Source organism: Coptis chinensis, chromosome 6 (genome assembly GCF_015680905.1).
Source record: "Coptis chinensis isolate HL-2020 chromosome 6, ASM1568090v1, whole genome shotgun sequence".
Taxonomy (NCBI): Eukaryota; Viridiplantae; Streptophyta; class Magnoliopsida; order Ranunculales; family Ranunculaceae; genus Coptis; species Coptis chinensis.
The window spans coordinates 580,579-636,260 of record NC_141461.1 but is presented as its reverse complement, the minus strand read 5'-3'; the positions used below and the strand labels follow the sequence as shown (position 1 = coordinate 636,260).

Here is a 55,682-nt window from a genome sequence, read left to right as displayed (position 1 = left end):
TAAAAAGAATGTAATAAGACAACTTACTTCTAGATAGGTTAGTTCCATAGATGGATATAGGGGGTGCGTGTGGGGGCAGTCGCACTCCTTGAGATTAGAAAAGCTCCACTACCACATAACTAATTGCTTAGAAAAATTTTCAAACTATAAAGACTCGCACCCCCAAATTATTTTAGCAAACTTCCACTACCGCATTCCCAAAATTTCACAACTATATTGAGAATATAATAAAAAAAAAATAGTATTAAACAAAAACTAATAAAAAATATTCCAATAAACCAATGTTTTTTTTTACTTTTCTTTTTGCCCTTACAAAATTATCATTTATCATTTATTTTGAGTCCAAAACAATTAAAGAGGGACAAATGTGCCTTTGAATATTTGATGGGTTAATGAGACTAAAACAAATAGCCAAATGCCCAAATCCCAACTAGTCAGTTTGTATAATTATAATCACTCGTAACAAACCCGTAAGCTCTCCCTCTTTTCCTTCACTCTCAATTCTTAAACAAGCATCAGACCTCAACCGAAACAAAAAACAAAAAACAAATTTAGAAAGGACTTGTGGTGCAGCTTGTTGCACACTTGTCCTAATTATTTGTAAAATTCGTTATCATTATCAATAAGATTTCTATTTAAAAAAAATAATACAAAACAAAACAAAACAAGATAATTTTTTACTTTCAATGTTAATCTTTTATAGTTTTCTCTACATGATAGTAGGGTTATAATGTTATATAGACTTATAACAACAAAACAAAATAATTTTTTTACTTTCAATATTAATCTTTTATAGTTTTCTCCACATGATAGTAGGATTATATAGACTTATAACATTATAGAAAATTAACAATTTGTTAAATTGTTGTTGTAGATTTGCATGTGAACTAGATTATGTAGATATATATAGACATAGTAGTATCAATTAATTGCTTAAGTACTTAAGTAGTTAATTTTATCAGTCCATATTAAATTCTTAGTAGTCAACGCACTTTAGTTTTGTGAATTGAAATAAATACATAATTTTGTTAAACTTTATTGTTTAGACCTTCTGACAAATAAATAAATAAATAAATTGCATACTTTTGTGGGGTGGGGTGTGCACATAATCTCGCACCCTTAGCTTAGAATCCTAACTCCGTTCCTAGTTAGTTCAAGCAGAGATGGTTGGAAGAAATTAAGCTAGAGTAGATAGCTAATAATTCTGTGACGACAACCAGTGGAATCTAGTTAAGTTTGATTACGGTGATTTTTTGTGAAGGTTCTAATTTCTCACTTTCTTGCACAAGTAGTGATAGTTGAAAGAAAGAGGAAGAAGCTAGTTCATTTGAAGTGGTGCAGTATACATGCATCAATGCATGTGAGAAAAAAGTTCAGTTGAAAACCAGTTTTCTGTTATGGAATTTTCTTTACATCGAATTCCTGTTCTACCCTCCTCCACCAGATATATATTAATTAGTCTCTTTCTTGGCCGGTCATTCAATGCAAACGATGGCTCAAACTGTAATGTAAGTAAATTGTCTAAGCTAGTTAACGGGTTCGGAAAGATAAGCCATAATGGCTCATGCATGTTTTGCTCCATGTGCTGTGGGTGAGTCTGGAAATCATATTGAGCTATTTATTATTTATCATTTGAGGTTCTCATTTTGTGATGGATGGTAACTCTTCAATCTACCGTGGATCACACATCACTTGATCACTACTCCTTCCCGATATCACCTCCTCAAAAACTAATACTCTGTGGACTCCCCTTCCATGAAGGTGCGCCTTTTCCACCTCCTTAGTTCGTTGCTACTTGCTATCAAGCATAAAAAAAATATATATCCACTATTTTCTTCTCCGACCGGGGCGGTGAATGCGCTTTCTTGGCGCAGGGGCAGACCTAACCTAGCCATCAATATGGGGATTTATCACGATTAATCAGTGCACCGATTAATCGCATATCTCTTATAAAGCAATTAGTTTTTTTACCGATTTTTCAAATTTTCTCATTGACTCGATTTAATTACCAAATTGACCGATTAAATGGATTAATCAACTGAGATGATCAATTTCTCATCAAATCAAGAAAAAAAAAATCACTAAAAATATTAGTTCTACACTAAAAAAAACACACGTAAAATTAACAAATTGGACTCTTAAACCGAATTAATAATAAAATAGCGTAATCAACAAATTGGACTCTTACCGGATTAGTAATAAAAGAACATAATCAACATACAAAGCCAAAAGTTTACTTATAATGGTCAAGATGTATTGACTTGGATAGGGCATGAGCTGTGAGGGGGGGGGGTATCGCTAATTGGAACTTACTATTATAAAGGAGAGAATGAATCTAAAATTTGTAGGTGCCAACTAGCAAAGTAGGTAAAATGTTCGGGTGATGATATCAGAGGGTTGGAACTCGAACCCCACCAACATAAAAAAGTTACAGATCTCATTTAAAACAGGTTTGCCAATAAATAAATAAATAAAAATCTAAAATGTGGATTTTAACTCTCGTCATCTTTCTTTCATTATCATCTTAAATCAAGTACTTCAGTTTAGTATAATAGTTCGTTTGATTCATTAGCTTAAAAGTGGAGTAGAAATATTCCAATACTAGAAAGTAGACCTGTGCATATGCACCGACTTTTTTAAAAACTTGTTTAACAATCATAACTATATATATATATATATATATAATTTTTTTAACAAATCGTGATTCATGTTTTCGTCGCTAACCCATTTTAATTTTCTAACAAATTGTTTTAATTAAGTCTTATAAACCTGTTTTAATTTCTCAACAAATTATTTTAATTAAGTTTTAAAAACCTGTTTTTTAATTGGGGGAGGAATCTCGTTTTAATATAGAAATGTGATTCCCGTTTTTAATAGGAGAAAGATTTCTGTTTTAATTAAAAGTGTTAGATTTTTTTTTTAATTGGAGAGGAATTCCCATTATAATAGGAGTAGAACTCCCGTTTTAATTATAAGTGTTAGAATTTCTCTTTTCAATAGGAGAGAAATTCCCGTTTTAATATGAGTTGATGACGTGAAATTTTAAGAGAGCTATAAAAATATCCCTTGTGGGAGTTTTAATTTAATTTAGAAGTGTGATTTCCGTTTTAATTTATAAGGATTCTCATTTTAATTAGAAATGCTAGATTTTTCTTTTTCAATAGGGAAGGAATTCTCATTATAATAGGAGAAAATTCTCGTTTTAATTAGAAGTGTTAGAATTTCTCTTTTCAATAGGAGATGAATTCTCGGTTTTAATAAAAGTTGATGACGTGAAATTTTAAGAGAGCTAGAAAAATACCCCTTGTGGGAGCTTTTATATTAATATATAGATATCAATATCAAAGAAATCATCTCTCTTCCCTAATCGATTCTCTTCCCAGTTTGTTTTCTTTTCCAATTGTCTTAATCCCTTGAGGTGGGTTTGACACATATATTCAACACTGTTTTTGAGAGCATGTATTGGTTTGGCTAGGATTAGTTATGTGTTTTAACTACATTAATTCAATTAAATTATAGTCTTATCCATGATGATCATGTTGTTCGGCCACAGCCTACCTCAGATTCCAGATAGATCATGTATGAAATAGATTGAAATAAAAGAATTTGTTTACGAATTGAACCAAAGAAATATGAAAAAATAGCCACAGTAGGTAACAATGTATTTTATCTGAAAATTCAATTAGGGTAACGTCCTTTTATTTTTCTCATCAATTTGGGTAACATACTTATTAAATTCGTCAATCGGGGTAATCTATTAATCTGCCATTCAAATCACCGTTAGGTATAATTTTTTATTTTCCTATAAATATTTTAATTTAATCGTTATTCGACGCATCAGTAACATTTCGCCACCTCATGTTTCTATTTAAATGTGGACGCCTCAGATGGCCTTTGAAGAATGAGGAGAGCATGTTAGTTCGTCGTCGTCTTCAACCTTATGAAATTAAACCATATAAGTTCATATATAAAACGAGTAACCTTCCCCACCTAAAAAAAGAGAGAGCGAACTTGTAGAACTTCAAAATTAAATCTCTTTGATTGACAAATATTGGAAAGGTCGGGCCAGACCTGTTCGGTGTACTGTGGTCCCCCATGTGAACCCCACCGCCTTGGATAATGGGCGCCCGACCCCCGACCCCTAGTCTTAAACATATGAGTTTGAACGATCTGCTCACATCGTTTGAAATTGATATTGCTAGTCAAGTTTATACGAGGGGTGCACGTCCCTCTAATATGCCTAGCCCAAGGGGCGCACGCCCCCATGCCGTACACAATTAGTATAGGAGTCCGGTTTTCAACAGACAAACCGAGTTGATTTGGATTTTCGTTTCACAATGAAATTTCGGAATCCAATATATATGAATTTAGAGTTGTTTACCCAAAAGTCATATAAGATATACAAAAGAGAAACCCAATTTTGAGAGCAACCAAAATTAAGAGAAAACCCTTGCAAAGAGACAAAACTTGTAAAGAGATATTAGTGAAGAGAGATCTAGTAAGTTTGGAGAGACCTGATTGTAATCTTCCTTCCCATACTTATAAAAGGATTTGCTCTTGTGGAAGTAGGCATCATTGGCCGAACAACGTTATATCGTGTGTCTCATTGTGGTAAGTTTTACTTTACATTGTTATTGTTTGTTTGTGATAGTTAATTCTATAGTTTAGATTCGTGGTTGTTGGTTGTAGTGAAAACTTAGATTTTTCGATTTGAGTATAGAGTGTTCATATTCAAGCTATCTTAGTGGGGATTGATTGGTATCGTTTTCCCCAACAAGTGGTATCAAGAGCCATGGTCAGATCAATTACAAAGGTGGTTATCCAAATCTTGCTTGAAAGGTGTTTGAGTAAATTCTTAAGAAGAGGTTTGAGTTGAAATAGTTTGTTGAGATGGATCATTTTATAAACACTCGCATGACTAGTCTAAATAACGATTATGCATATGCGTTCATGCATCATGATGGTAATTTTGCGGTGTATAATTCTGATTCTGAAAGCATATGGCAAAGTTTTGATTACCTGACCGATACAATTCTTGTGAATCAGAAACTTAAATCTGGATACAACCTCATCTCAAGCGACCCTAGAACTTCCTATTGTACAGGACGCTACGAATTGGCCATGCAACAAGATGGCGACCTTAAGATCTATGACACGTTCAATAAGAAATTTAACCTTTATTTGGGAGGAACTTCAATGGACAACTATGTTTCGTTGAATCTGGATTCCAATGGCGATCTAAATCTCGTTGATTCTAATAATTTTGTCATCGAAAACTTGAACCAGCAGCAAAGGGAGGATGTGAATAGTATCGATAACCTGGTGTATAGAGCGACATTGGACTTGTTAGAAAAATGGATTTGTACAAATCCATTGAGATATGAATTAATAATTTGTCTCCCAAGTTACCCCACTTAAGATGAAATAAGTTTCTCTTGAAACAGTACATAAAGTAAAAAAAACCTTTTTGAAAGAGTCGAACCAGTGCATTATGCCGAAAAGGTGTGACCTTTTGAAATATGCACTGGTTCGAAACAATGCATCATGTCGAAAAGGTGTGACCTTTCGAAATAAGCACTGGTTCAAAACAGTGCTTTATGCCGAAATGGTGTGTCCTTTCGAAACATGTGACTTTTCAAAGAGTTGCTTACTTTTTTCCAAGAGTCACTGTGTTGTTTCGAAAAGGCACTACTTACCTATAAATAGTGGATAAATTTAGAGAGAAAGACACACAAGATCACACAGAGTTCTAATCTTTCTCTTCTCTCTTTGTTCTTAGTCAGATAATATGTTGTGTTCGCTGATTCTATATAATTGAAGTGCTAGCTTTCTATAGAAGGAAATCCGTTCTATCTTGGGAGACAGTTTTCCATCAACCTTCAAGCACCGTGAGGGAGAAAATCTATCTTAAGGACATAGTGTATCTACACTAGTCTCGAATTTAACTAAGAAGTACAAGACACTTACAAGACAAAAGGTTTGTATAGTTTGGTAATTGATAAAGAGTAAGTATAATTAAATTGTATATTCCTAACAGAACTTGGATGGGAAATTTTGTTTGTATGCGGAGATGAATTGTTTTTATTCCGAAAAACCAAAAGTAATGTGGTACAGTCTTGTTCTAAAGGCCAACAATACTTCGGTCGATCTGGGGAGTGGAACGGCCATAAACTTCATTGTTTGGCCCCTTTTCATTTTCCTGTGCCTGAAATTCGATGTATTTTACATAAGAAAAATACATGATAGGACTTAGGACTGCCATCTATTTTTAATTTATTTGATATGAGACGAACCCCAAGTTTAAGGGTAATGTGGCAAAAAGTTAAGTTTTCGTGATTTATAATCTTATCGGTGGACTTTCTCCTTCTCTTTCGTATTTGATATAAGGGTTAAATGCATAGATAGGTAACAAACTATTCACGAAATCAAACATTGGTGTATAAAATTTTTTTTGAATAAATTTGGGTAACGAAATATACCACGTTTTGCAACGTTGAGTTCTGTTTCACTTCATACATGTCAGATTGCGACTAGATCGTCACATAGAAAAATAAGTGATACATAATTAGAGAAAAAGAAAAAAAAACCTTGACACGTGTGAAAAAAATGGACGGAAGTGAAACAGAACCCAACGTTGCAAAACGTGGTACACTTCGTTATCCAAATTTGCTAAAAAAAAAGTTTATACACCAATGTTTGATTTCGTGTATAGTTCGTTACCCATTTATGCATTTTTTCTTAATATAATATATTGAACTTCTATTCCAAATTGCAAATACATTTTGGGTGTGAAGTTTGTATATGTTGGTAGGCAAGCTAATATGGCTGTAGATGCCTTGTCTAAGAGATCTCTCATATTTTGTGTAAATGAGGAAATCCACCAACCTTTTATTTATTTATTTATTGGTAAGCCTGTTTTAAATGAGATCAGTAACTTTTTGATGCTGGCGGGGTTCGAGCCCCAGACCTCTGGTATCATCACCCAAAGATTTTACCGACTTTGCTAGTCAAGACTGCAAATCTACCAAATTTTGATCTTTCGAAGTTAAATCGATTCTCGACCGCTAACATAATGGGGAGGGCCTTTCCCATATCTATAAAGCCCACTAGTGTTTTTCTTAATAGAAATTATTGTTTATAAAAAAAATAAAATAAAAATAAAAATAATGCAATTTGGTTAATATTTCTCTTTTTGTTTTCATTTAGACAACAAGTGAACTATATATAAAAAAAAATTTATCACCAATTGTTTAAGTAGTTTTGATGGTATGGTTTCGCACCATTTCAATAAATTAAGAGGTAAATAAATTAATTATTGTTAACTTGATTTACCTTCGGAATTGCATGATCTACTTAAATTAAGATGTGATGTGTTGCAAGGAGTCGATGATTATCTCAGGCATTGTAATTGTCTACAATTATCCTAAATAGATTGTTTATACATTACACCAGTAATATAAGACTTAGCTCTTAAGTTAGGATGAAGAAGGGGATGGTTGTTAATGGTGGAAATAGCTGATCTTCGTAAGGTAGAAAATGCCTACGTATTCAGTTTAGGGATTTGTTCTCTGGAGACTGGAATCAAGCCAACGTAGTTCTAGGGGATGGCTTTTATAGTCAGTTGGTGTACGTATCTGAGGAGACTCGTGTGTCTAATGAATACAAATGTGTGGTTGGGATGAGAAGTAAGTTCATGCAGAGCACATGTATAGTAGTTGTGGACGTTTAGGTTGTCTGATATGGCATAGGATGTAATGATGGTGAGAACACCATAATGATGATAGGTGGCTGTAATGGTCTAAGTATCACGGTGTGAGTGGGATTAAGGATAACGATAATGATTATGAGGATAAGATCGAGCTAATGTCACGAGTTAGAGTTGAGTGACAAGTCGTTGATGATAAGTCGCTTGCGTAAGAGTCGATGTTTGTGTAAGAGTGTAAGAGTCGTTACTCGTGTGTGCTTCTTGTGTGTGGTAGGATGTCCCTTATAGGCATTATGAATCTCATCTCGTCGTATAACTCCTATATAACCTAATTTTGAGCCGTCAAGTTTCTAATGTTATTTTTTTTTCTTATTATTATTATTATTATTATTTTTAAATTTTACTCTTTTATCCCTACAAAAACTCTAAAGCCCAACTTTGAGTTTGTGATAGCTTCCAAGTCTATTACGTAGAGAAACAAAAGTAAATGGAACAACAAGCAAAAGTAAAACCTTCAAAGACTATTATTTTGGGTGTGGGAATCTCGGCTAGTGAGACTGGGGAAAAGGTGGGAACTTTTGCTCTTGCATACGCTGCACACAAGGTTGCATCTCCAATTAGGTTCCCTTCTACAGTAGCTCTCACTCCAATTGCTGCAGGCTGGATCCGAAAGAAAAACCAAAGAGCTTGGATCGGAAAGAAAAACCAAAGAGCAGTAATTTGTATAGAATAAACATTTATCATATAACCCAAAATAAGTGAAGTACTATACAAAATTCCATTTCCATCTCCATTTTTTAGTGTCCTGTGCAACAGCATGCAAGAGCAACAACTAACTTATACCTGATTGAAGTTGTGGACATGCAATTCAATTTACATTAAAAATAATGTAACTGCAACCACTCTTCGCAAATTACACAAAATATCTTGGGACTAAAACACCTTTTCTCTCCACGTTTTGCAATGTGCCAGTACACCAAAATAATGAATCCTCAAAAATTTTGTTCGTTATTTACAAAAAATTCATATCTTTAATCTTCACATGAACTTCAAAATGGTAGTCCAATCTTTTCAATATTTATAGCTTCATTTGCACAAGAACGCTCAACTCGTCGTTGTATAGTCTGTGTAATTCAACTTCTTGCGTGGTAATAATGCTGCCTTTCCCGTATTAAATATCTCCTAGATGTTGATTCAATAAAAAGAGTTAAGTGAACGATAATGTCGAACGGAATAGTAGCATATTAATTTACACTATAAATTGTCAACTTGTTACCTTGTTAAACTCAAACCCAACAGTACCAGGAAATGATTGCATATTGCTACGAATCAATGGATGTGGCATACTGTTAAGAATTGATGGTTGCACACTTGCGGTGTCCCCATCCTTAGTTGAACAAATAAACTTTAAAACCAGTAGGTAGACGAGACTCGAAGCCATGAAATCTAGGATCCTATATAAAACCAAATAGTATTAACTGAAAAATGATAGGATTAAACCAAATACGGACACTTGAGATTGTAAATATCAAAATAATTAATTACCGGTTGTAGCAATTGTGTAAAGGTTGGATATGAGGCGTCAGCAATTTCTAAAGCAGGAGCACTAGAACACTGTAAAAAAATCAGTAGTATAAGACGCTCAAAATAACTCAAGTATCGACAATTCAAATTAGAAAAAGTCTAGCATTGGCCATTAAGTCACCTGCTGTAGCAATTGAGTAAAAGTTGGGCAGGAAGTATCCCCAGTATTTATTGGATAGACTTAAAATCCCATGGATTGGCTAGCTATGTGGAATGTGAGGCATATTGGGGTCTAAACTAGGAACATGGCGAGCATCTGAGCCATGTGGAAAGCCAGTCACATTGTGGTGCAAACCATGAATATAGTTAGCTTCGAAGCCATGTGGAATGTAAGACATATTATCGTTCTCGACACATTCAAGATTTCTTGAGAAAACTTCTGGTGCATTGCCTACATCCTTGACTGGTAACTTTTCTGCATCCCCTGAAATCAAATAGTAACTCTATTTAACTTGCATGAGAATATAAATCCATCAATGGACAAGAATAATTAATTAAACAACATTTTCTCGTACTAGTTTGCTTCTTTTTGGGTGGTACTTCAAGACAATTCTTTAGTCTATTCTTTGGTCGACCTTTCTCACATCCTTCTGCAACAATCAAATGCTCTTCAGCCAACCGGGTTGAATCCTTTGATCTCATAGTATTTGTGGAGGCATCTTGACTAGCTTTTATAGCATATTCAATTTTTTTCAAAGCATCCTCCAATGCAAGCTTAGCCACCAAGTGTGCATCTTCACTAATTGAGCCCTTGACAACACAATTAGTAGCCATATGACAAAGTTCATTGTACCTCAAAGCATAGCTAGTAATTCGCCGAATTATTCGCGAATTATTTGCGAATTATAAGGTTTGGCGAATAAAACGAATAAGTCGGCGAATTTTTGAATGATGCGGTTTAATTCACGAATTGGTTGGGCCGGGCTTATAATTGCTGAATTATAATGTCCGAATCTTTGAAATTAAAAAAAACAAGCCGGACCTTAGTTGGAACCAAAAATAAATGTGTTAGTAATAGTAAGTAGAACAAAAAATTTGACATTTGTATTATTTTTTCATGAATAAAATTGTAAAAATAAAAATAAAAACGTTATGTACTTATATATCAAAGTTTTAAATGTAAAATATATAGCCGAATTTTAAAGGAATGCATTCGTATTATACCCGTTTAAAATACGTATATCGTATTTTTACCGTTAGAGTTTTATTGGACCGAATATTTAAAAGTATTATTGTTGAAAATTTTGAATCTCAAGCGAATAATTACCGTATCGAACTTTTGCCGTCCACAAATTTACTAGCTATGCCTCAAAGATGTGCCTGCATTGCAATCAACATGAATTGGGTTTCCACTTCTGTCTATGACAATGCCCACTTTTAGCATCTTTTGTCCACCTCTTCAAAATATATTGGATTGGGATCTCATGAATATTCCAATAATAAAACACCTTGATAATATGACAATAAATGATTCCAGCAAATTCAAACTTCTTGCAACTACATACAACATGACAATTTAAGCGATCAAATTGAACAATACGGTTTCTCCTCTCCTCTTGGATAACTTTGTACTTATATACCCCATCATTTACATCACGACCTACAAGCTTGCACAAAAGATGCGCTTTATATTCCTCCTCAAACATTTTATATATGGCATATGTATAAGAATCAGCTGCTTGCTTTAACATTGTTGCAGGAGCTAACAACTTCGGCATTGACTTAACCGCTTTGAAATCACTAACTAATTCTGTATGGCGTCGCTTTGCAAGTGCTTTCTTGTATCGATTAACAAACTCCGTCAAACTATATTTTCTCTTCACAAATTTCTTTAAAAAATTATTGATGCTTTCACTACATTGTGTAGTAGTCATATATGCACAAAAAGTATCTCGACCATACACCAATATATGCCCATTTTTTGTGTACCTTATATAGGCTAACCAACCAATCATTTTTTACCAAATCAAAGTCTTCCAACATCTTATTCCATCTACTTTCGAATTCGATCTTCTAATGTTTCAGAATTATATATACACCTCTTCAAAGTATGTCTTGGTGAAGCCGTGTACCTTAATTATATATATGGGAGAGATGTTTAGCACCATTGAGAAATATGTGCCATAAACAAAGTCTATGGTTTGTTTTTGGAACTGGAAAAACTTGTGCGATGGCTTTTGCCATTGATCTCCAGATATGTTTGTTGGTAGTTGTATAAAAATGAGATCTAATTTGTGATTGATTGGAATGCATTCTTAAAAGTTGAAACTTTTAACTTTTGGTTGTTGGTTATGTTTGTTCAGCCCTTCTAAATAACTTCAACTGCTTGTTATCCAAATAAGTTTATCTAGTATGTGGGCATGTTTATTTGTTTGTATTTGTATTAAAGAGGGATGTATTTTAGGTTTGGTTAAATTGGCTATTTGGTACAAGTAGGGATTTTGCTTGTTGGCTGTGCTTGTTTGCATGTATACTTTGGAAGTTTTTCCAGAAAGCTAGATTGAGTTGTAATGAGGCCAGGGAGTTAGTTAGGAGGAAGGTTCTCCATACCAATCTGCACTTCATCTAGCTGTTGGTTTAATTTACTCCCCCTCTGGGTGTTGGCATGAAAAAACCACCATGGAGGTAATATTATTCCCTTGTATTCTAGCGTCAGACACATCACACATCAATGTGGTCTAGTGTCTTGGTATTCAGAAGGATGTCTGCTCGAAAAGTTGTATGTCGGGTAGTATGATTATATTCCTCAATCGACCTTTTTGGGCTTCACTCACCTTTGTCGTAAGTGAGTACTAGATTGGTTAAACTGGCAGTGCATGTTTTGGCGGGAGGATCAGACTCTACTCGAGTATCACCAACTGTTCTACTGACACTTTCTGTGCTGCTTACTGAATCTCTTTGTGGTGCAACTGAATCAACCAAAACCGGTTCGAGATATGATGAAGTGACGTACTTCACCTGTTTTAGCTTGAGGAGATGGCCCTGCATGAGTGTCTGCAAACCCATCTTTGCTACAAACTGCATCCCTTTGTGCTGCCACCGAATTAATCAAAGCTTCTGTACAACGCTTTACTTTACTTTTAATTTGCTTCTACTCTGCTAGCCCTGTTTGTGCTCCCAACTTAATCTACTCTAGCCGCTATGTTTACCAATGTTTCTCTTGGATTGATTGAAGTGGGAACAACCGCTTCTGTTTGCAGCTTTAAAGTGGCCAAATCACTTGTAGTTAACTTTGGTGGTGGCTTATTGGTTCTTGTTTGTTGCATCGTTCTAAGCTCTACTACATAGTACATAAATAATTGTCTAGAAAAATCTTCAAACTAGAAGGACTCGCACCCCCTCTAATTTTTGTTAGCAAACTTCCACTACCGCACCCCCAAAATTTTCACAACTATAATGAGAATATAATCAACAACAAAAAAAAACTATGAAAAAAAAAAACTAATAAAAAACATTCAAATAAACAATGTTTTTGTTACTTTTATTTTTGCCCTTAAAAGGGACAACGTGTCTTTGAATGTTTGATGGGTTAATGAGACTAAAACAAATAGCCAAAGGCCTAAAGCCCAACCGATCAATTTGTATAATTCTAATCACCCATAACAAAAACCCGTAAGCTTTCTCTCCTTTCTTTCACTCTCAATTCTTAAACAAGCTTCAGAACTCAACAAAAAAAAAACAAAAAACAAAAAACCAAAAACAAATTCAGAAAGGACTTTCTCTCATTTCTTTCACTCTGAAGTCTTAAACAAGCGTCAGAACTCAACCCAAAAAAACAACAAAAAACAAATTCAGAAATGACTTGCGATGCAAATTGTTGCGCGCTTGTCCTAATTATATGTAAAACACGTTATCATTATCAATAAAATTTTCACTTAAAAAAAATAAAAACAAAAACAAAAACAAAAACAAAAACAAAACAAAACAAGATAATTTTTTACTTTCAATGTTAATATTTTATAGTTTTCTCCACGTGATAGTAGAGTTATATAGACTTATATATAACATTATATAAAGTTAACAATTTGTTAAATTGTTGTAGACTTGTGGACTAGATTATATATATGCAATTTTTTTTTTTTTTTTTTTTGGTCAGAAGATCTAAACAATAAAGATCAATAAAATTATGCATTTATTTCAATTAACAAAACTAGGTTGGGCAAGGGGCAGCCCTAAGGACAGTCCACACAGCGGGCGGATGGGGTCTTCAAAGTTTAGCTCAAAAAAAGGCCCCAAACTTTAAGTCCATTTGACACACCATTACCATGTTTAACAGCTCAAACTTGCTTAATAATAGCATTACTAACTATAGTAATCCACCTTCAAATCCAAAATTTCTTAAATTTTAATTTTTTCGATTTAAAATTAGCCCCTACTTTAGGAACTAGACTAGGGCTCCCTTGTTCCGCCCCTTGTTGGGCCCCCAAGCGCCAAGGTCTTCGAATCGATCTATGATTATAACATCTGAAGCTCGCCCATTTAGCAATGCTTGCAGCCAAGGAGGAGAGGAGTGTAGCCGTGTAGGAAATGGGTCCTATTACATGGGCCTAATTTCCTTTAAAAGTCCTAAACGGATTAGGACTTCCAATACTATATATCAGTGTTTTAGAACACTAGGTGGTAGTCGGGTGGTGGGAGAGCACCTAGCGCCTGGGCCTAGGCAGTGCCTAGACGGGCTAGGTGCTAGGTGGTTTTTTTCCCTAATATATATATAGTAATACACACCTATACTACAAGAAATGAATAAAATCATTTACAATAACTCAAAAAATAAACACAAATAAATATACTTATTACAAAAATGCGTAATAGTTGAAGAATATCAACTTCATATAAAAACATACTCTTTGTTATAGTGGCATATAATTTATATTAGACTTTAGTCTTTTAAACTTATTCAAATCTTAAGTCTATACGAGCCTTTAATTTTCGACATTTAATCATTCTAAAAAAAAAAAAAAACTTGACTGGACCGCCTAGAGAATCGGTCTGTCTAGACCTGCCTAGTCGGCCAACTGATTTTTTAAACGAGTTGGACCTAGGCGAGTCGGTTGGGCACCGCCTAGCGCCTAGAGACCGCCTAGACGGCCGCGTAGACCGATTTTTAGAACAATGCTATATATACTTGCGTTATAAGAATGTTCAACCAAAGAAACCTCGTACTTTTCCAGCAAAATATATATATATGGTACTTCTGTTCAGAAGAATGCGTAACGAAAGTCTCTTCTGCTATTCTTCTTATTGCTCTACTTCTAGTTGATGCTGAATCCTCAAACCCCTTCAACATAACCCCAGGTTCTACTATCTCAACGTTGTCACCAAACAAAACCAGCTACTGGCTCTCTCCATCTACTAATTTTGCATTCGGCTTCTACAAATCATCTAGGGACATTCAACAATATGTAGTAGGCATATATATGGCTCATTAGAGGATGCCACAAGACCCTTGTATGAACCCTTAACCGTGCCCGGCCTCCCTTATATGCTTCCTGCTTATCTATAGTCTTTGATCAAGATGGTTTCTTCAGACTTCGGGTTGATGGCGACAAAAATAGCATGAAATACACAAGATCATTGCTTGGCAACATGGTTACATCGCCCGCTTCATACGCTTCCATGCATGATAATGGTAACTTTGTTATATACATGCAATTCAGATTCACAAATCATATGACAAAGTTTTGATTATCCAACTGATACAATTCTTGGGGGTCAAACACTTAAATATGGATACGGTCTCATCTCTAGTCCTATTAAACACAAATATTCGACTACAAAGTACTTACTGATAATGCAGCAAGATGAAAACATTGTGGTCAGAGTTTTGTTTGGGGAAGTAGACAAAACAAGAAAGCTGGCCATGCCTCATTGAAGCTCGACTCTTATGGTACCCTTGATCTTGTCGATTGGAACAATTTGGTAATCAAGAACTTGTACAAGGGGCAGGAACAATATGATAGCACCCTAGTATACCGGGCGTCCTTAGGCACGGATGGAATTTTTCGTTTATATAGGAAGAGAATTGGTGGTGATGATGAAAAATCAGTTGTACTTTGGGAATCTAGTCGACCTCGAGTGCCCTTTTCTGGTCTGAATCGTTCTCTAATCATCCTAGTGGTGATTGGTGGTTTGGCAATAAACGCGGTGGCGATTGTTATTGTTGAAAAAGAAGAAAAATAAAAAGGAAAAACAACCACCAAAGAGGAAAAGCCAATTCTACCATGTTAGTTGGATTCCAGAGCGATTATCTTTTTCCTAATAGTAGATTTCATGTTTTTATTTTTATTTTTGCTACTCATAAACATTTACTTTTACACTGTTGTGTGCAGTCATTTATTTTATCTAATGGAAATTTCTCTTCCTTTTGGTTTCCAATGAATTAAACATGAAACACCTATACATTTAAATGGACAATTGTTATTGGCAATGTAACAAATTAAACCAACCAACTTAGTAGTGTATTTACCCATAAGAAACAAATCTATCAAAATTATATTCCGAAATATGTTTAAAAAAACTATAGGAAAAACCGAAAAAGGAGAAACAGCCAAAAATTTCGTAGCCTTTTCATTTTGACGATATTACCCATCTTAAACAAACCAATACAAAAATTAACCGTAGTCATTTTCGTACATTTGATAATAGTAGTCTATTCTCTCGAAACTTATTGCCGAAATATTATTCAACCCCTACAATTATTGATGATCTATTGCTTCAAAGGCATCTTCAAAACTTGTAGTTCATTCTGTATTACATTTGTTTGAAAATACCCATATATCTTATTTTAATTATTAATACTTGTTGAATTTATGGGTAGTAGCATTTAGCAATGAGTTAATGATATGAATGTATAATGATGTTGATCTCATGAGACCATTTTATGAACCCATATGATCAAGTGATAGACAAGTTCAATGTTAGTTTTGTGTTCTTCAGAATAAGCATTGTTTCACCAATTTCTTTCCATCGTAGTTATTAGCCATGGCTAGATCGTTTTGGGGTAAGAGTGACACAATCATTTTTAAAAAACTTAGTATAGCGCTGGTTCTCCTGGGTGTTGGCGTATGCACTGTTACCAATGTCAGTGTCAATGGAAAAGGATTCCTTTCAGCGTTTATTGCAGTTTGGAGAACTTCATTTCTACAGTATGTAAGTTACCCTTTCTGATTTATACCTCAAGTGTTTCTTAGTTCCAAAACTTACTTAAGAGGTGAAGGATAACATAAGAATCATGGTCGCACAGCTTAAGAATGGATTTGTCACAAAACCACAAACTTCAGTGTTGGGAATCGGGAGCACACACATTTAGAAATTTAAGTCGGCCCTCAGCGAAATAGTTAACCTATGTAAACAAACAGAAGCCATGTGAAAGATTAGATTCTTAACTCTGTAAAGAAGACTTGTAGCTGGAAACTTTGGAACTGATCCGATAGTCCAACAAATTAGATGGCGTAAAATAATTTCTTGAAATAACCCAGTAATTCAACAATCATAACAACTTGATAAGAAACGACTTCGTTCATGGACAATGTACACCAAAAAAGGTGTATTAACACCTGATTCTGTAATTCTTAGTCTATAGCAAGGGGCAGCGAATATGGAAAACAGATATTAATATGTTTTATAAAAGCAAAACGATAGTTGTCAATGCAACAAAAGTAGATTGTCTGGTCCGTTTTTCTGAATGACCAAAATTGCTTGAATAGTTATACTCTAGCTGAGACATCTATTTAGATTGATCTGTCGTAGTGATTCTGTTAATGTTGTCTCTGTAGTATGTTCATTACCTTCAGAGGAAGTATTCACTTGGGTCATTCACCCTACTGGGCCACACTGCCCCTTCCCAGGCTGCATCACTACTCCTGCTGGGGCCTTTCTTGGATTTCTGGTTGACAAAACAAACGAGTTGACAACTACAACTATACGGTTACATCTGATGTAAGCAGGGCCGGCTCTGAGATTGTGGGGGCCCAAGGCAAATTCTTAAAAAGGGACTAAATAACCTATTGTTTATGCTACAAAAATATTTTAAATGCCTAATAAGCATCCAAAATTATTTAGTGTAGTTGGTTGCTATTCTAATTTATCTATATGTGAGTATTTTTGTATCCAGATCATTAGATATATAGTAGATAAACCCCAGACCCAAGAACTGAATGGGGGCCTTATTATTGGGCTTTGACTCGGGGGCCCTAGGCGGCCGCCTAGTTGGCCCTGCCCCAGAGCCGGCCCTGGATGTAAGTGCTGCGTTGGTTTAGTAATTGAAATTTCTGTAAATTAGTACTACTTAACATGTTTAAATATTTTAGAGTCACATTTGGCACATCAAGTCAGACACATGCATCTTCGTCTTCTGGAATATTTTCTAATTCTTTTATTTTTGTGTATGGGGAATTATGGACTTGTGTCCATTATTTATGCCCATATTGAAGTATAAATGTTTGTTGTCCAACAAGACCAGAATATGTGAAATAATGACTACTGGCCATATTTTGTCTGATCCTATATATATATATAATAAAATTCTCTAAAAAGTAGCTACTTAAGTTAACTTAAAATAAGTACGTAAGTAAAACTTCACCTAGAAAATGAATTCAATTCTAATTTTTTGTGGATATGATATACTTAACATTAAGATCATCTCCACAAAATTTCAGCTCATTTGGAAACCTCTAACATTAGCAAAAAATGATTGCAAAAACTCGACATTTTTTTACCATTAGATTTCTTTTTAAAGATAACTTGCTAAGAGAATCACAAACATTTGTAGATACTAACTTTTCCCCCTGAAAATATTGAAACCTAGCTCTTTTATCTGTGCCAGTCTCTTCCTCCTCATGCAAAACTTCAGATTTCCTTTTTATCCTTTTCTCCAGTAGTAAAGTCTTTTGAGAGTTCCAGACCACCTTTTGAACTGGCTTCCTTATACTTTTTCTTAATCTTTTTCTTATCATTCCCAGATTCTCCTTCCCCAGATGTAGAGACATGATCCATAGAAGGTGAATGGACCTTCTTGAGGCATTTCCCCGAAGAGGATTCAGAGCTATCCACCATTTTTTATCTCTTAGAGCTTCTCTGATCAGAGGAGAATATCTCGGTAGAAACAAAAACTCTGTTAAGAGAGAAGTGATGAGACTCTTGGGAAATATCAGAGCATGCTTGGGAAATCTCCAAGTTTCTCTTTTTAGATACATATTCTTGAGAGAAGAGAAAGCTCTCAACTCCCAAAATAGTATTATGAATCACATGCTTCCTAGAGCAGCCAAAACTGAGAATATCCTCATGATTTCCTAACAACTTTTCTACTAAAGGGGTCGGAGTATGGGATCATAAACCAAGGGAGCAAGTTTAGGAAGATTTGAGTTCTTACTGATACGGTGTTTGGGCTTTGAAATCGGACACTTTCTGGTTTTTGGACTTAGAATGGACTGAGAGGGAATAACATATTTTGGGCCTTGAGAAGAAATGGGTCTGCCCAAACTAGAGAAAACAAAATCCATTGGAACAGGCTTTGGGTCAAAAGGTGGTGAAGATACCAGGATATCCAAAGGAGATATTAAGGAACCCATATCCATATCTGTAGCAAGGGGGAGCCCCATATCCAAATCTGCCAAAGACTTAAAACTTGAGACTTCTAAAAGCCCATTGTCTATTATGTCCACAGGAGGCCCAAGGTTCATATCAACAGAGGTTTGGACCATAAAATCTGAACTATTTGCAGAGGGTCCAAAGCATATCTCCTCCAAGTGTGGTCCAGAAGAAGCTACAGGACTGCCACTTGTCACCCCAACAGAGGAAATGTTCTCATACTGAGGAACTAGATCAGAAACTGTTGCATCTCCGTTGCTGTTAGAAGTAACAGAAGGAGGATCTTCCATTAAACTATCCATCTTCGTCACCAAAACTTCAAAAATATTCACAGGAGCCTGCTCATCTGATTCCCAACTAGAGATACCTTCCATAGGAATGACTTTATCAAACTTCGGATTCCATACCAAAGTTTTCCTGGATTGAATACCGATACCAAACTTGTAAGATAGTGCTCTAAGAAACTTATTGAACGGTAGGTGATAATCTTAAAATAAAACGTTTACCTAATCTTAACTAATTATACTAGGAATAAGTAAACTATATTATTATAGGTTTAGATCAAAGTTCTACTCTCGATTATCATGTAATAACTTAAGTAAAGATTCGTTCCACTCCTAATTGCTTAGAACGTAATAATTTCACTAACTTAAACAATTCAATAATATTAATAAGAGCAATGTTTAATAAGACTAATATGTGGGAATAACTAATTAAGATATTCTAAATTATACTATGACAATTAAATACGAATATGTGAATGAGAGAAGAAGGGATTAGGGAGATTTGATATCCACCTTGATTAATTCCTAATATGCTAATATAAATTTTTATTGCAACCCTAATCTTTATGTTTTCACACAAGGTTCAACATAAATGTTAGGTCTTTTTTATTTCTAATTATTCATGGAATCTTTAACCAACTAATAATTAACATGAGAGGAAGTTTAAATCCATTCTCATAGTGAATGAACTACCCTCTAGAATTGAAACTCTTAAAACAATAATTCTATACTAACACATCAAGTCTTCATCAAGCTTTAATCAAACCCCTCTAATGGAGGTTTAGCTATGAATCATGGGACTATCATAAATAAAAGAATAAGAATAAGAAGACATGATAGAAGAATATAATGAACTTGGATTTTATTAATGGTGGCTAGGCTAAATAACATAAACTAGGTTTACTAAAAGAATAACTAAGAGACAATAGACTAATTAACTAATGGGTGAGATTGAGAGAGAGAACCCTAATTTACAAATAAACTAAATAGGGGAGTAGCCAAACTTTGTTTAGCCTTAACTCTCTTTATATATATAGGAGAGGGTTAAGTTTACAATTTCGTGCATGAGTTTTAGAGCTATGTTTTGGGCCATTAAATCAAGTCAAAAACCTAATTACTTAAGTCCAAAAAGGGTTTCTTTGCTGAAAATTACTGCAACAGTTTTTTCGTCTACTTTTACTCCTCTGATTGGATCAAGGTCTAGACCATTAGAAAGCTCTTTCCTAGACAGTCGTTTTGACATATAGTAGGCCCAATTCCGAGGTTTGAGTTCAAAGATACGGTTTGTGAAAGTTCTATTGACTTTTATACTCTATTTCTGTCCGCGTTGACTTTGACTTTTCAGCTTTGATTGGGCTTTAAAAAGGCATTTTCTCTTTGAAACTTGGGCTTTAACCATAGAACTTCTTTCTCTTGATATTTCTTCACATAATTGATTCTAAGACTTGAAATATACAAAAATACGTAAACAGTACTAACTCTTATTTATTATAAACATAATTGGTCTATATGTAATGTTATTAAGGGGTTAAAACTACAGTTTTGGACTCTTATCAGTAGGATAGTTGTGTAACCCTTGGTTTCTTAACACCTTGCGAGAAGAACATAGGATGATGAATGAAATCATTGCATTCTCTATAATGATGACCAATCAGGCCACAGCAGTAGCAGAAAACTGGAAGTCTCTCATACTTAAAATAAATCTTAATGGACTTGTGTTCCCTAATTTTGATAACAGATTCACTAATCATCCTCCTCTTAATAGGATACAGAACTTGAACTGTAGCAAAAAATTGACCATCATCAGATCCACCAACCGAATCAATAGCCACCACCAAACCAAAAGCAAAACCAATCTTATGAATATTATCATATCCCAGTTTGATCTTTCAAGAGATAACCCAAAAATCTAGATGCAAATCCTAAACTCTTGGAAACGATAATTATAAGTGGGAGTATCTGGTAACCATTGTTTTAAAGACATAATGAAACCATGTACAGAACATGGACCATTCTCAACCACAAAGATCAGATCGTCTTTATCAGCAAATTGACATTTAAACAACCCTTTAGAAAGAAAAGTGGTGTTTACCTTAGATTTGATATCCCAAGATCTTGATAAGTTCCTGCTGAATGTCTTCTTCCACAAACTTCCTAGGTGTATATAGCTTACCAATTAAAGAGCAATCCCAATCTCGTCTATTAGAAACGGTGATTGGATCTAGACAAATCTCTTTTGGAAATTTATTTATTTTCTACATAGATTCCATCTCTTTATATAGACGATTTGCTTCTTCTTCTTCTTCTTCTTCTTCTGATTCATCTATGATAAAACCACTAGAAGAGCTAGCCATCCAAAAAACTAGAAGAGAGAAAACGATCTAAGAAGAGGGAGAAAGGATATAAAGCCAGAAAGAAAGAAAAATTAAAAGAGGTGGAGAAACCAGAAGGAAAGGGGGAGATGAGAAGAAGGGAGAAGAAGAGAGGAGTTTAAGCGCATATTTTTTATTTCTCTATGCGCAAAGAGTTATTGGGTGTAAAAACAAAACATCTTCTGGGCTGCTCCTAGTTCACACTATGGAGGAGGAGGTGCGGTGAAGATTTAGGAGTGTGAGCAGTAAGAGTTGAAAGGCTCCAATACTGTTTGGAGGGCAGAGTTGTCTGTTAATATATAATTCCTCAACAGCTGAAAAACTATGTATAATTTGTCTTTTCTTTGGCGTGCTTCAAGAATAAAGAATGATAGCCCACTCCAGCAGCTATGATGAAGCTTGAAGATAGGAAGTCATCGGTACACATATCGGTGGTTTGGGGAATAACTACAAACTATTTGGTGAATCGAAGGCTATAATCGGAAGAAGGAGTAAGAAAAGGCAATTGAACTTGGATGGCTAAAGTCAGATTCAACGGTAGCAGTCAAGTCTTTTCTGAGCAATTTAGTTCATTGTAAGTTAAAGTTGATTGGGACAGGGTTAAAGACAAAGCCAATATCTTCTTCACAAGCACATGGAGAGAAGCCAATTTCGGTGCAGACTTGTGTGTGAAGAAAGGAGCAACACTACAAAATGGACAGATGCAATGGTGGAACATCAAACTAGATTTTTCACATATAGTAGAGAACTCACACAGTCACACTCTACCTTTTGGAGAAACCCACTCGAGGCTCTCACATGATGTATATGTAATTTTCTTTTTGCTATCAATACAATTACCTTTTAGCAAAAAACGAAAAACGCTTGAAAATAGGACTATATACAATTACCTTTTAGCAAAAAAAGAAAAACGCTTGAAAATAGGACTATGAGCTTGCCATCTTTTGATAATATAGTTGTACGTGTGAATTGGCTTTATTGCTGGAATATAAAGAAAACACTTCTTCACACTCCTAGCTACTTAGTGATTCTGTGATTCTATCTACAAAGAAGTTGTTCTTGGTGAAATTAGATTCCTCTAAGATAGGTTAGGTTCCATATATATTAGATAAGCATAGAGTGAGAATAACTAGCTTTTAAGACCCTAAGTTCAAGATGGTTACTATTATGCTATCAAGGTCGTAATCTTATTCCCTACCAATCTTATTAGTGGATTGACCACATGAACTCGGTCGATAATGCCCCAGAATCCCTATGCATCAGCTGTCAGTCACATACATACATTCACGTAGTCTTATTGTGGGTAGAAAGCATGGAAACATACATCCACGTAGAAATTTAGTTATAAGACAATCAGAACTAATAAAATAACAACCAGAAGGAAGAATTGTACTTCCATTATTTCAAAGTAAAACATGTGAATTCATAACTGAGGCAAAAGCTAGATTATTGAATAACACAAGACAATCTACTTTGGCACTGCAAAAGAAAACTCTCAAGGTCGACTTAAAGTCTCTGGCTGCCAAAGAACATGGTCCCGAATTCGCAAATTATATACAGAGTAAGGTACAATTTTGATGTGTTTGTACAAGTGAATGCTCACACACAGCCAGTTGTAATATATACGTATTAGGAAATAAACAATAATGCAAGGAGTTGTGGGCAAGATCGGCATTTTGATAACCACATCGAAACAAAGACCCAAACGGAGATTGTAAAATTTCATTTCTTATGCCTTCAAAACAATTTCCTTTGACAACTATTATCTTTCACTAATTGTTCATGGATGCCCAACAACACCCCAATTTCATCTCTCTCCCTAAACATTTATTCAAAATATTTAATCATTAAAATTAAAGAAAATACAAATTATGATGTTAAAGAAATTAAATTTAACGATCAAATGCTTACCATATTTACACGATGAGAGATGTGAGTTTCCGGGTTTCTAGCCAATGTAGCATGTGTTAGTGGATCGACTGGGTCCGAAAATTCAATTACTGGAGAGTTTTGCAAATTATAGACTTCATCGACGTTTTCATCCTCATCGACGTTTAGCTCTGATGATAACTTTTGTGTCAATCTACTAACTGATTTTCAACCGAAAAATCGTTTACCCTTGTTACTCATTTTGCGTGGCACTTGCAATTCAATCAACAATATCCTCTTTATAACTTTAATTTAAACAAAACACACAATTTCAAACTAACATTCTAAAACATCAATTCCAATATTCTAATTCAACAAACATTAAACTAATCCCTTTAACCTTACAATTCCAACATTCTAATTCAACATTAAACTAATCAAAATAACCTCATAATCAAAATAACTTACAATCAATCAAAATAAACTTAATAAAATCGAATTTCAAAGTTGTAATAATTCATACTTGGTGAATGTATGTCAAAATGATCTAACAGAAATTGAGGTGAGAGAGAGGATGCCGCGAGATTGAGAAGGAAGAAAAATGGAGAAGAGAAAAAAATTCACGTTTTTAGTAACTGCCCTATACAGACGGCATAGTTTCTGTTGTCTGTTGCAATTTAACAGACAGACGGCAGAGTTTTAATGGCCGTTTGTAGCCCGAACTGCTAAAAAATGTGATTGGAATGATTTTTTTTATTTTGGGTTGCTAAATATGACTGGGCATGCTAAAAGGCTTATGTGACACCTTTTAGCAGCCCTCCATTGGACTTGCTCTAAGCAAATGAATTACGTGTGTTAAATTAGCGTTTCTTGTTAATTCGTTAAAAAGTATGATGTACAGTAGTTGGGATGGTCGAGCACATGGATCAATTCTTTATGAATAGGTTGGTGAAAGTGTGTAGCGTCTTTGGCAGACTAATGCACTCGAACTGGATTTCCTTGCATTTATATGCTGCTTAGCCGCCCCGTGTGAAACAGACCGAATTTTGTCATATAAATGTGTTGGGTTTGTTGGAACCGTCGAGCTTTGCTCCGGTGTCCGTATACCACACTCACCCCCGGTTTCGATGAAGAGCGCCAAGGCGCTCATCTATAAGCCTTCTTCGCCATGATCGTTTGAAGAAGCTTCGGCCAGGCCACCTAAGGGCGGACTCAAGGCCAAGCTCTATTGAAGAGGGCCGGCTCACTACCACCATGGGCGCCAAGCTCCAATTGCGCCCAAGCCCATTTATCTTCCCCTTTGTCTATGTACACCTATATAAAGGAAATAGATTAGGTTTTGAAGTACAACTTTGAGAGATTCATTTCTAGGGTATTGTGGGGAGCTCTGTTGAGCTAGGGTTTGAGTGAGGCCTCTTCTTATTGATTCTTGATCTCTTGTAAACTCTCCAATCTTTATTATAAAGGAAACTCGGCTCTTGTGTGTGGATGTAGGTAACATTTACCGAACCACCTAAATCTTTGTGTCTCTTTGCATTGTTACTTCCATTATTATTGTTGCTATGAATTGTGATGATATTGTAGTGGTTTTGCTTGGTTGAGGTTGTTGTGATAACTACCAAAGTCTTGGGTGGGTGATTTCCTTGGTGTGATCTCCAAGTTGAAATCATTTGGGATAGAAAGTAGCTAGATTGAGGTGTGACCTTCTAGTGAAATCTCCCAACAAGTGGTATCAGAGCATAGGTGACCGTGGTCGAGCTACCGGGGTGTTTGAGGAAATTCCTCTGAGAGGTTCTCCACCGCGTGGTTTTGATTCAGTAGAGTCATGACGACTAAAAAGAAAGCTAAGATATAGAAGTTTGACGAACAAACTTCGCTATTGGAAGATGCAAATTGAGGATGTTCTCTATCAAAAGGATTTGATGGAAACATTGATATGTGAGAAGCCCGATGAGATTCCGCAAGATAAATGGGATTTACAAGATAGAAAGGCCTTGGCCACAATCCGATTGAGTCTTTCGAAGTCGGTAGCATTCAATATTAAGACTGAGAAGACGGCGAAGTCTCTCATGGAGGCACTTACTACGATGTATGAACAACCCTCGGCCGCAAACAAAGTCTATTTGATCACCAAGCTATTTAGTATGAAAATGTTGGAGGGGACCTCCTTCAAGGATCACCTAAATGAATTCAACCAAACTAAGGACCAATTGGAGTCGGGTTGAGATTACATTTAGTGATGAGGTGCTAGCTTTGGCGATACTTGGACAATTGCCTCCAAGTTGGAATGCGACTATGGCGGCTATTAGTGGCTCTGCGGGAATGACCAAGTTGAAGTTTGAGCACGTTGTTAGTATGGTACTAACTGAGGAAATCCGGAGACAGGATTGTCCGTCATCTTCGGGATCAACTTCAGGGTCGGCATTGAGCACTGAAAGTAGGGGAAGAAAGTCAAACAGGAGTCGTAGTAAGAAGAAGTGGAGGGGGAGATCGAAATCTCAAGCCTCCCAATTGCAAAGCGTTGAACACAAACCTCGAGACATGAGTGAAGTGGTGTGCTATAATTGTGGTAGGCCTGGCCACTATAGCCCCAATTGTCCGGCACCAAGAAACAACAACAACATTAATAAGAACAAGAAAAAGAATCAAGAAGCTAATGTTGTTGAGATGGTAGATGACGCTTTGATATGTTCGATGGAGCACAAGAAGGAGTCTTGGGTACTTGATTTCCGCGATCTTTCCATGCTACCTCACATCGAGAGTTCCTTGAGAACTGGCTAATCGAAGGTGACCTTTGAACGGTCTTTTCGGTGATGACCAACCTTGTGACATTGTCGGCAAGGGTGATGTGCATATCAAGATGAATGGCTCGTCATGGTTATTGAGGGACGCCGACATGTTCCGGATTTAAGGAAGAATTTGATTTACGTGGGGCAATTGGCAAGTGAAGGATTTGTTACGTCTTTACCGGGTGATACTTGGAAGGTCTCGAAGGGTTCATTGATTGTTGCAAATGGTAAGAAAGATGGTACTTTCTACATGACCGCACATGGTTGTGAGTCGATTGCCGTGGCACATGGCAAAGAGGATCCGAATGTTTGGCACCGCAGACTTGGTCACATGAGTGAGAAAGGAATGAAAATCCTTCACTCTTCTCGTAAACTCCCAAAGTTACAAATGATCGAAATTGACTTCGTGGAGAACCGCGGTATTTGGAAAGCGTAAGCGGGTGAGTTTTCGTGAGAATGGGTCGACCAAAGCTAGAAGGCTTGAGTTGATACATACAGATGTCTGGGGGCCAGCTAATGTCTCTTCACTTGGCGGAAAGTCATATTTTGTGACTTTCATTGATGACCATACTAGGAAGGTGTGGGTCTATTTCTTGAGACACAAGTCAGAAGTATTTGAAGTGTTCAAGACTTGGAAGGCCATGGTTGAGAATGAGACAAGCTTGAAAGTAAAGAAGCTGAGATCCGACAACGGTGGAGAGTATGAGGATTCAGGTTTTAAGAAGTACTGTGCTGACAATGGCATCAAGATGGAAAAGACTTTGCCAGGGACACCTCAGCAGAATGGGGTTGCAGAGCTTAATGAATAGAAACACCGACAGAGAGAGCTAGGTGTACGCGCGACACTCAGCAGGCTTGCCCAAACAGTTCGGGCGTAAAGTGTTAGCAATGCCAGCTTACCCGATCAATAGAGGACCATCGGTGCCTTTGGATTTTAAGATTCCGTGAGGAAGTGTGGAGCGGGAAGGATGTGAACCTTTCCCATTTGAAGGTGTTTGGTTGTGTGTCCTATGTCCACATTAGTGACCAAGCTAGAAGCAAGCTTGATGCTAAGTCACTAAAGTGCACTTTCATCGGCTATGGCGGTGATGATTTTGGGTATCGCTTTTGGGATGATCAAAATCGGAAAATCATTCGTAGTAGAGATGTCAGGTTTAATGAGAAGGTGATGTACAAGGACGAGATGAAGCACAAACCAAGGAATCGGGTACGCAGAGATGCACAGAGTATGTTGAGTTGGAAGACTTTGATGTAAGTCGGGTATAGTGGGAGCCCCACACCGAGGATGACAAGAGTAGTGACTCGAGAGAATAATGAGGATACTACACCACCGAAGTCCATCTCCACCTCGTGCCCCAAGGAAGACATCCAGCCACATGTACCGAAGTTCGAGATATATCCCTCCACCTATGTGAATTACTTGCTACTTACTGATGGTGGCGAGCCTCAATGCTATGATGAAGCATTGGAGGTGAGTGATGCAAGCAAGTGGGAGCTTGCTATGCAAGATGAGATGAAGTCCCTCATCTCTTGTGGCACGTGGGAGTTAGCCAAACTACCCATGGGCAAGAAGGCTCTACAGAACAAATGGGTGTTTAGAGTCAAAGAGGAACATGATGGTTCCCAGAGATACAAGGCAAGGCTAGTAGTCAAGGGTTTTCAGCAGAAAGCAGGCATTGACTTCACAGAGATATTCTCCCCAGTGGTGAAACTGAATACTATTCGATCAGTGTTGAGTATTGTTGCAGCGGAAGATTTATATCTTGAGCAGTTGGATGTTAAAACTGCCTTCCTCCATGGTGACCTAGTTGAGGAAATTTATATGCAGCAACCGGAGGGTTTCATCAAGAAGGGTAAAGAGAATATGGTATGCGTGCTCGAGAAAAGAGCTTGTATGGTTTGAAACAAGCCCCTAGGCAAAGGGTACAGAAGTTTGATAACTTCATGCAAGGAAATGGCTACTATAAGTGCTGTGGCCCACCGACCATTGTTGCTACTTCAAGAGGTTCGACTCCAGCTACATCATCCTGTTGCTATATGTTGATGATATGTTAGTAGCGAGTTCTGATATGTCAGAAATTGGGAGATTGAAAGAGAAGTTAGCAAGTGAGTTCTCTATGAAGGACTTGGGTGCGCAAAAAAACGATTCTAGGGATGAGGATCGAAGAGATAAAGGCGTAAAGGTATTCGAGTTGTCTCAGCCGAAAGTATATTGAGAAGGTATTGAAAAGGTTCAAGACATGGGTAGTGCGAAACCAGTTTGCACACCTTTGGCGATCCCACTTCAAGTTGTCCAAGGAACACTCTCCCAAGATCGTTGAGGAAAGAAACTTCATGGCTAAGGTACCATACCGCCATTGGAAGTCTTATGTATGCCATGGTTTGCACACGTCCGGATATAGCCCCAAGCGGTGGGAGTCGCCGAGATTTATGTCTAATCCCGGCAAGCAACATTGGGAAGCCGCGGAAGTGGATATTGAGATATCCGAGAGGTACTACGAGAAATGCCTATGTTATGGAAGGGTGTTGTGAACTTGCAAGGGTATGTGGATGCCGACTTTGCGGTGAGGTAGATCGCGGTAAGAAGCACTACCGGTTATGTCTTTACTGATGGGTGCTACCGCGATGAGTTGGATTTTTCGCCATAAGATTGTTGCTTTTGTCTACCCGCGTATGCAGTATGTGGCCGCTGGAGAGGCAAGCAAAGAGATGATCCGTTACGTGGATTGATGGAAGAGCTTGGGATGAAGCAAGAGAGAAGTGTGTTACACAAAGGATAATGTGAGTGCTATACATCTTGCCAAGAATTCCGCCTTTCATTCTAGGACCAAGCACATTGGTCTCGGTATCATTTTATCCGATCTCTCGTTGGAGGATGAGGTCTTGGCACTTGAGAAGATCCAAGGGAGTGAGAATCCGCGGATATGTTGACCAAGGCCGCGCCTCTCATCGAGAAGTTGAAGTTGTGTTCAACCCGATGGTGGGTCTTGCTTGAAGACCATGATGAATGAGCCGAAAGTGTTTCTTTAGTTTTTGGATTTGGATTGAGTTGTTACAATTGAGATGTGATATGCATGAAGAATCTCGAAGGTTCCAAGTGGGAGATTGTTGGGTTTGTTGGAACCGCCGAGCTTTGCTCCGTGTCCGTGATACCACACTCACCCCGGTTCGATGAAGAGGGGCCAGGCTCATCTATAGGCCAAGGCCATGATGATCGTTGAAGAAGGCGCCACAAGGCCACCTAAGGGCGGACTCAAGGCCAAGCTCTATGAAGAGGGAGGGGCCACCTATGCTAGCGCCCAGCCAAGCTCCAATTGCGGCCCAAGCCCATTTATCTTCCCCTTTGTCTATGTACACCTATATAAAGGAAATAGATTAGGGTTTTGAAGTACAACTTTGAGAGATTCATTTCTAGGGTATTGTGGGAGCTCTGTTGAGCTAGGGTTTGAGTGAGGCCTCTTCTTATTGATTCTTGATCTCTTGTAAACTCTCAAATCTTTATTATAAAGGAAACTCGGCTCTTGTGTGTGGATGTAGGTAACATTTACCGAACCACCTAAATCTTTGTGTCTCTTTGCATTGTTACTTCCATTATTATTGTTGCTATGAATTGTGATGATATTGTAGTGGTTTTGCTTGGTTGAGGTTGTTGTGATAACTACCAAAGTCTTGGGTGGGTGATTTCCTTGGTGTGATCTCCAAGTTGAAATCATTTGGGATAGAAAGTAGCTAGATTGAGGTGTGACCTTCTAGTGAAATCTCCCAACAAAATGTTCGTGTTGCCATGATCTCCTGCAGGCTTCACTCCCTCTGACCCATCTTCTGAGCTTGCCAAGTAACTTTGGTTTCTTATGGCTAGTGGTCATTATTAATGCACGAGATTCATCCTGGTCTGCTATCGTTGATGAAGGATCTGAATCGTATCTTAGAATTCCATGTTTTACTTCATCTTCCAGTACAATACTGTCGTCCCTCTCTTCATGTTCATGTTCTTCTTCTTGATTTCTCGTTAGTTCATGTCTGAAGCATGCATTGATCCATCGTAAATATACTAATTCTTCAGCCTCAGCTGCGCGATCCTTTTGCAGTTGTTCTAATTCAGTGATGAGTTGGTCATGAACATAGACACCAGTGTCTTCTGATTCCTTCTGCAAAAATGGAAATAAGAAACCATTAAGTACAAGGAAAGAAAGGATAAGGGTGCCTTCCTTGAGAGATAAGAAAGATTTTCAAACCTTTGAGACAGATGAAGCAGAGGTTTCGGCCAACTCTAGTTTCTCAGCCAATTCTTTCTTCTCCTGTTGATACTTGTCTACTAAAATTTCCAGTACCATAATTCTATCGTTCAGTTCTACGATCACTTGTGTCTTACCCTGCAACTCCTCATGACTTGTCGAAATCTCAGCTTCTCTAGCTTGCAACATTGAAGCCTGTCGAAGGACAACGTTGGAATACTTTCTTGTCACCCTCAAGAGCTTCTTTGCTTTCTTTTGGAGCATTCCATTATCTAATCTTGCAGATTCAAGTTGCTTTAAAACTCTTAGGTACTCAACTACCATCAACTCGAACTTTCGTCTCTCAGCTTCCCTGGACTCAATTGTCATACCCAGGAAATCAAGATGAGCTTGTTTTAAAACCAACAGATTTTGAAGTTTTGTAAGAGCCAATTCCTGCTCTTTTAACCCGCAGAAAGATACAAACCTTCTCTCGAGTTCCTGTTCCTTATGTTGAAGAGCCTTTACCTGTTTCATTAGGCTTAATATCTCTTCCTCCGTTTCAGGTCTATATCGAATTTGCAAGCTTATATATGAATCCTTTGTCTGAATATTTCCCATATGTACTCCTCCTTCTGTACAAGCTAAAGACGTCGAATTAAGGCCTTGAGTGCTATTGTGATCTCTATTGTCATCTTGAGCTTCAGTTTCATCATTTCGACTTACCTGATGGCTTTCTTCTGTTGCTCTTCCTACATGTAACTTTTTCCTAGATGTGATCATAGAATACCAAAAACCAGCTAAAGAAAGTGCTAAGGGTATACCAGCTTTGAGAATTATGGGCTTCATCAGCTCTGATTGCCTTCCTGAATTCTCCATGTATGAAAAAATTGTTGAAGAACTTTACTGTTTTGATGAGTGATGATAAACTTGAATGTAAAGCTAAGATGAATTGAAATCTTTGGTTAACTTTGGTTTTGCCTTTCCTTTGTTTAGCAAGAAGTGGTATTGCTTTATGGACCACCCTACGCCACCTTATTCTTTTCATTCACTTCTTGGCATATATATTTTGTTGCGTTATGGTTCTTTCAACGCTTCTTCAAAATACAACACATGATTGAGACTTTTTGTAGGCAACCATTTCTAAGACATTTTAAGAATGTAGCATTGATCATTGATGTTTATGAACTTGGAGTTAATCTAAGAAGAGTAACGAAGAAAGGGACTGTTTACATAACTTATAACTGAACTTCAGTTATGAGAAATAAAGTTTGGTGAGGGTTTTGAAAATTTAATAATCAAAACTTAAAGAACCCTTAATAAACAGAGTTGTTTTCTCAATAAAGACTCAGAATAACTTGTTTAATAAATGCACGTGCTTACTCGGATGCACGGATTCAGCCTATAACAAATGCAAATTCTTTACATTGTATATCAACTCTCAATAGTGTAAGCGTTCACTGTCCTCGTTCCCGCTGGAATTTGAATTTAGCTTACTATTCTGTTGTCCATAGTTTATGAGTTTTCTTGCGTTTTTTCATTACTGTAATATATGTGGTGACATTCATTGAAATTTCCTCTGTTTTCAGCTCTTTGCTGTCTAGGCATCAAATAGATAGCCCCAGCTGAGCTGAAGTCGATGCAAGTAAAAATCATGCACCAATTGGCAACGGAGCTCAAATCATCCAAAGAAATGTAATGAACAGAAAGGAAAATAACTCATCCAGATACAGAATGCTCAAAGGAGTTGAATACAGCAGATATTTATAAACTTCTCATAAATAACCACATTTACTCAGAGTCTCAAAGCTGCAGTATATTTCTAACATCCTTTATAGAGTATGTAAAAATGCAACACGTTCTAAAATCATTTCTAATATTCCTATATACACTTAATTACTTATCCTGAACCCTATGGATAATGCGAAAAACATCCAAGACCCTCCTAGGAGGCAGTTAGAGCTTCCACCATCTGGACACAAAAAAAAATAGTTAAGGGAGCCAAGAAACGGTTTTGTACCTTCTCTTGATACTATCACAAGTATTTGATCAGTGACCAGGCAACAACTGCCAGAATCACGATTCCAATAACTCCTAAAAGCAATAGCATGCAGGAGCAGCCACCCTTCATACGCTTATTCAGAATTTCCAGTTTCTTTTGCACCAGCTGAATAAAAAATAAAACAAAATTAAAGGTGACTCCACAGCCTTGATATTGTACTTGTCAGAGGAGAACCATCTAGCAGAAATAGTTATCAAAACTACAATCCCCAATCCCTGCTATCCCATGACCCAAAATAATCCAAACAATGTCTGGTATCTCTTCAAGTACACCAAGAACTTTGCAATAGGGAACAATATCTCAAATACTCTACTTCCTTCTACAGGTCAAATTATTCGTAGGAAACAGGGGAACAAAGAGATGATTTCAATAATACAAATGCTAGGAAACCAAACTATATCTTCCTGGATATCAGAGATCAGGATTTTAAGATCAATGAAAGGTTTCTTTTTGCCTTAGCTTCTCATTGATATTGACAATGGCAGAGGTGGTGAATTTAATACTTTGTAGATCAATTCCTATAACATAGAAATCTCTCACTGATTCTGGTTATTGTTAAGAAGTATTTCAAAGCGAACTTTCATTAAGGAGAAAGCAGAACTCAAATCCATGACACTTAAAAGGGGAAGAGGAGTTGTGGAACTGTGTGGAGACATGAGTAGATGATGCAGTGTAGTAGATTAAGCTTTTGTAATCCATATATAATATGCATTTATTGAGCTAGGGCGATGGCAAATAAGAGTAGTAGTAAAAGAAGGAAAAAGTTCAAGGCATCCAATTTAAAGAGAAAATTATGCAAACTTGACTGCATTTTGAAAGATGATAGAAGGTACTGGAAAAATCAGTAAGGAGTCACATGTTCTATCAAGGACAGCTAATGTTTTGGGTCTTAGAAAGAATTCAGATTCTAGGATCAATTCTAATGCAAGGTAAAAGATTGATGAACCAGAGGTCTGGGATTCGAACCCGCCGGCATCCGTGTTATCTAAGTTACTGATCTCATTTAAAACAGGGTTGCCAACCGCAAAAAAAACAAAAAAAAAGGTTGAACAGAAGGCTTCTCTTGCCACCAAAAATAAACAGTTACAACTAAGCTACCACAAAAACGAGGTTTGGTAACTTCATGCAACTTATTAGATAGCTCTCTCGTATAGGACTTGGATAGAGCTTTGAGGATACTAAGGTTTATTTCTAAATAAATATGTATACAGAAACAAAACAATTGGTTGGATAGTCATTCCTGAATTTGGGTAAGACGAAGAGCTGCAAAGGACCATGGTCATCTGTGCTTGTAACTAGTGATGTGCATTATAAAAGATAATGATTAAGGCTGAATTATTTCTCGATGTATTTTTTAATTTGGCAGATTATTATCCTCAAAGAAGGAGCGCTGGAGATTCGTATTTAACTTTTTCCGCATTTTTGAAATGTTGTAGTGGATTTCTCATCCACTAATATTCTTGAATGTATGCCACCTCCACTATTCAAACCTTAGGAATGTTTTATGGTAGGCGGGATTTTTTTTCTTACTTGACTAAAGAAATAGCAAAGACATGATTTTTCTCACTCATATAGGTAACACTGAAAATATAGATATTTCCAATTTTTTAAAAATTGTTCAAGAAGCTCTCAAACCAAGATTTGCACATTGTAAGCTCACTAATATGCAAGAAAAAGTTTGATGCTCGTTATTAGTCCTGGTTATTAACAAATGCAAATGAAACTCTCGAACCAAGATTTGCACATGGCAAGCTCAAAGAGAAAAAATTGATGCTCATTATTAACAAATGCAATCTGAAAAACCATCCAAATAGACAAATACTAACACTAATAAAAAAGGATAATCGAAAAAGAGTGTAACCTGTAGCCTAGAATCTGTTGAGTCCACGTGTTGGTCCAGTGTTTCCTGCACAGTGATGGGGGAATTAAAGAAAATGAGAGTACACCTTTGGCATAATCAGAGTAAGTGAAATGAAAGTGAACGAAGAAAAAAAAAATATAGGGACCATACGATAAGCCTAGTGTGTAGATCGACTTCCTCATTGATTGCCAAAGCAATATGTTTGGTACTTAGAATTGTCTCCTCCAACTTCTCAAGATCGTCATCCTGTTCTGCATCCAATGCAACAACATACAAGGACCAAATTAGAAGAGCTTTTTAAAAAAAATCCTAACACCATAGTAAGTAAGCACACCTTTCACAACTTGCCGTTGTAAACCAACAAGACCATGGTTGTCCAGCCCTCTTGTTCGGCTCATGAGATCTGCTGCCTTTACATCTTGTCCAAGCGAAGTGTCTCTGTTTGTAAAGTTGGACATGTGTAATGTGGAGGCCATCTGATGGACTTTTGATCTCAAATTTGTGAGCATGTCTTCACGACCGACGATCTCCTTTTCTTGTCTTTGCATTAAAATGCAAAGGCAGTACGCAAAATATTAACAAGCAAAGAGAAGATTCAAGTAAATATCCCCCCCTCCCTCGAATATGTCTCCATATATCCATTATAATGATATAATCTGAATGCAAATCTGTATAGTAGCTCACTTTCAGTCCAGGCTAAATAGTAAATACATTCAGGTAGAACGAGAAACCCATAAGGATAACTCTGCTTATACTAGCATTTCAACTTTCAATGCAGGGGAATGAAAAAGGATCATTAGCGCAAAAATTTGTTGGATTTTGGTTAAAACCATAGCAATATGATTTACATGTGATATAGTATCTGAACAATGAGGGTGGAGGGCTGACAGAAATCAGTATAGCAAATGCTTAATTCTAAACTTCGAATTGGAAATTTCTTACAGACAACATATAGAAGTCGAGTCAAGCCTCTTACTTTGGCTGCTTGCAAGGAAGCTTTGACAATAGCGACTGCAAGCCATCGAGTCTGGTCCCTAATACTGTAATCTTCCTCCGAACAGCCGATACGTGACGTTGCGTATCTGGTCCAGACCCTCTTTCAGAAATCAAAGTATTGATGTCGTCAGTAAGTTTGGAAACTTCACTAAATTCCCACATCCATGAGTCAGCAGAAGATGCCATCGCAGCTGTGTTGTAAGAAAGTTAGTTCATGGATAGCATAGGTCTTTTTTCTAGTAAATTCTGTTTAGGCATACATCAACTATACATGACAACAAAGACCTCAAAATTTTATTTTCATCAATTGATTCAAGAAACAAGTCAAAGAAAGTCCTGGTTTACAAAAACATAGTCGATAAGTGGTAGCAAAGTTGTAGATATAAGTAGTAAATGAGTTCTAGTGAACTTTCATATGACATATAAGTAGATTCCAGTAGTGGTCTCTTGTATAAGTACGTCAATATAAGTAGAAGATTTTCACTTTACTATTTTCTTCACAACAACCTCATAACATCTTTCACAACGACCTACTGCTCTGTTTCATCATCAGTAAAAGTGAGACCCAACAACCTTCCCACTGATAAAAGTATAAAACAAAAGGAGGTGTGTTGGTTGTGTTTGCTGATTATGCCACCAAGCAATGTGGATAATATGGTTCCTTCAGGTCTTCAGTTGTAGAGGAAGAGCTGCAAGTGTCTGTTAATACTGTCTATCTCAAAGTTAGTTGCAGCTGTAAAACGTTTAAGATGTGATAAACACAGGTTACACAGCCCTTCCCTCTCCAACACATAAGAAGTTCCAGGCACATCAGCAACCATACACGATCTATGCTGCGCTAACCTTGTTATCACTTATCACTACAGTACGCACCTTGTTCTCCTTACTGCTTTTCCACCACTTCGATAGAATCAAAAGACCCGAACGTTGATGGATGAAAAAACATTTGACGTTTGTAACAATATTAAGTGGAAAAAAGATATACGATATTCTCAAATAGCAATTGCAAAAATTACTTTTTAATACTCTTCTTCACCCTTATAAAAAAAAAAACACACTTTTTCACCTAAAGACATCTCAATTCTTTGATTTCTTTCAGAATTGGAAAACTTAGAAATCAGTCGAAAGAACCAAAGAAGATTACACATTATTTCATTATTAATTATCCTCTATAAGCCTCCCTACCCTTATTCCTAAAAAAACCTGTCTGAAAAATGATCCTTCACTCACTTCTTACTCCCCTATCCCCATATGTTCCCTACCCAAATCTACATTCTTAGTGAAACATCATATGTGCAGTGCACTTGTACAGATGGTGGTGCTGCCCAACACTCTACTTCTTGCCTATCGTGTACTTTTTCATTAATGTATCTCCTTAGGCGTCAATAAGCGCAATGAGCTGAACTGTCTTTACAACCCACTGTTCTCGGGTTTACTCATTACAAATACATGCTTCCTTATCTCTACATGTCTAATTTTTATTTGCAATACTGACATACCTATACATAGCTCCAATCCTATTCCTAGTGAGCTCATTCCAAGTACTCTAAGTCTCTAACTCGATCTCTAAGGATGGCTAATTAGCCAAAGCACCCACTTAAAACTAGCTGTGTTACAGTCCACAAACAAACTGAGACTTTCGTCTCTCCTTTCCAGATCAACAAGTACTTGATCAATATCCATCAAAATGAGACCATACAAATTTAACACATTGTGGTAATGACAAAAAGATTACTAGAATATTACAGTACAAGTTACAAGTCATTCAATATGCAAATTAAATAAACCCCCCTAAGAAATCACATACATAAAATAAGTGATCAAAATTCAATCAACCCCCCCCCCCCCTAGATAGAGACCCGGCGTGTTTTTTATGAAACGCAGCACGCCGTGTACGTTGTGCTAGTAAAGCTTCGTTTGACTCCTTCGTCGGTTATGAGTTATGACTATTTTCTCTGACTATTTCTTGCCAGCTACTACAGTTCACTAGAGCACTTGGGCGATGCATGTAGGAGTTTTATATGAGATTACTAGTAGATCGCACAATAACTCATGCCTACACTTTTGCAATTTAATTTGTCCAGTGAAACAGTGCAACTAATAACTCCGATTCTATAATTTTGCACACAACCCTGGATGAGATGATGCTAAAAATAGCTGAGGCTCATCACGCTTGATCCTTCTCAGAACATTTGCCCCGAAGATCGAGTAGTCCACTACATTAACAAGCAGCTTTAAGACTGAGTACACCCTACATTAACCCAGTGGATGCATCAAGCCAAAGTGACAAAACCCAATTTAAGAAGTAACTAATGTACCGTTATCACCTTTACCAGAGGTTCTAGTGAGCCATACTGACACCATTTACATATATAGAAAAGTTCACAGAATCAGAATGACTACAAAACTAATACATAGCAGGCATCTTCACCGCCCGCGTCAGAATCTATTTCCATGCTGCAACTAGAACATATTCATCATTCATCAGAATAGCTCCAGTGCTCCACTTACTGCTAAAAAAATAAAACAAGCATCAATGAGATAAACAGCTGCAGTTGTTAAGTATAAACAAGATAAGAAGCTAATTGGTCAGCCAATGTAACCTACGGGTATATGCCTCTTTTAGTGACAGTTCTAGGATACAAATAAAACAAAGTATGCAAACTACACCTTTCGATGTGTATAAATTAGAGAATAAGATCAGGAATAATACGCACCTCCACAGCTGAAAAACAAACTTAAAAAGTGTTAACAATGAGTTTGAGAGGAAAAGGAGGCAAATATGTTTCCAAAGTAACATTGACATGGGGACGTGTATTGTAGCCGACAGGAGTAGGAACGAAATACCAAAATGAGGTATATTGCCTTCAACATGTCCATATGGCGCATCCACAACATATGTATCAATGTAACCAATATGGAGTTCTTGAAAATAGGTTGAAGTAGCACCATTTGAGGAATTTAAACTTCAATATGTTACCTACAGATACACATCCAACACAGATTTCTTGAAAATATGTTGTCGATACTACAGAAGTTTTATTGCATTGATGCATTGCACCAAACAAGAACCAAATGAAGCCTATTAAACATCCAAGTTATTGCAACTTGTGCCTTGTGGAATGTGCAACAGAATAGTATCTTACCAAATGGTACTTAACTATCACTACACGTAGTAAGACCAATACTGAAAAGAAACCAAAAAGGCTCTCAAGATATAGTGGGTAAATAACTTGCAAACTCTCTGAATTATGTCATTTGAACTTTGTATCTTAACAACATAAAGACCTACAGTTTGTAATTCCAAATGCAACATCATCAGCAGGATATATATCTAAGGGACTAGATTAGAACCTAGGTCCTATCCATGTACCGTGTATTATTTATTTTTCCGATAAGGGTACCTTCTGAAGAATATAACAAAGAAGGATGATGGTCTTTAATGTAGACAAACTGATGAATCGCCAACTAAGTGCATAAACTATGTTACAAATCTAACCTCACTTTGATAGGACAATCTCTCTGCTTTATAGTTTTACCCTATTTATAGTTGTTTCCAACTAGTGTGTCAGAGCATTCAAATGCGTGTAAAAAGCGTAAACCCATCCAAGTAAATCAGTTCCTATAACGAGATTAAAAGGGTAAGAGTTTAAGCAGGAGAAAATTAATCATAAAAGTAGTATAGAACTCATCTGGAAGGAAACAAAGGAGCAAGAACTCTTAATGACACTCAAAACAAGCAAAGAACCTAGAAAAGTTAGCAAGTCAACCTAACGGGAAATTAACTATTCTAAAACTTGTACAATCAAATTTACATCTGAACTTATGAAGAGAACTCACTAAGCTCAAAATTCCAGTCCTTTCAGTAAAAACGTAAAGAGTCTACGTCTAGACAGAAGACCACCTGCACCATTACGTATAGACAGTATAGATGCTCATTCAAATGTAAAGTGCATCCTCCATCAAATAGTATCCAAGTTTTGACTTCAAAATCTACATTTAGCACGAATAAGATTATATAAATTGATATTACCTCTAGTCATTAGAAATTGCCTAATACTAATTTACTTAAAAAACAAAAAACCACAAACAGAACCTTCACTAGTACACCTAGATGACATAGACACATGTTTAAACATAGTGGCATATCCTGTATCAAATAATATCCTTGGTCTGCCTTTAACACCTACATCTAGCTTGCTCATATAAATGAATACATGAATTTTACATATATTCATGATAAAAATGCATAACTATAAAAGATTAAACAAAACACACACACACACAAGAGAGAGAAGATAGCGTAAACAAATTGTATGACTTGAAGAATCTGGCATGTTATTAATCACTTTGGGCCTAATACAATGTTGAAACATATAAACTTTCTATTGGGCAGTGAAATTGAGGCAATTACAACACAAAACTTAGGAAACATGCGTTCTCATTCCATGTCATGTTGATTCCCAAACCACTTTCCCCAATTAGCTGAAGCTTCTTCTTTTGTCCGGAAAGACCAAATATGTTTCTTCATTTTCTGGCGAGATTGAAGAATCTCCTGTGGTGGCATGCATGAAAATAAATGATTACTAGTAATGTATATCTAACTTATTATTAGCAAGTAGAAAATATAGACCTGTACTTGAGAAAGTGGTTTAGTTTTGAGGCTTAAACAGTCAAAAAGAGCATTCCATTTCCCAGAACAGTTATCAAGAACTCCTGCTCTGTAATACTGTTGCATCTGGTGAAATGGAGAGTAGCAGAACCAGAGAGCGTCGAAGCATTTGATGCAAGATAATTCGAGTCGGGGCACCGAAGAAGAAGCTGGTTCTTCCTTTTTATCCATTCTTTCTTTTCTTCTCTCTGAGAGTGAGAGAGTCAAGTTTTCGGGAGGGTTTAAGTTTCAAATGGGCCAAACAATATCCATCTTTGGGCCCACCACGGGTCCGTGGGTGAATCCAAATCCACAATATATTTTGTATCTTCTCTCTTGAAACTTGAAAAAGAGCAAGTCAAAGCAACCATGGCCACCAACAGTCATCTCTAAACAGCCAAAGTCAATTTCTCTGTCTCTCTCTGAATTGCAATTACTCCTTCAAATATACATCTCTCTCTTATGACATAAAGATTGTGTAGTGACGGTCCGGCGGATGATGGACCCAGATAGAGGACATACAGTGGGGTGAGAAGCATTCTATAAGAGCCGCGGACATAGGAGTCAAGTATGAAGGCTGAGAACCGAGGACTCACAGTGGAGAGCCGCGACTTGAAGGGATAGCTGACCTAGAGTTGTACCATCGGGACACGTTCCACGTGGCAATCAATGGACCGAGAGATGGAGGGACAGGTGGAGGGCCTAAGAGAGAGATGAGGGATTATAAATAGAATAGGAGAGGAGGAGAGAAAGGGAGGTCACAACATTTCGCCCCTGGTGGGGAACAAGAGTGAAAAATAGTGAGATGGCAAAAAAAAGAGTGGGTCAATCGAAAAAGACGCACGGGAGATGGATGTGGAATCAGTAAGGAGTGAAGGGGAGGAGCAAGGTAGGGAAGAGACAGTAATGTCAGAAGCAGAGGAAACAAGGTTGTTGCATGAGGAGATAGCGAGGTTGAAAGAACTCAGTAAGCTCAAATTTACATCTGAACTTATGAAGAGAACTCACTAAGCTCAAAATTCCAGTCGCCTTTCGTAAAAACGTAAAGAGTCTACGTCTAGACAGAAGACCACCTGCACCATTACGTATAGACAGTATAGATGCTCATTCAAATGTAAAGTGCATCCTCCATCAAATAGTATCCAAGTTTTGACTTCAAAATCTACATCTAACACGAATAAGATTATATAAATTGATATTACCTCTAGTCATTAGAAATTGCCTAATACTAATTTACTTAAAAAACAAAAAACCACAAACAGAACCTTCACTACTACACCTAGATGACATAGACACATGTTTAAACATAGTGGCATATCCTGTATCAAATAATATCCTTGGTCTGGCTTTAACACCTACATCTAGCTTGCTCATACAAATGAAAACAAGACAGTGTACATGAATTTTACATATATTCATGATAAAAATGCATAACTATAAAAGATTAAACAAAACACACACACACACAAGAGAGAGAAGATAGCGTAAAGGGAACAGACGACGACAAATTGTATGACTTGAAGAATCTGGCATGTTATTAATCACTTTGGGCCTAATACAATGTTGAAACATATACCAAAAAGTCTAGTTAAAACTTTCTATTGGGCAGTGAAATTGAGCCAATTACAACACAAAACTTAGGAAACATGCATTCTCATTCCCTGTCATGGGGTTTATTCCCAAACCACTTTCTCCAATTAGCTGAAGCTTCTTCTTTTGTCCGAGAGACCAAATATGTTTCTTCATTTTCTGGCGAGATTGAAGAATCTCCTGTGGTGCATGAAAATAAATGATTATTACTAGTAATGTATACCGAACTTATTATTATCAAGTAGAAAATATAAAGTTAAAGAGTTGAGCTGTACTTGAGAAGGTGGTTTAGTTTTGAGGCCTAAACAGTCAAAAAGAGCATTCCATTTCCCTGAACAGTCATCAAGAACTCCTACTCTGAGCTGAATATACCCAAAAGAAAAAAACTTGTAAGGTTTTTATGGTAGATAATATATAATATAAACTGTTTTTGGCTTACAGTAGCAGAACCAGAGAGCGTTGAAGCATTTGATGCAAGATAATTCGGGTCGGGCCACCGAAGAAGCTGGTTCTTCCTTTTGGTCCATAAAGAAGAAATTGAGATTCTTTCTTTTCTGGAATCCTCAAAGGAGAAGAAGTGAGACGGGAGGTGAATCCAAATCCAACCCGTATATTTTGTATCTTCTCTCTTGAAACTTGAAAAAAAGAGCAAGGAAATCAACCAACAATGATCTTCATGTTACTTTAGTTGGTGGAGATTGTTTCATCTTGAGCATGGATCTACAGCGGGTAGCACACCTGAACTATGGAATCACAACCAAAACAGTGTAGAAACCTCCCTTCCCAGACCAGCATGTCAGCTCTGGTCTCTGGCAACATTATTGAAGTCTCTACATGTGAACAGTTTTTTATTAGGACTGACATGGTGGACATATATGTGATAGTTGCTTCGTGTTTTTTAAGTGAGTTTCCTGTTTTAGGCTGAGTCAAATGGCTCTCTATCCCTTTAAAAGTAGAGCTAAAGTCAACCGATTTTACTCTCTATCATTAATTTCCTCTTTATATATATAAAGGATTTTACTCTCTATCTCTATAGAAAAATAATGATAGAGAGTAAAATAGAGATAGAGAGTAAAATCCTTTATATATATATATAAAGGAGTAAAATAGGTCGACTTTAGCTCTATTTTGTTGATTTTAGCTCTACTTTATTGACTTTAACACTACTTTTAAAGGAATAGAGAGCCATTGGACTCAGCCTTAGAAAAAGGAACAAAGATCCGTTTATGTGCCTAGGCCCTTAGACCCACATGGAAACACTTGTGTAGTTATAACTAGTATCTTTGCGTGGCGTGGGGGAGTGCGGGCTGCTTGGGGAGAGAGAGAGAGTTGGGTGATGCAGGGGAGAGGGAGAGATGGGTGAAGGAGAAAGAGAAAAAATAAGAGAGAAGTGAGGACAGACAGACAGAAACCAACCAAGTTGGGTTTTGTCCGCATAGCCCCCCCTTCTGCCAAAATCGTTCGCTCCGCTCACTCGATTAGGGATGTGGCTAATATGGTAGAATGCATGCTGGTTTTTAAAGTGTAGAGGCAGTCTGTTGAGATATGTAGTCACTTGCATTTTAGTCTAAAAGGGATTAAGGTAGTGGTTGCAAACGGATATGTTAGGATCTTGGATATATCAGATCCGAATCCGAATCCGAAAATTTATACCGATATCCGAATCCGAATCAGACGGATATTAAAAAAATTATCCGAATCCTATTTCGGATATCCGAAACGGATATCGGATAATATCTGATCCAAAAATTAAAATTAATTAAAATTTTATTTATTTTGAATAATTCATTTTACCACTATAAAAACTAGTATAAATATTATATTTGTCATTTATTATTATTATTTTGTTATTATAGTTTTATATTATTAGTTTATAATTTTATATAATATTTTGTACAATAAAAAATGGATAAATTAATTATATATAATAACTATTAATTTTTTAAATCGGATCGAATATTATCGGATGCGGTTATGTCAGTGTCCGAATCCGTATCCGAAACCAGTTCGGACATAAAAAAAATATCCGAATCCAAATCCGAAACTTCCTGGTTGGCCTCAGCAACTTCCTGGTCGGCCGCCTCAGCAACTTCAATAACTTCCTGGTCGGCCTCAGCAACTTCCTGGTCGGCCGCCTCAGCAACTTCAATAACTTCCTGGTCGGCCTCAGCAACTTCCTGGTCGGGCTCACCGATACAAACGAACTTAATCACAATTCCAACCAGAATTACCATCAGGGCAATGAACGCATTATTTTTGGCCGTTCCATCAAATACTGAAAAGTTAAATGAGACTCTCTAAACGGCAATGGAATACTGTGGACTGCAATCTTGAGATTAATTATATACCATATCATACATTTCAATGGTTACTGTATTAATCCTCGTCATACCCTTTCCATGTATAACCTTCAAACTTTGACCAGGAAGTTGAAGTTGCTGAGGGCCTGAGGCCGACAAGGAAGTTGCTGAGGCCGTTGAGTCGGAGGTTAACCAAGAATCAGGGGAAGAACAGAATTACCACTGCTGTGGAATGCAGTTCGCAACCATTTATGAATTGGTTTTACAACCAGAAAGCTTGACAATATACACTAATTTTTTTCTATATTTTGCATTTTTGACATTTGTAAAACGTAAAGGAATCTTTGATCAAGTTTCATTAACATGCACTAAATACTTCATCTCAAACTTGTATTTTTGTTATCGAAAGTGGAACTTTTGGCGCTTAAAGCTATATACATTGACTATTTGTACCTCAATTTTCCCATTAATGGAATCTCTTCTATATATACATTTTGATATAGATCGGTGGGATCTTTGCTCTTACCAAGTTTGAAGTCCGGGATCTTGCTCTTATCTCGGGTCCGAAAATTAATCTTACGTCTGATCGGGGCGGCTTAACCATATAGCAAAGTAGGCCTCGCTTAGGGCCCCCAGAGCCAAGGCCCCCACAATATAATCCAGCCATTGAATAAAAAAAAAAATTAAAACCAAAACCCACTATTGTTTTTCATTTATTTTTAACTGTTGGATAAACGTTTTTACATTGGCAAATTGGAAACCATAAAATCACGTTAAAATAGTGTTAAACACTTAAACTCCTTCAGTTCCCTCGCCTTCTCAAACAAAAAATAGCACACCTCCATAACTAATTAAAGTTCTTTATCACCCCATGACAAATAATCAAGTATATATACGCCAACAATTCAATCTTACCTATATTATTTTTTTGCTTTCTATATGGTTTTTCTCTATAATCTCGTTGTCTCTCTCTCAATATTTGTTTTATTTGGTGTAGAAATTTGTGCGAAGACTATTCAAGAAATAAAAAATATAAAGTTTGGATCATATGAAATAACGTAAACAAATCAATAACATGTTGTGAGAAAAAAAAATGTAACAATTTTTATTTGTTAAAGTAGTGTTAAACACTTAAACTCCTTCGGTTCCCTCGCCTTCTCTAACAGAAAATAGCACACCTCCATAACTAATATAATTAAAGTTCTTCATTACCCCATAACAAATAATTAAGTATAACACCAACAATTCAATCTTACCTATATCATTTTTTTGTCTGGTTTTTCCCAATAATCTCTTTTTCTTTCTATATTTGTTTTATTTGGTGTAAAATTATTCTGCATTCTCTCTCTCTATTTGCAATTATTTCTTAAATAAATCTATTAAAGTTTCAACTTTGTGCGAAGACTATTCAAGAAAGAAAAAAGAAAAAGCTGGGATCATATGAAATAATGTATACAAATTAATAAGATGTTGTGAGAAAAAAAATTAAAAAAGATGTAACAATTTTTATTTGTTGAAGTAGTGTTAAACACTTAAACTCCTTCGGTTCCTCGCCTTCTCCAACAAAAAGTAGCACGCTTTCATAACTTATTAAAGTTCTTCATCACCCTATAACAAATAATCAAGTATATATAACGCCAACAATTCAATCTTATCTATATCATATTTTTGCCTTTTATGGTTTTTCCCTATAATCTCTCTTTCTTTCTATATTTGTTTTATTTGGTATATAATTATTCTACATTCTCTCTTTCTATTTGCAATTTTTTGTTAAATAAATCAATTGAAGTTTCAAGTTTGTGTGAAGACTATTCAAGAAAGACAAAAAGAAAAAATTGGGATCATATGAAATAACGTAAACAAATCAATAAGATGTTGTGAGAATCTCTAAAAACAATTAAAATAAATAAATAGAGGTAAAACTTCTTATCCTAATTTCGCAATTTTACTTAGCTTTTGATCTCCATAAAAAATCGTGGTGGACAATGATCATTTGTATTATCTAACTAAAACAAAACTAGATAAAATCTTTCCAAGCACAAGAGTAAAAAGTTTGCACACAAATTAGTACACTAAAGCTACACAAACAAGTATGTGGAGAAAAGATGAATCCTACTACAAGTAGCGAATCAGCAAGGGTAGATCAGAGGGGAAGACAAGTCACTCTATGTTTGGAGAGAGAATAGGAGAGAGGGAGCGAGTGAGAGAGTTTTGAGGATCCGGCTTCAAAACCCTTCGCAAGATTATATTTTGAAATTTCGGTTTTTAAGTAAAGTCCGGACATCCGTCTATATATATATATATAGGTTATTTGGCAAACGAACAATTGTTAATTCATTATTTTGCTTATTTTTTAAAATTGATTATTAGGTTAGGTAACAAATATTTCGTATTTTGAAAGTGTTGGACCACAACTCAAAGGCACTAGATAGTTTCTATGATAAAAAAAAAAATTCTATGACCAAATAAGATCATTAGTTATATAGGTTAGTTCAATATATTGTTTGTTTTATGAATTAACATTGTTTCTACAGATAACATGTCTAATTGTATAATTGTATGTACTTTTTTTTTCTCTCTTTTTTATATTTTTCTATAATAATAAAAAAAACAAATGTGGAATGCCAAATATTATTAATAAATGTCACATGGCTTACACTAAGTAGAGGAGTATGCATTACCTATAGAGTTAATTTTCTTTTTAATTGAAATGGACCCATGAATGCGTCATGTTCAAGTGAAATAGCTGCCAAAGCATCAAATTACCAATAGATCCATAGTAGTCCTAAATACTCATCCTTACGACAAATTAGACGCTCTTTACACTATAAGCAAAATTGACAATTTAGAGAATGGTCAAACCCTTGAGATACATGGAAAATTTCTGTTTTGTCATACTAATACTTACTTTTTGTTTTTGGCATGATCGTACGTGATGACTATGTTTGAAATGACACCTAAAATCCATATCAGCAAAGACCTAGCTAGTTCTATCGCTTCGATCTATGACCCTTTCAATCCCATTTTGATTAGGTGCAGTTGTGAAACATAATCCTGCTTGTACAAGCAAAAATTCACAGAAGTGATTTTTGCAACATAGGCGAGGTTGTTATTAAAATACATTACTTTACACATTGAACCATTGAGACTAAGATAGGAAAGGGAACAAGTTCGAAGCCTACATCGGTAAAATGTTTTGCTTGACAACTGTCTTTCTATCTAGACATATTGACATATTGTTTACCAACTTAAGTCCGTTAGATAACGAAATGCTGCTAGCTTTCATTGAATGAAAGAAAAAACTATTAGCAATGTTCTCACGCAAACATAAAGAAAGCAAAGACTCAGCTACCATCGTATTGCATTTCATATTTTTATGAGTTGTATCCACTAAAGTTCACCTTGATGCTAGAAATTTATATAATACACAAATTAAATAAGAAGATTTTAGAGAAAAAAGATTTGGAGAAGATAAGGAAGAATTTCCCTTCTCATTGTTTCATATCTCGGAGAAGAACCCCCAAGAAGTTTTGTATATAAGGAATAGTTTCCCTTCTCATTGTTTCATATCATCTATCATTTCATAACCTCCCTCTTAGATATGGCTCATCATACCATCTTCTTGCTGTCCTTTGCCCTTGTTTTTCTTGCTTCTATAGCTTCTGCAGCAGTTGTTGAACACACATTAAATGTAATAACAATTCCATCATCACCTCTGTTCATTTCTCATTAGCTTTATTGTTACAATTGACAATCGTCATTTCGTATAGCGCCAAGGAAATTGATTGTCTTGTGTACTTTTATATATGCAGGATCGATCTCATATGCACATTTCAATACGTTATTCATCAACTGAATTTTCTTGAAAATGGCACGCCTTTTCTTTGCACAATCTGCATGGTCATCAACTAGCGAAGTTGAAATGATTAGTATTTGGGGAGTTTAGCATGAATGCATGCTTAGGGCACTCATGCACGCACATACAATTAGTTATCCCTAGCCTTTTATTTTTAGTAGACTAAGTATATTGTCTGTGCGGTACGGCACTAAAAAAACTCCAATCGAAGTCCAGTAAAAACTCCCAACCGAAGCCACTAAAAGCCCAGCCGCATTTGTTGACTTTAATAATAATACAATATTCTTGTTCCACACTATTAAACGACCCACACCTCAAAAGCTCTTAGATTCACCACATCATAAGCGAGATCCAAAAATTAGGGGTGGTGTTAGATGTCCACCACCACCCTAATTTGTTATATAGATTTGGACCATTTCAGTCACGGCGGCCCAGTGAGGCCATATTGCTATTGAGTTTAAAAGTCAAACGTCATTCGATGTGATCATCAGTTTGCGTCAAATGTCAAAAAACTCAAAATGAGACGTCCATAGGAAATTGATCGAACTGTCTCCTATTTAGTTATTCTTAATAATTAACTGTCAAAGTCAAGTAGAAATTTTAGTAAACGTGCGCTGCTTCTTTCAGTCTGTTTTTAGTGTTATCCATCTCAAAATTTCTTCACTTTTCAGGTGGGAAACTTAACTGTCCGACGGCTCTGTGGAGAACAAATCATAACTGCAGTAGATGAAAGCTTTCCAGGACCGACCATTCAAATTCATGAAGGCGACCAACTCGTCGTTCATGTCCATAATAGATCACCATATAACCTTACCATTCACTGGTATATCTCTACTTAATTATAAAATACAAGAAGTTGAATAACTAAGCCGCAGTTTCAAACATAATAACCAAATAAAACTCTGTCAATTAGCTTACTGATGTTTCAAATTTAATTGTTGTAAATGTACTTGGACTAATGAGTATTTGTGCAGGCATGGGGTATTTCAATTACTTAGTGGGTGGGCTGATGGACCCGCTTATATTACACAGTGTCCTATACTCCCTGGGAATAGCTACACTTACAAGTTCAATGTGACTGGACAAGAAGGAACACTGTGGTGGCATGCACACGTCTCAGTTCTACGTGCAACAGTCCATGGTGCACTCATTATTCTCCCAAGGCGTGGTAGATCATATCCATTTCCAAAACCTTACAAAGAAGTTCCAATTTTATTGGGTAAACTTAACATCTTTTGATCTATCCCTATTTCAATAACGATGCATGTGGTTGATATACACAATTATTTACTCAATACCGTGAATCTTTTTTAAACTGACTAAAGTATCGACCTTGCTTGGATAATCAGGTGAATATTGGAGATCTAGTATTATTGATATTGGGAACTTGGCTATTGCCAATGGTGGTGGACCTAATATTTCAGATGCTTACACTATTAATGGCCAGCCTGGGGATCTCTACCCTTGTTCTAGCAACAGTAAGTTTGAAAAATTAAAGATGAAATGTGTACATACTACATACTGGATCTGTTTAATATAGTGGTTTTTTAAGGCTGAATGGGGGCTTGATCTTGATTTTTCTTTGGAAGGCCAATGCAAGGGCTTAGATTGCATAGGCCTAGGGCCGGCCCTGTGGCCAACTGACACTATTAGTAGGGCCGAATGAAACCTTTCGATTTTATAGCCCCTTTTTCTACTTTTTAGCAAATTAAAATGTCTAGTTGATCGAATTGGATTATAGATATGTTTTTGCCTAATATACTGTGGCAGTGTGGCTTGTGTCCTTTTCAAAGTTGCTGACTTATAGATTTAAGAAAGTTTTAATGAACGCCTTCAAAAATCACAACATCGACTTAGATAGTTGGATGCCAATCTTAGCATTAAGCTCTACAAGTATGCAAACCATGATGTGCATTGGTTTTTTTTTTTCTAAAGTCTTAAAAGTCTTAAAACCCGTCTCTCGAGTTCATAGTTAACATGATTTTTTTGGATTCTAATTGTAATTGGTAATTGTAATTATGTAGGAAAGGCTCATCTATTTTTTTAATACGAAATAATTATGTTATTAATAATTGAAAATAATTATATAATTTAAGTGATATTAGGGAGGCTTTTCTAAATTATTAATTAATAGGGGGTTTGTTATAATTTTTGTGAGGGAGGTGTTTCAAAATTGAGCAACTATGGGGATTACAAATTGCCTACTCGACAGTGGAGAGGGGTTCCTAAATACCCGGCTATCATATAGTATAGAGATGCATGGGAATAAAATTGTGCCAAGTCTCCATGATTTTGAGTTTATTCTTTTGCCTTCCCTTTTGAAACTGATCGATCGATTACTTACGAAATTCTCCTTCTCTTTTGCTAGAAACATTTAAGCTAAATGTAGTACAAGGCAAGACCTACTTTCTCCGGATCATCAACGCTGCACTCAATAACCAGTTATTTTTCAAGATAGCTAGACACCGTTTTACTGTTGTTGGCATCGATGCAACCTACACCGAGCCATATGACACGGATGTTATAGTCGTTGCACCGGGTCAGACAACAGATATCCTCTTCACAGCTAACCAACCTAATGGTGACTACTACATGGCCGCCAGTCCATACTCCAGTGCACCCAACTTACAATTCAATAATGGAACCACAACGGGCATTATCCACTATGAAGGTTCCACGTCATCATCGGCGCCTTTAATGCCGGTCCAGCCAGCCTTTAATGACACCATAACAGCACACAAGTTCTTTAGCAATCTCACTAGTCTCACAACTGGGCCTCACTGGCTATCCTGCCCAGTTAAGGTAGACAATCAAATGTTTGTAACTTTTGGGCTTGGGCTTGTTGATTGTGGGGCAAATGCAACATGTTCAAATCCTTTTGGCCCTCAGTATCGTTTTGCTGCTAGCATGAACAATGTATCGTTTGAATTCCCATCAAGATTGTCGATGTTGGAAGCGTTCCATTCTGGTGTTGGCGGAATTTACACCGACGATTTCCCTGACCGTCCACCAATTCAGTTTAACTACACTGATACCAGATTAAGCTCAAGCATCCCTTTGATGCTGACCAAGAAAGGGACCCGTGTCAAGAAGGTGAAGTACAATTCTACAGTCGAGATCGTGTTGCAAAACACCGCACTTATTAGTATTGAGAGCCACCCGATTCACCTTCATGGTTTCGATTTCTATGTGCTGGCTCAAGGGTTCGGAAACTTCAATCGTACTAGAGACTCGCCAAAATATAACTTGAGGAACCCACAAGAACGTAACACTATTTCTGTGCCAGTCGGTGGTTGGGCTGTGATCAGGTTTCGCGCAAATAATCCAGGTGAATTTTCATTGCAATACACACGGACACGTATCTCTATGTAAATCAATAATTATGATTTTTGACACATTAGGTCCAAATAGTAGGTCAAATAAGTGAGTCCGTCTATCATTACTGTTTTATTAATGCGTACAGTTTAAACTAGATTGTTGCACGCACTTCTTGGACCTATGTGCCTTCTCTGGGCTTTAAACAGGAAGTATAGGCCTAATCTACATTTTGACTTGCCTTTTGAGCTTCGGCGTGCCTCGGGTCAACTTGGGCGTTTAACGGTCCATTTAATCCCAACCAACCAACATGTTAAAATGTATTGGCAGGCATAAGCCCAAAATTGGGAAATGAATATGTTTGAAAGTTATATCCTTATTTTTGGTAACTGATTGAAAGTTATATACTGACTCCACCATTTTTGACAAATTTAATGAACAGGGGTATGGTTCATGCACTGCCACTTGGACGTCCATGTGCCTTGGGGTCTAGGCACTGCATTTGTAGTGGAGAACGGACCCACATCCTCTACCACACTGCCTCCACCTCCTACTGATCTTCCCCGTTGTTAGAAGTTGTTGTGCCCTGTTTTTCTATAATTTTTTGTTGATATAGTTCATTATCTGATCGTTCATTTTATTCTTATTGGAAGTTTGAAAGTGTAATAAGTAATGCAATGAAGCATTCAATATTGATTTTAATTTGTATGTAGTTATTTCTTGTATACATTCGTTAGTTCGTTACCATTGAAATAAGATTCTACTGTTGGCTACTTTATATTTTGAGCACAATTATATATTCCGTAGTCCTTTTTCTCTTCTTCAATATGAATTGGATACTTAAGCAACGCGAAGCTCATTGATGACATTTCTGAACTTGATTCATAGTGTGTAGGTAAGACAGGGAAAATGCAAGAAATTAATAAGGTTAATTACTTTATCATATGAATATATACAATGGCGAAGCCAAGAATTTCATCCAGATAGGGCACCAAAGAATGTGACCACGATAAATTTCTCATAAAGAATTTCTCCACATAGTTTCGCTTTAGCGCAGGTTGCATTTGATTAGGGAGAGTATCTTCTACTACCACGGCCATGGGTGATTGATCAGGAATAAGCTTTTTTATAAGGAACTTATCCATATCTATGCAAAAATCAATTGCACATCACTATAAAAAATATATATATATTTATTCCTTAAAAGCTAACCGATTCGCAACTTTACAAAACATGCTATTTTAAATCTTTTAAGTCTCCATTAGAAAATATATTCTTGCTTCCAATATCCCATAAACTAACAACATAGGCACTTCACATATAGTTTATAAACAACTTAACATACAATTATGAAAGTGTAAGCACTCAACTGAAAATTAAGGCATGCAATAACAAAATTGAATTTAGGAAAGTTAATAATTAATTCTATAAATTGGTTACATAAATAATAGAAAATGAAGTTTGCAAGAATAAAAAATGACAGACGTGTAGAGAAGAACTATGGGTCTATTATGGGTGTGCATAAAATAACAACACATAGGTCATACGTGGTCTGGGTAAGTTGCACACTTGCTCTTAGGCTTTTCCCTTTTTCTTTTGGGTTTGGACTGTAGGCATAAGGCCCTACCTGGTACGTCCATGAATAGATCCGCCCCTGACTATATATATATAGCCCCGGTCTTAGACGGACGTCCGTTTACGGACTTTACTTAAAAACCGAAATTTCAAAATATAATCTCGCGAAGGGTTTTGAAGCCGGATCCTCAAAACTCTCTCACTCACTCCCTCTCTCATACTCTCTCTCCAAACATAGAGTGACATGTCTTCCCTTTTGATCTACCCTTGCTGATTCACTACTTGTAGTAGGATTCATCTTTTCTCCACATACTTGTTTGTGTAGCTTTAGTATACTAATTTGTGTGCAAACTTTTTACTCTTGTGCTTGGAAAGATTTTATCTAGTTTTGTTTTAGTTAGATAATGCAGCGTACTGTCCACACGATTTTTCATGGAGATCAAAAGCTAAGTAAAATTGCGAAATTAGGATAAGAAGTTTTACCTCTATTTTTTTATTTTTTATTTATTTTAATTGTTTTTAGAGATAAAAAATGTGGTTTCTTCTTCACTTTAGTTTATAGGATCCGAAAGCTTGATTCTTCCAATGTAAACTCTTCGAATCTCACTGGTATAGTTATATCATGTACCTAAATGGTGCATGGATGAGTTTACTGCAAGATTAATTATTCACTAGTATCACTAATTTAGCTATCTTTGTTTTGGTTCCATCTGAATTTGTAAGTGTTTCTCAGAGTCGGAATGCTGATTTTGTTTTGTTTAGGTTGTCCAGGGTGCTTGCATCTTTGAAGTCTTCTTGTACCATATGCCTGAGTAGTTGATTTCTTAGGTCATTTGGAACTGGAGAAGAGCAGCCCCATGGTGCTAAATAACCTAGGAAACCATTGATCTGATAACCAATTATTTGCTTCTCTTCTTTGCATAGGATTAGAAACATATTTCGTTGAGTTAGCAGTGTTGGCCAGCCTGATAGGTTCTTAGCAGTAATTCATTGGTTAGATTTGTAGGAGAGAATAGCTTGAAGTGGACATGGCCATACTGGTATAGAAGACTCTTGTAGTGTTACAGTTGGAGAGACGTTGTACACTGCTCACTTTCCTCCATTCTATTCTTTCAAAGCTTACTCATTAGAGCTTTTTAAAATATTTAGAAATTGGTTAGTGTTGGAGAACATTTTCTATATAGGGAGTGGAGTTCTGAAGAATGGTGTTTTACAAAACTTTTTGTTGATTTATGCTATGAATATATGTTAGTTGTGGTTTAATTGGATTTAGAATTAGAGTTTTTGAGTTGGTTCTTGTTTTGGGGATTTAAGTGAAATTGAATGCGGGTAAAATGTTAATTGGAAGTAGAATTGGTGAACTTAAGGGCGATGACTTCGCGTATTGACACATAATTTTTTGCTTCTATAATTCGTTTGGATATTTTTTGTACTTTGTGTTATTTTCTTAATGGAATTTAGTTCAAATGGTAGAGCGCTTGAGAATGCTAGTGAATCTCCACTACATCTTTAAGAGATGGTGGTTCAAGTCCACCAATATCCATTAGTGCTAGTGGGTTGTTGCGGATGCAATGTGCCAATTTCGAACTTCTAATAATAAAAGATTACACTCTCGACAAAATAATAATAATAATAATAAATACTTCTTTTGTTCTGGTAACTGTTATTCGGATATCTAACTCTCTTAGTACACATACTGATACTGCAATCTTGCATATGCATGAAGTCTCAAAGTCATAATTGCATTTGATCAAGTTACATTAGTTCATGCGTCCAATAACCAAATCTAGTTCGGAGTAATGCGTGTTCGCATTCAGGAATGATCAGATAACTCAACAATGTATTATGTTGGTTTCTGGTATTTGTTAATGTAGAAAACGAGAGAACAAAGTAGATAATAATCCCACATTTCCACCTGGACTCTCCAAGGATGATGACTAACAAAGATGATAGATCCACCTGATTTAGATGACAAGGTAAAGGGTTTAGTCAGCTAGAAGACATTGCAATTTTCAAGCGCGTGGGTGAGACATTCAAAACCCTTCTGCGACATCATTAGACAATTGGAAAACAATTAAGGCACCGTATGAAACTACATTAATATAAATGTTGAAAAAGAGGGGAGTCTGGGGGTGGTGGTTGTTGTTTAAGCATACTACATCAGATAGTAATAGATCTTGCAAATTACATGGACATGCTAACAAAGATTCAAACACATTCAAATTTGATAATGACTTCACGGGTCTACTGGTTATACTTTCTGCAAACAGACTGCATAACAAGCACAAGACACACACCATCCCAACTCAGCAGAAGAAAACACATGCCATTTAACACATTAAGAATAAAGAACAATACGATTGTAAGAATACCAACGCCATGAAAGTTTATGTTCAATTATTCATTTCTACCAAGGAAAGTATCACATTTCAACCATGACAGACCATGGATTTAGCATGAACTATACAAACCAAGTTAATAGCTGTTCCAATCCAACTTCCATAACACTTCTCGTGCACCCGGTTTACCAAACGCGGTGAAGACGATCACGGGTATTTCGTTGAATCTCAAATTTGAGTCTTGTATCCCTTGGACACAGGTTTGAGAAGATAACATCATCTCGGTATATTCATTGCTGAATCCACCTACATGCTGCAAGTAAGAGAGTATAGCTCTGCCCAGCTCGATGCAATCAGTTCATCCCATCAAGTTACAACCTGATGAACATCTGCACTCCTCAATCACATGATGTCATTAGCAAGATCACTATAGAGTAACTTTGCACCGCTTGCAATTTTCACTCACGCAAAGCATTCCACAGAGCCCATGCTACACAGATTATGCCTCTGGCGGCCAGTAGGTAAGAGTCCAAAATCTAACGGACTGCCTTACTGTTTCCATTTTCTTTTCTAAGACTGAAAAAAACAGATCCCATGAGCTACTAACAAAGACCAACCAGATAATACTACATATATAAGATATCTAACACCATCCAGTTTAATGCCAAATTCAATCAAGGACTTCTATTTACTCCTCGAAAAATAAATAAACCCTTCTACAAGTTTATACCA

General features: G+C 36.5%; 3 protein-coding genes and 1 long non-coding RNA gene across 5 annotated transcripts; 1 reads left to right on the top strand and 3 right to left on the bottom strand.

The window, feature by feature from the left end:
* Positions 1–29,940: 29,940 nt before the first annotated feature.
* Positions 29,941–31,442, bottom strand: LOC147490474 (protein CHUP1, chloroplastic-like). Its single transcript, XM_086565336.1, has 2 exons — positions 30,427–31,442; positions 29,941–30,339 (listed from the first exon to the last, which is right to left on the bottom strand). Exons 1-2 carry the CDS (start codon positions 31,282–31,284, stop codon positions 29,941–29,943), a joined length of 1,257 nt encoding a protein of 418 aa, XP_086421462.1. The 5' UTR covers positions 31,285–31,442.
* A 707-nt stretch (positions 31,443–32,149) lies between these two features.
* On the bottom strand, positions 32,150–37,154 carry LOC147490473 (syntaxin-52-like). 2 transcript variants are annotated; one of them, XM_086566339.1, is made up of 6 exons: positions 35,832–37,154; positions 35,305–35,515; positions 34,663–34,868; positions 34,479–34,579; positions 34,329–34,373; positions 32,150–32,572 (listed from the first exon to the last, which is right to left on the bottom strand). In XM_086566339.1, the coding sequence occupies exons 2-6, from the start codon at positions 35,508–35,510 to the stop codon at positions 32,441–32,443; spliced, it is 690 nt and encodes a 229-aa protein (XP_086422465.1). In that variant the 5' UTR covers positions 35,511–35,515; positions 35,832–37,154; the 3' UTR covers positions 32,150–32,440. The 2 variants fall into 2 exon arrangements, with proteins under 2 accessions (XP_086422465.1, XP_086422464.1); XM_086566338.1 differs by lacking the exon at positions 35,832–37,154 and having other exon boundaries at positions 35,305–35,822.
* Positions 37,155–37,608: 454 nt separating this feature from the next.
* Positions 37,609–40,223, bottom strand: LOC147490472 (uncharacterized). Its single transcript, XR_015198914.1, has 2 exons — positions 39,958–40,223; positions 37,609–39,879 (listed from the first exon to the last, which is right to left on the bottom strand). It is a non-coding gene; the product is annotated as an uncharacterized LOC147490472 (long non-coding RNA).
* A 7,181-nt stretch (positions 40,224–47,404) lies between these two features.
* On the top strand, positions 47,405–51,811 carry LOC147490471 (laccase-7-like). The gene is made up of 6 exons (XM_086565467.1): positions 47,405–47,556; positions 48,393–48,544; positions 48,696–48,940; positions 49,071–49,199; positions 50,090–51,049; positions 51,479–51,811. Exons 1-6 carry the CDS (start codon positions 47,467–47,469, stop codon positions 51,607–51,609), a joined length of 1,707 nt encoding a protein of 568 aa, XP_086421593.1. The 5' UTR covers positions 47,405–47,466; the 3' UTR covers positions 51,610–51,811.
* The last annotated feature ends 3,871 nt before the right edge of the window (positions 51,812–55,682 follow it).

What these genes read in the sequence shown, in the direction of transcription:
- LOC147490474 (XM_086565336.1), bottom strand. Translation starts at nt 31,284, where the DNA reads ATGGAGAATTCAGGAAGGCAATCAGAGCTGATGAAGCCCATAATTCTC. An exon ending in CTGCTTCATCTGTCTCAAAG is followed by an intron (nt 30,340 to 30,426) that starts GTTTGAAAATCT and finishes CCATTTTTGCAG; the next exon opens with AAGGAATCAGAAGACACTGG.
- LOC147490473 (XM_086566339.1), bottom strand. Translation starts at nt 35,510, where the DNA reads ATGGCATCTTCTGCTGACTCATGGATGTGGGAATTTAGTGAAGTTTCC. An exon ending in ATCTACACACTAGGCTTATC is followed by an intron (nt 34,374 to 34,478) that starts GTATGGTCCCTA and finishes ATCACTGTGCAG; the next exon opens with GAAACACTGGACCAACACGT. An exon ending in CAACAGATTCTAGGCTACAG is followed by an intron (nt 32,573 to 34,328) that starts GTTACACTCTTT and finishes TTTTTTATTCAG; the next exon opens with CTGGTGCAAAAGAAACTGGA.
- LOC147490471 (XM_086565467.1), top strand. Translation starts at nt 47,467, where the DNA reads ATGGCTCATCATACCATCTTCTTGCTGTCCTTTGCCCTTGTTTTTCTT. An exon ending in AGAAGTTCCAATTTTATTGG is followed by an intron (nt 48,941 to 49,070) that starts GTAAACTTAACA and finishes TTGGATAATCAG; the next exon opens with GTGAATATTGGAGATCTAGT. An exon ending in CTACCCTTGTTCTAGCAACA is followed by an intron (nt 49,200 to 50,089) that starts GTAAGTTTGAAA and finishes CTCTTTTGCTAG; the next exon opens with AAACATTTAAGCTAAATGTA.